Here is a 64,760-nt window from a genome sequence, read left to right as displayed (position 1 = left end):
TGTGTATTTGTACTTTTACTTAAGTACATTTTTTGAGTACTTTCTCCACCACTGCAAATTAGCATCTGAAAAATGTGGCTTTCATTTACATTCAGGTTCTACGGAAGAGGATTAGGGTCACTGGAAACTCAAAAGACCAAAGTCAGAATTCTGAGATTAAAAGTCTGAAATTTGACACTAAAATTAGAATTCAAATGAAGTTAGAATTCTAAGGAGGAAAAAAAATCGGAATTCTGAGAAAAAAGTTAGAATGTTGAGATTAACATCAAAAGTCTGGGGAAAAAAGACAGAAATTTTACACAAAAAAAAAATTAGAAGTCTGGCAAAAAGAATCCAAATTCTGAGGAAAAAGTCAAAATTCTTAGAAGAAAAAAAAAACTGAATTCTGAGGGGAAAAAAAAATCAAAATTCTGAGAAAAGTCAGAATTCAGAGATTCAAGTCAGTTGCCACAATTCCCAGGCCATGCATTCAATTCAGTTCTGTAGTTTTGACATAGACCCTTACTTTCTTCACAACTGGGTTTCCTCTGATGAGTCTTAATACTGAGGGCACAGCTACTGAATCTTTGCAGTTGACTCTATTGTATTTATGGTAAATTTAATGTATATTTCTTGTCATGTCTGTCTTCCTACAAAACAAATAAAGTAATCTGGGGTATAAACCACAGACTTATGCAGCACCAACCAAAACGTTGACCAGCTCAGTCAGACCCAAAATGTCAACAGAAGAGTCAGCAGAATGTGTAGAAATGAAAAGCTGTCTGTAAACTTGTGATCAGACAGGATCAGTCAGGCTGAGTTGGCAGCGGCAGTGCAAACAGAGTCAAGTGAAAGTCAATGCAGAGTTTGTGTTGCTGGATGCCAGGTGACCTCACCTTTACAAAGACATCCCAAAAGCGCTCCATCCTTTTTCTTTTTTACTGATTTTTATTTAATGTCACTTTCTGTAGCGCACGCCGCGTTGCTCACGCAGCAGCTTCCACTGCTGTTGCTAATTTCCTCGGTTTACCATGGAAACTAAGCCCAGAGCGGATCCTCCATCCTCCGTGTGTTCTGCCAACCCGTCTGCATCTGCCATCTTCAGCTCCAGAGTTCCCACAATAACTCTCCTTTTATCCGCAGCTAAATTTAACCGCCGCGCTCGTGTACAAACAGCAGAGAGCTAAAGCGTGGGCCCTCACACCTGGTCTCAGCTGTCACATGAAAACATCTCACACCGCAACAAAGGAGGCGACCGGCGACAGATTTTGTTTCACTCTGTGAGCTTTCTTTGTATTTTGTGACTGAAATTGTACGGAAACGTCACTTTCCATTGGCAATAATCAATCTGGGAAAGTTGCGTAACATTGGTGGGTGCAATGTCTGTGTTATGGACTTTGGGAATTTCTCAGCTAATTGTTCTTTTGGTGCAGATAACCAGACTTTGCCACTGTCGGATATAGCAGTACTACTGTGTTGACAAGATACTGTTACAATAAACTTGTGCGAGTGTTTTATATTTGGGTATTTGGGAATCAGAAAGTGAACTTGTTGAAAATTTGTGCCAAATTTACACCAATCGTGTTAATTTTGACAATACTGACCTCTTCTGATCGGCTCACAATATCTGAAATGGGGTCCAGGTTGTGGGACTTTGGCTTCCAGACTTAAAAATTACTTAAGCCCAATCAGATTTCATGCGCTTTCCTTTACAAAGCTACTTTGAGTCATTCGACATACTTTAACCCTTTGAAACAAACTGAACTTACCATCCTGTTGGTCCGAACCGGGGAGGTCCGGAGGAGGCCACCCGATCACAATCCAACGCTGGGACGAATCTGGCTGAGAAAGACGGACAGGGTGAAATTCTCACCGACAAATTCAAATCTCATTAAAATGGAATAAGTTCAAAGCAACCCATAGAGTTGCTTTTGACTGTTAACCTTAAAACTCTTACAATACAGCATTGTTACATTCCTGTCCGAGCCAGAGTCAAAAAGTCGTATTCAAGCACAGATCAGAGAATAATAGAACATTAATATCGTGACTACAAGTTGTTCTTTTAATTTTGAGTGGGGAAAAAAGAAAAAATATATTCTACTTCTAGAGTTGATTGTTTAATGTGCAGGTCTGGTTCAATGTATTATTGCTTCTAAATTCTGATTCATTATCATTTTCATCTTTGTACACATGAACATATAATTCTTTTTTCTTTTTTTACTCAAGGGAAATAACTTTGTTGAACATTTTTCCTCTTGGCCATGAAAACAAAACAACATTGAGTTTATCTAACATGTTTAATGACTTTTCCTCCAAACTGGACATTGGGACTAATAAATCAGACAGTTCAAAAAAATACTTTGTCCCTCGTAGTGACTGTCGGAAAACACTTCTGTACAGTACAGCAGAGTGTTGTCACGTAATTTGAGCATGACATCAGGACTAATTACACAATGCACAAATCCATCCCACTTTGCTAAAAAAAAAAAAAAAGCAAGCAAAGCAACATTTTACACACAATTTTATAATCACATGTGCATCTCTGGGGTCTCAGTTTCTAAAGATGAGTGCAGGAGATATTAGATGGAGCTTTAATAAATGAGTCGATGGGAGATGAGTCCTTTGGTGCTGCACTGGTTTTTATTACAAAACCCAGCTGAGATCGTGTACATGTGTGTTAATGCTTTTTTTCTCCTTTACTTTATTGCTCTGTATTTTTGGTTTCTCTAATGGGGTGAAGATAAAAATCTGCTGGGTGCGCCTACAATCATCATTATTAGAAGCGAGAGGTTTCGTTGTGATCTCCAGAAATCTTTAGAAATCACGCATCAATGCAAACATTTACCAGTAGAAAAGAAGAGGATTTCAACTGGAATCATCTTCTCTTGGAGGATTCAAGAAAATCACAGAAAGGTATTCATGTAAAATAAATAAATAAATAAATAAAAAGTTTAAGAAACTGATGTCTTATAAGCATTTTTTTTCAAACTGTGGTGTAATTGTCACTGGTGATATCTAAGTTGTTTGGTAAATAAAAAACACTTTCCCGGCATTTCACTAGCTGTGTTTTCATCCTATTCCGAACTATATAACTGCACAAATTGGAATTACGAAAATAAATTTTCTTAATGGAAACACGGCAATGTTGAAAACAAATTTTTTTACGCTTTTGCGCTAAGATGAGGTGGTTTTCCAGCTGTATGGAGATTAGTGTGTTCCATAAAAGTGCGATGGAAACACTTTTTTTCAAGTCGTGATCAAAAACCCGACGTTACTACTGGTGGAAACAATGAAGAAGACGATAGGAAGTGGGGAGAGGATAATGGCGTTTCTCTTTCAATGGAAGCACTGTAATTACCAAATTGTGTTTTTCCAACATCAGCAGAATATCAACAAAGTTTTTACGTACATTTGTAATGGAAGCGCAGCTATTGATGCCTTATGTCAAAACTTGGAACAAAACTTGGAATCTGGGATGACTTCATAACCAAACTTTACCATGTTACATCCCCAAGATTGAAAAAAAAAAAAATAAATAATAATTTGATTTTCTAACGGATTAAGCTAAACGCTGTTAGCAACATAAGCTAATGTATTTCTCTCCGATTTGCACAATGCAAAACTTCAACATGGTCACTAAATGAGGATTGTCCTGCGAAAGTTTTACGCTGTATGTACAAGGCACCCATATTGGATTCTGGGTTAGTGAGAAACCTACTGATTTTCTCTTAAGTTGTGTTTCTGCTCACTTTTCCACCTACAACCTCTCCAACCGAAGAATCAAGCAAACAACAATGAAACACCAGGAGCTTGAGTACAGAGACAGGCTTGGAAAACGACAATGGAATCAGATGAACTAATCAAAGGAGATTTGGAACAGCTGCGGCAGGATGAAAGCAGGGAAACTGAGGGAGGGAGACTAATTAACGCAGAGGGAACTGAGTCAAAGGATCTACAAAGCAAAAGGGAAAAGCCCTGGAACTAACAAGAGAGAGAAAAAACTCTACATGTACAGATCAGATGAAACCAAAAGGATGAGATGGTCCAGCAAATAAGGATTTTTACTTCAAATTGAAACTACTAAACAGAGAACCATAGTGAAAAACAGTTTTGAGAAACACAGGATCTTGATTAAAGCAGACAAGAACTATAGCTATTTGCCTCAATCTGTTTGACCCAACCAATGATTGAACTGTTTTTTTTCTCTCTCCCAAATCTAATAGTAATATTATAACATGAGCACAATGTTCACCAGTTTCCATCTTAAATATTGTAAGATCTTTGTTGTATTCCCTTTTGAAAATTTTTAAATAATTTTGACAGAGTGAAAAGTAAGCCAACACAATGAGCTGGGTATTCCATTCAGCAGGCTGAAATCTGTAAGGATTATGACTGGATTTGAAAAAAAAAAAAAAAAAAAAAAAAGATAAATAAGCAAAATATTTCAGAATGACTTTCTTTAAAGACAGGAAAACTACTTTGTCTAGGTGTAGTGTAGAAAAATCAGAACTCTATAAAGCTAAACAATCCAAACGCCTGAAGTCTGAAAAAGACAGCTGCAGCACCCTCTAGTGGTTCGTTTCAGACACTGCGCTCCGCTTCACGTTTCCACAGTCAGGAATAAATAAATAAATAAATAAATAAATAAATAAATAACGCTGCTCATCTTGAAACAAAATGAAAATAAATTGAGTGAGATACCTGCTCTTTGAGTCACAGGCAATGCTCCACACCTTTTAAGGTTAAAAGCTTGCTTTTAGACGAAAACGGCTTTTAGACTAAAACGGCCAATAAAACGGTCAACGCACATTGACGTTTAATTCCCACAATGCGAAAATATGATCTCACAAATTGCATCCCGGCCTTCAATCCGTCCATTGGCTAAGCCCATTTCATCCTGTAAATGGTCACTGGGGGGGCCAGAGCTTATCCCCTGTGATACCGAAGGAGGGGTGAGGCACAGGCCTTCGAAAATATGAACGTCCTCCAAGTGGATTTGTTAAAAGTACAGAGAAAATGGGCTGATGTGAGAATCTGTAGCTCAGATTGGAGAAGAAGTTGATGCCAGTTATGATAGCAACTGAACAATCAGGGTGCCCATTCTGATCATAATGTTATGCCGGGATCAGTTTTGCTTTTCAAAATGTGGATGTATTTTCTTCCAAGTACGTCTCCTTATGTTGAAGCAAAATTAAAAGCAGTTAATCTTAAATCCACTTCATATTACAAAGGGACCCATTTCTGTCTGTGTCACTGTAGAGCCACATCGTCGAGGATTGTCTTTTCTTTATTAGATGTCTCAGAATATTCAACAATGCGGTTTCTATGAGGCGATGTAGTCGCATACAGTGCTGTGAATATTTTCCACTTTCCAAAGTTCTTTTTTTGTTGGCATGTTGAGATGTTCAGATCAAACAAATGTCATCAGACAAAGATAACCTGAGTAAATACAAAATGATAAATGATCATTTCATTTAAAACGGTAGAAAAGCCATAAGGGCTGTTTAAGGTCCTGATTCAGAATCTCACCTGAAGTCCATACTGTATCTAGGTCACTTCAAAACCTTTGTTCTGTTTCTTTTAAGTCATTCAGACATAGTCTTGCTGTGGTGCTTTGGGCATTTCCTTAAAGATGGTCAGGTAGATAGACCTGACCATCACCAGTCCCTGTTCCTAAAGCACCAAATCAGCTCCAGACCATCTCACTTCCACCATGTTTGACTGTCAGAATGACCTTCTCTTCCTAAAATTTGTTAGTTTTATGCCAATGTAACAGGATCTACAACATCTAAAAAGCACAGATTTTGTCTCACCAGTCCACATTAATCATCTTCAGCTTAATCACAGGGTCAGCAGCCCAAGTAGCAAGACCCACATGTTCCTCCAACCAATTGGGTGTTCCCAGGCCAGTTGAGAGTCTGCAGACACCGCATCAATCCGCCCATCGATCTCTTGATCCATAACAAGACCCCGGAATACTTAAATTCCTTCACTTGGTGCTGGACCCGTTCCCCGACCCGGAGAAGGCACTCTTCAGTTTTCCAGCTCTTCCCAGCCGCTTCATACTTAACTCAAGCAAAAGCTGTGGATCACAACCTGATGAAGCCAATAGGGCCACATAAGGAACATGACTGGAAGACATGACGACATGTCTTCCAGCCATGGAAGACATAAGGAAGTCATGTTCCTTATGTCTTCCAGACATAAGGAACATGACTGGAAGACATGACGACATGTCAATGTGGTTGAGTCAAACTATCATGATTCAAAGATGAGAGCAATTGTTCTACCACACAATGCCAGATTGGTTTGGATAACTCCCTCATTTGAATGTAGTTGTCATTAAAAACCTCAATTTTGTACTCACTGAGGTTGTCTTTTTTCCAATAATGACATTTGTTTAATGATATGAAACATTTACATGTGCAAAAAAAAAAAAAAAAAAAAAACCTTTAAAAAATAGACATTTGAAAGGGTGCAAATACTTTTCCACAGCACTGCATGTCCCTTAAATCAAACCTCAAATTAAATAAAATGCCTTAATATGGGTAAATGGCAAGCAAATCTGGTGGTGAACTGAACCACTAGAGGGCGTGTGAAACCATGTTTTGAATCCTGAGTGCGTGTAAAACTTCCTTCACGGACCCGCTCAAAGGCAAACTGATAGTCGAAGCTTCAGATTTCCTTGATAGTGATAAATGGAAAGCTCTTCTCGTGGCGACTTTGTATGCCAATCCTCCGACCAAAATGTCAAAGTGAGCATCTTTAATCTGTTTATCTAGAAAGAGAAAGAAAAACAAAGCACCAGCAAAAAAAAAAAAAAAACACACAACCTTGCGTTGGCAGCTCCAATCAATCAGGCTCATGTTCAGAGAAATCACGGAATATAGGTTTACGGTTATGGCAGCAAACATCAATCTGTTGCTGACAGGGCCTTCAGTAGTCCCCCGGATGTCTTGTGTTTTCTGAATGGGATGTGCTTTGTTTTACCCTATTAGAGACAAACACACAAAAAATAAATAAATAAAATAAAACAGAGATCAACGAGAGCTAATGATGCCAAAATCAATTTCACACATGGTTAACTGCAGGAGAGTGGATTGGTGTGTGGAGGTTCTTGATCTGTCCATCAGCCCCGTGTGTTTCTCATCAACATCAGCACTCCTGTTGGACCAACCAATCGACCAAGAGCAACAACCACACATAGACGATACGGTTATTATTAGAGGCAGAACCGAGGTACAAATTGCATCATAAATCCCGTCCATGTGACATGTCCGTCAGCAGACGTGCTCATCCGCCAACTGTTCAGTGAGACAACTGGTACCATGTCATTTTGGTTAGTCACTGGCCCAAAATGGAAGGTTTTATGCCATGCATGATAACTTTCTCATCCATAAGCAGAGCACACCTAACAATAACTCCCATCATATTCTCTTGTTGTGGTTTCTCAACTGCATTTTCTTGTGTATTTGCACCAACACACTACAGTCCATTTTCTTAGGCAGCTCAATGACTTCTCTACTTCACCTCCACCAGCCTATTACAGCAATATATGACCTGGGAGGACAATTTAGTGTCATCATGTTGCCTATTGCTATCAGGATAATGGTGTGTGTCCTTTAGCCACACAAGAATCAAATTACCGCCAAAGGACTCGAGCTTTTGAGATTCCACAAGGTTTCCATGAAGTGCCACAGTGTGTCTTTTCACTGGATTTAATAACAGAGTTTCCTGTCTGACTCGGACATTAGTGTGAACACTGAGGTAGATCTATTTTCCTGGCGTTAGGTTTAAAGTAGGGCTGGACGTTATGGTTGAAAAACGTGTCAGGATACAAGCTTTTCATATCAGTCAATATCGATAATTGTTGTTTTTTGTTTTAAATATCTGAAATACTGCCAAACTGTGGCCTTAACTCTTTTATCCAGTTTTCACTTCACGTTTATTTTTAAGGAGTTATGAGGCACAGTGACGAAAAATTAAACTGCTGCTGCATGTTACTCAACAAGTTGTTGCTGGTTAACTAAAGTGAGTGAGTTGAAGCCACCAACCGTGCTTAGCTAGCCGTAAGCGTTAGAGCGGCTTAAGTCTTTCCTCCTTTGCCTACATCCCCCAGAATGCTGTGCGGTTCCGGATAGAAGTTCAGTGAAATTTCTGGAAAAATGTGTTAACTGCTGAACGTCTTTATTTAACCAAAGCTTTGGTTTGCTTTCCGTTGTATAGTCCACAAATAGCGTCTTCCTCACGGTCTTTTTCTTCTTCTCCATTCCCTCTCCTGTCTTGCGCCACCTATGGTCAGTGTTGATAATGTCTCTGTTGGTATTGATGGTACAGTATTCATATTAACGTGTCTGTTGCGGTATATGTGGTTATTGACTTATTGTCCAACCCCTAGGTTAAAGCGTGGAGATTTGATGAAGATCAGTCGTTGAGACATTACATTCACTATCTTATTTCCACAAGTGCAGATTTATGAATAAAGTAACCAAGGTCGAGTTTTAGCTATTAATAGCCACAGATGGCACAGATCCACCAGAGTATGCGAAGGTTTTAAAACGCACACATTTCCCATCTGTACCCTTCATGGGGTTTGAAGTCCACCAATTACAATTTGTCTCATTGGCATGGTTATAGTGTTGAAACTAAAAGAGGAGATCACGTTTTTTAAAACTACTGTTTTAAAACTAAAATAATGTCAGCAAAGGAGAAAATAGCAAGCGTGTCTCTCATAGGTCAGATTTAATACAGTAGAAGATTTTTCACAACATTGCAGGTGTATACTGCAGGTACACTGCAAAAACCCAAAATGTTGCCAAATATCAAATATCTTAGTACACTTGAAATAAGACTAACTTACAAGTCACTTTTCAGCAACATATAGGAGCTTAAGTCAATAATTCCTTAATATTGATGAAAAAGTACTAATTATAATTGAAATAATCTGTCAGTGGAGCAAAACTCTTTATGTTATACTCTAGGATAAAATGTATTGTTCCACTGGCAGGTTATTTCACTTATAACCGATATGTTTTCATCAATATAAATGAATTACTGAGTTAAAACAAACTCTTATTTCTTGCTGAAAAACTACTTGTAAATAAGTTTTGCCTTATTTCAAGTGTACCAAGTTGTTTGCTCTGGAAACTAGACCAAAAATGCTTTTTAACATTTTGTGTTTTTGCAGTGCAGACTATTAACCAATTGAAATGCAACGTAATCAGAAAGTAAGTCATTTGAACATTTTCTCTAAGTCTTTTGCACACATTGTGTTTCTAATGAAAGCTATCATACTGGAGTGAGAATCCCACACCAGCCCAGCATCTCTTCCACACCTAAAAGAGGAAATCATTTGTTTTATTTTCTCCCATGTTCAGTGAAGGCAACATTTAAACTCCGCATAACCATTTCACCTAAGAAAAACGAGGGATCTATTTTTGCATTTCTCATTTAAAATGGATGTGCCGGCGACAGCATGTGAATCTGGGTCATTGAGTGTTCAAGTGTTAACCTAAGTCAAACGGTTAATAAACGTGGCCTCGTTTGTTGCGGAGATGTTTAAGAAACGTGTCAAGTGACATTGAAGGGATAGAGGTTTGCTGAAGTCGTCATCACTAGTTGTGACGCAGTCTGCAGTAAACAGAGCCCTGCAAAAAACAGTAAATCTCACCAAAGCTCTAGGTTCTAGTGCAAATATCCCAGTACATTAAGAATAGGACAAACAAACTAACAAGAAACTTTTCAAGCAAGATGTAGGAGCTTGTTTTAAGTCAGTAATTTCTTAATACTCATGAGAAAGTGCTGGCTTCACTGGCAGATCTTTTCACTTATGTGTCAAACTCAAGGCCTGTGGGCCAAATCTGGCCCACCATAGCTTAAGTGGCCATCTAGATTCTAGACTAAACATTAAGTCTGCTTAAATGTTATATTTTCAATCAAATCAGTGCTTACTGCCAAATTATATCAATCAGTCCCTCCAGTTTCTTGAGAATTATCGTGGAAATTCACGCAAAATCAACAAATCCCTGCACTTTTTTTGCCCTAATTGGGAGTTTATTGCAGATTTTTCTGCCGACTCAGCTTTAATTGATGTTAGATTATAGTCCATGATCTATACAGCGAGTAATAAAAAGTCGCATTTACCATCATAAATAAGCACAAATATTTTCAAATAAGTACCACAAACACTTTGATTTTTATTGCAAAAAAAAAAAAAAAAAATCACAAAAACAATCACAAAATCCTGGAGGGACTGAGCCCTGGAGGGACTCAATAATATTATTTAATTGTAGAAATTCATTGATATTTTAACAGTTTATGATCAGGTTTTAGCAATACATTCTGGCATAGCCGACCCTTTAAGAGCATGTATGATCTCGATTCGGCCCAAAACAAAAATGAGTTTGACACCCCTGATTTATAACATGTTATAAGTTAAATAATCTGCTAGTGGAACGAGAACTCCTATTTCTTGCTGAGAAGTTACTTGTAAGTTAGTTTTGTCTTATTTCAAGTACTACGACATATGCAATAGAAGCTAGACCAAAAATACTTGCTAAGGTTTTGTATTTTTGTAGTTGAGTTCTCTGTTTAGCCTGCTGACTCAATCCAGTAAACGGATAGATTCAACTTGATGTGGTCTGCGGTCCTGCTGGATATGAAACTCCCTCCGGTTTCCAAGTTTCTAAGTCAGAATTTTGTTTTAACCTTCCAGTCCTCTGAGGATTTCTTCAGCTTTCCTCAAACCTTCAGCAGCATAACATCTACCGCGTGTTGTAAGGGAACTAACACTGATGATATAATCCTCACAAAACCTCACCTTGAAAAAACTGAATTATCCTTTCAATGAATGGAAAGCAAGGACACTGCCAAGTGTACGAGCTGCAGGAAAACAACGCGCTGCCGTCTAAGTGACCAACAGCTGCACTGATAATAAGGTAACATCTGGCTGCCGGCAACGAGATGAAACCCCATCCAGGTGTCTGGGTTGACGACGCCCTTGAGCGGGTTCAGTAACACCGTTACTGTGTCTCAGAACCTTTCTGTGTCACACAGCAGATGATTTCCAGTGAAATGCATTAAAAATAGAGCAACATGGCTCCAGAAGAAACAGCAACTTACTTTTCTTGCCCCCACTATGATCTACTAGTAAATGTCTTTCCATTCTCTTGTTTTTGTTTGCTCATGTGGATTTTTTTTTAAACATTTTACATAATCAAAGTGTGAATCTTGGCCAGACAGTAAAGAAGCTTAAACCCGACTACTGTAAGCACGTCTCCTCCGCTTCCTTCCTGATTTATCCCCACATTTCATCTTGTTTTTTTTTTCTCTCCGTATTGCTTAATCCATCTTGTGCAACACAGATACTCCACACGGAGGTTCGGCGCAAGAAGCTTTCGCCGCTCACCCATTCGTGACCGGCGCTCCTCTAAGCCTCGGTTTGAGGACTTTCTCATCAAATTTCTTCTTTTTAGCTCGACACTTGTTTTTTCCAGGGAGCATTTAAGACCAACGCGGATCTCTTTGTGCTCTCCGATTGATTTAATCCTTAAATCTACTGGCACAACAGTGCATCAGGTTTGTACATTAAATATAAATCTGTTTAGCCTAATAAATAAATATTTATATATATATACTTTTTTTTTTTTTTTACATTGTGGGAAAGGTTCAGTTCCGATTGATGACATATCCAAGCATCCCGAAAGGTACAGGGTACAAAATAGGAAAAGGACAAATCACCACGCTTTCTCCAGGCCGAATGGATCACCAGGCGGTTGGAGACCTTTACAATCAGATGAGGCAATGTGAAGTAGAAAGAGGCCAGTGGAGCGCTCCAGTGTGCGCATGTTCTTTCTCACGCCGAGTTCGTTCTAATTATAACGATTTGTTTCCGAGCTTGTGGTCCTTCAGCAAATGCCTCGCAAACGCGTTCTCCGGGATCCACTGTAGACGGACGAGCACATTGAACTGTCTGGTAAAAACCAGCAGTGTGTTGTTGTTGTTGTTGTATCCACGCCAGAGGAAATCACGATGAACCTCAACGCCAGAGCGAGATTTATCCCCCTTTGGCCACCACTGTGTCTTTCGACAGGTAGACAACCCAGTAGACCATATTGAACGCCCCAAAGGACACCGGGAACAGGATCCGGGCGTATTTGTCAATTTTGCTGATCCCGCCCATGCCGGCGGCGGTCGGCTGTGAGCACGGCGTCTGCTTCGGCTCCAGCTTGTTGCCCATCATCTGGATGCGCTCCAGCTTGGGCCCAAGCAGGTGCTGCAGAGACGCGGGGCCGGCGTCCCGCCTGCCCGGCGTCCCCGCCATCACGTCCGGGGTGGACGTCGCGGGCTGAGGCGTGCCCTTCACCAGCTGCGCCGAGGACGAGGCCACGCTCAGCAGGCTCTCGGACTTGGGGCTGGAGCGGGAGAGGGTGGAGGAGCTGCCGTTGGTGCCGCCGGCCAGAGCTCTCAGCTGCCTTCCTCTTCCCAGCCCTGAGATGTTGGTGGTGGACTGGGCCCTCGGCTGGCCCGCCGGGTCTTGGTGAGAGACGTAATTCATCCGCTTCCTCAGGGAGCCGTTGGTGTCGGGAACTTGCTGCGAAGGATGAGAGAGAGTCACGTCAGTGGGACATTTTCAAGATGTTCTTCATTTAGGTGGAGGCGAAATCATGAGGTAAAAACACTCTTAAGAAATACATGACATCTCTTCATTGGTCCAAAACACCCAGAAAAATATAAACAGATGAGAAATCTTGTAATCCTGTAACATAACGTTGTTTCTTTCTCCGTTGTTTACCCTTTGCATGATGCCTATCCCTTAACTCACTTGGACTTGGCTAACCAAAATCACACTTACTCCACCCAAAACACCTTGGCACGCTCTGAAACGCACCTCAACAGGCTTAGTGCAACCTCTGACTTTTTGGCTCCAGTCCTTGGCAGGTGTCTAGAGCACAGGGAACAAACTCCCAGCTCAATCGGAAACTCCATCAAGTGCTAATTTATCTGTTATTCTTTGTGTCTGGTGACATCCTAGGTTTTGACTGGCCGCTATAACACGATTGCTCCACTTGGGGCGCCGCTAACATCTTTTATCATCAAGTGTGTACGTCCCGCTCATACAGCTACCGTGATAATATTTTTATATAAGCTAAAATAAGAACCTACAAAGTGAATGGTTTCTAGAGCCTGTGATGCTTTGTGCTTAACCGGCCTGGATTGTTTCAGTGAAAAGTGCATCAGGCAAACATCAGCCTGGTGCTATTGATCAGATTACATTCCCCCCCACCCCTCTCCTCCTCTGACACAGATGGCGGACGAAAGGCGCGTGCATCACAGATGTCACTTAACGAGGATTTCACTCATTTCACACAGGCTTAAGACAGAAAATAAGTAGCGCCTGCATCCGGGTGGTAATGCAGTGTAGCATCAAAGGAGCTTATCCTTCGAGAGTTGATGTTTTTTTTTTTTTCCCCAAGCGGGGAGAGAGTGATGCCGGTACTGAGGCATTTGCAAAAAATAATCCAACCCCCCAACCCCAACTATCCACTCTGAAAATTGAAAGGATCCGATATTATTATTGTGTCCAAAGCATGGCCGGGGATGGCTGCATGTGTGTGTTGGAGTGTAAAAGCCAAAAGCCTGAGAGCCTAAACCCATCAACGACCCCCAGGCCCGTGTGCCGGGCCTCGGACTAACGGGGCCTTCCTTCTCCTCTCTCCCTGTCGAGGAAACCAGCACTAATTCCCCCCGTCGCCCCGGCACAGGAGGCTCTCTGAAACCTATACAGATGTACCAGGGCTCCGTTGCCGTGGCAACCTGCTAATCCACTGAAGTGCCGTTGTCACTGTACCGCATTCAGGCACGATTACGCCACGCTGGGATTTGGACCGGAGGGGGCAACTTAAAGTGTTTAGTGTAAAACAGGCGTACTGTACGCGCTGCCGGGTTGTGTCAGCGTCACCAATCAGCTAACAGTAGATCTATACGGTTTAGTGTTACCGCCGCAGAGAGATTCACACACTGTATACACACACACACACACACGGGGAAATGAGCGCTCTTCTTCTAGCCTCCACAGCTGAATAAACTATAAAAACTGGGTTTTAAGAACACACACACTTGGTGTGTATTCAACATATTCAATATGTGTTGAATCTCTACAGTAGCTCCCAGAACCATGCTCATTGGTTCTGATTCACCTGACATGTCAGCTCCCACGCTGCTCATGCACTCTGCCTCGTAAAAGTAATCACACCCCTTGAACTTAAAGGGCCGGTATCATATGTTTTCCAGTAGCATAGTGCCATTTTACACCACAGCCAAGGAGCTATGTTACCTTCAGTCAAAATGTTGTTTACATCAAATATGACTTAAAACCAATTCAAATTTGTAACTTAACGCCTCTGTCTCTTTAAGAAGCTCCTGCTCTTTCTGAAGCTCTACCTTCAGGAAGTCATCACAACATGGCTCCTCTATTAACCTTTTAGCAACGTTTTTACCAGCGTTTCACTGAGAAGTAGCTCCTATAATGAGCTCAGCAGATGCTCAGTTACACCAGGTGTTTGCCAATTGCTGCTGGCTAGTCTGAAGGAGCTGAGTGGGGGAGGCCTGCTCAGTGAGGCGGAAGCTTCAAAGATTGGAAACTGGAGCTTCACTTTAAGGTGGAGCTAGGTCCACCCTGGCGTTTTTTACAGATGAATGGTTGCCATGGAGATTAAAGGATTTCTCAAACACGCATGAAATAATCTAAGCAACATTCCAGGTCTGTTGTTGATGAGGGAATAACATTGTAGCATCATGTAAAGTCAATTATGCATATTAATGCCCCTTTAATCATAAACTTGAACACAAAAATTAGGATTTCAAGTTTGATCAACACAAATTAGCACATACTTGTGGAATGAAATAAAATTTAGCTTGGCCAAAATGAAATCTGAAAGCTGCGGTGTACATTTGTCACCAAATGATACTCCAAAGTAATACCTGATACCGTCAAATAAACTAAACATTGCTGAATAAAATCGATCCATAAACGGCTCCATCCACTGTTACGCCGGTAAACATCGCGCTGCTGTGTGACGACAACGTTCTTCTTCTGCGCATGCAAGTCGCTTTGGGGTTAAAAACCATTATAAACCATTCAACCCCAAGTCTCACTGGGGTCACATTTAATTAGCACAATGAACAACCATACTAAAGCAAAAACTAAAACAAAAAACAAAAAAAACAAAAAAACCTGCTGTGTGAACACAGCCACAGATTCAGAGAAAATGACGTCCTTCTGGAATCAGAACTTGCTCGATTCAGCTGCAAAATCCTCCACACACACACACGCATGCACGCACGCACGCACGCACGCACGCACGCACGCACGCACGCACGCACACACACACACACACACACACACAAGGGCAAGGCTAATTATCCTCAAGCACACGCTCATCACGTCATTCAAGGATCTAGGCTAAATGCCAGATACGGGTATGCTGCCCGAGAGCCCCTTGAGGTAAAAATGCGATCAGATTATTGAGCCAGTCTGAGAGGTGCAGAGGGAAAATAAGAAAAAAAAACCAAACACAAACACAAACACACACCACCTCACCTGCTGCACTTCTTCTGTGTCCTTCACCTTGACAGGCGTGCTTTGGGGCACTGGGGGACACTTGCCTGGCTTCCTCTTGGCCCTCTCAATCTGTGCGTTGGTGAAATAGTTGACGGCAGCGAACTCGATGAGGGCAGAGAAGACGAAGGCGAAGCAGACGGCAATGAACCAGTCCATGGCAGTTGCATATGAGACCTTGGGGAGAGAGTGGCGGGCGCTGATGCTGAGCGTCGTCATGGTCAGGACAGTGGTGATGCCTTAAAAAATAAAATGAGTAAAGGAAATTAAACGAGTCACACCAATATTTGCATTTTTTTCCCTAAACAAGCATTTCTTTACTCTAACACTAGAAGGAAATTTGGTACAGAGAACAAACAAGATCGTTAAAACTGAGGATGGCCCTACATTTAGGTCGTATTTTAAGGCAAAGGTGGACTATAGAACTATATAGCAACATTGTCATGAAAACTCTATATAGTACATGATGCGTACATAGTATTAGTACGGCACAACTGAAAACTAGGGGTGCACAGATTGCAGTTTTCTTTAAAATGTCTGTCGATTCCAATTTTGACCGACACCGATTTAAAAAAAAAAAAAAAAAAAAATCAAAAGTCTGTAAATATAGTCAAAATTGCTACTTTGGCGATGGTGATTTTTGTTGGAAGAAAAACATTAAGTAGGTTCCAAATTATAAACGCTACAAACTTTACAAGTTTATGTAATCTCTTAAACATATTTCTAATTTCGTTCATCTTTCTATAATTGGTCATGAAGCTCTAGCTTAAACGTTGCTGTCGTAACGTTGCTTCACGGTTGTTTGTGGCGGCGTTACGTTGCAGTTTGAATCCATGCAATGTTTTTTAAAGCTAACACTACCAAACCCTTAGATTCATTCAAATGTTTTTCTGTTACAAGGTGAATTTCTGGTAATTTATTTCTGTTTGCTGCTTTCGTAATGTCACTGATTACCAGCTACGATCAAATTTCTTTTTTCTTTTGTATTGTTCATTTTCTTTAAAGCGACCTTTGGAGTTACCCCCTGTATTTAATGTGTTAGTTCGCAGGTCAGTTAGTTGTGAAGATGAGTTTGTAAATTAGATTAATAATCTTACTCCTGTTTTGTTTTTTGTTTAGGTTTTGTGGTTTGTTCTGACCTATTTTCTTCAACTAGCGAAGTGCAGATGTGTTTCCAGTTCGGACTAAAACTTGTCAGATTTTGTCTACTGGGAGGTTAAGATGTCTGAAATCCAAAACGTCAGAAAATAAAATCCACCAAGAAGAAAATTCCTCATCGCCTTCTTTGGTACTTTTGACTGTGCTGCCTCTCAGTTTGTATTCAGGTCCTCTGAACGTGCACATATCTATATAACCTAGACGTCAGGTTCTCACTAAATCCATAAAAACACAAACACACTGAACCCAATTAAATTAATGAAGAAGCACATTGCTTTCAGAGTGTGTGCTGTTCTCTCTCTTTCTGGCTGTGGAAACTGCAGCTTCCCTACAAATGGACTCCCCTCCCCCCCTCCAAAATAACACATTAAAAATTGGAATAAAAAAACAACAACAAAAAAACAAAAACAACAAGTGTTAAATAGCCCATGCATGCACAGTAATGTTGCTCTCATCTGCATCTTTCATTAACAGACTGCAGAGTGATAATGAACCATTTTGCTCTCTATAATGTGGAACGTGCACAAAAAAGGACTGTAGTGCTTTTCTCAGCATGAAGGGTCTTTTTTCGGTGCTTTTCGGGGACCTAAATGTTAGCAGATCTGAACCATGTGTGCACATCCAGCAGATTGAGGGTAATTTAAGCATTTTAGAGGATGCAGTGACGGCAATATTTAACTGGCAACGCTGGTGAAGCTGCGTAGAAAGACTTGAATTCACCTCAGATTATTCTTAAAACAGATTTAAACTTTAATAAGACACAGCGAGAGAAAACAGGAGACTGAGGAGGGATGTTTGTGTCTGGTAAACCATTTCTTTGTCTATCTGAGCATATGCTTACTATCATTATTCTGTTGAAACGCCATGACAACCATGTTTTTTTAATTATTATTTTACTGCAGAACTGGTAAGCCAGCTGCAGCACACCAAATGCTTTGCTATTTCAAATAAATCACAAAACTGCGAACTATAAAAAGTTTCCAAGGTCGCAGAGTGTCACAGATCCTCCGCCACACTGAACCATGGGAACAATGCTCTTTTCCATTTCATCCATTTCTTTTACACAAGACCCACCAAAAGTGTTAGTTACTAAAAACACACAGCTTCAGCTCACATTTGGCTAACTCTATATGTTTGTGATGGTAGGACATCAAAAGGCTTTTTTTATTCTTTCACATCACTCCCAAATATTGGTTTAATGTGAAAATGCTCATATAACGGTTGCTATGGAAATCTAGCAGGACCTATATGCTCATTGGTGTGTGTTTGAGATTTATTTTTTACCTTTCCAAGTTTATTTGTGTGGCACATTTCAGCAACAAAGCAGTTCAAAGTAATCACCTTAGAAATATAACATAATTATGACACAAGCAATAAACATTACATTTTGTCAAACACACACATCAAATTTGTTGATCAGTATTCGACTTACTATTAATCAAAGGTAACTCTAAACCAGTGGGTTTTTAGCCTTGATCTAAAAGGAACTCGTTGTTTCGGCAGTTTCGCGGTTTTCTGGAGGTTTGTTCCAGATCAGAAGAGCGTAGAATCTGAAATCTGTTTGGTTCTGGGTCCAGCCATCCTGCTCTCTTTGCATAGCAGCAATATAAAAGTAGGTCCACGTCCAGCCCGTCAAGCTGGCCAAAACCGGGAAACTTGGTCCGGTTTTGAATCCAAAGCAGCTCTGACTCAACAAGATGTGGACTCAGTTTGACCTCTGAAGGTCTGACACTGCACCTGGCGACAGGCCACCATGGCAGATCCTCTCTTTTCTGCTTCCCAAAGCAAAAGTTAACTTTTTGTTTTTGTTTTTTTAAAAAGTCACAGGGCAAAATGAAGACGCCTACAGAATCAGACATTGTTCAATAAAGTCAGTCACCGATGACTGGAGGAAACAAACGTCAACAGTCACATTGCATGAACAGAAAAACTACGAGTTCCTCTGTTCTAGATGCAACAACAGTCACAGCTGCTATTCGTAAAGAATGCAGCTAACGATTAGTTTAGTAATCGATTGTTCTATTGATTATTCTGACCATTAATACAGATTATACAGATTTTTTTATTTTACCACTTAAACATTTTTATATAAACTCCCTAATTTATTAAATAAGGAAATTAACATTATTGCATTTTAGGCTATATTATTGCCTAAAATGCAATAATATGGAATTCCTTTAATGAATATGAACCAGGTGAAGCTAAAACTAGCCAAACTGAGTTTTAGGTTAAACTTATACTTATAAACTAAATGCATATTTTTGCACAGTTTTGGCTTAATTAAGGCTCTGAATATGTTGGGATTTAAACTTATTGATTAAATTAGTTGACGATTATTTCAATAATGTGACATGATTAATAGTTCCAGTCCTGGTAAATGGACTGAACTTTTACGGCACTTTCCCAATCATTTTGACCACTCAAAGTGCTTCACACAAGAGTCGCATTCACCCATTCACCCTCTCAAACACAATACGCAGATTGGTAGGCAACTTGGGGTTAAGTCTCCTTGTCACATTGATGAAGCTGGAATTGAACCTACAACCTTCCAATCACAAGACGCCTAGGTTACCCACAGAGACACAGTCGCCTCCAACAAAGGAGGAGGTTCGAAAGACCAAAGAGAATATCTCCTAAAATCTTCTGACACATCAACACTGAGGATTACTAAAAGAACACCGTACCGATGGCGGTGGCAGAGAGCATCACGCTCTGGGCTCACTTTTCTGAAGACGATACTAAGGTTTTTGTGAAAATGGCTAAAAGTGTCAACAGTTCCAAACGGCGCTAAGCTAAGAGACAAACTTTCCAGTCTCTGCTAGAAACAATGACGATGAGGGATGGGATTGAATCTTTCTGAATCGCCAACAGTTCGACAAACTAATGGGTTCACTGGCGCTTGGGAAGTTTTGGATCGGACTAGCCAGAGTCCAGAGCTAAATTTGACGAGAGAATTTGTGGGTGGGTGTGCTTCAAAGGGGCAGCAGGCCAGAGACGTCTTCACAGTCTCATAGATTTGGAGCACCTTTGCAGGGCAGAGTGGGTAAAAACCGTCAAACTGAGACACGGCATGCTCCATCAACCTTAACCAAAGAAGATTGATTTGCAGAGACTGACAAGCCTTTTTTTTAACAACTTCTTCTAATAACTTTAGTTGCTTTTCAGTCGAATTGGACTGAAATAAAGGTCACATTACATGTAGAAACATTTTGAAGCGATTTATATTCTCATCTTTTAACGTCACAATAACCAGGACTCATCATGAGATACTTCTTCACCTCACCAATGCTACATTACTTCAGATGCGTCTGCAAATCGTGAATCCATCCCTTATTCCACCCTAAACATGACCCTTGACCTTCTCTGCTTCAAAATTAAATGAAGTGAGTCTACCAAACTTGAATTCCTCAGTTTGGAAATCTCCGTTTCCTACTGATTTAAGACTTCTGAGGACTTGGTATCATTTTCCCGACAGTACAAAAAGATCCAATTCACATCCCAGATTGTCATTTGATGCTACTTGCTAATCAGAATCGGTTATTATCATGCTAAGTAACTGAATCATATGTCTAAATCCAAAATGTATTTCCTCCAGTGGGTGAGTCAACCGTGGCTGACAAGGCTAAATACCATAATCGTTAAAGTAAAGGAGCGACAAATGAAAGGCTTTGTTGCGTCTGTGCAGCTCTCTTATATTGACTAGGATTATTTCTGCTAGCATGCAAACTCTGCCTCCAAATGCTATTCTTGTATCAAAAGACCCAACGCCACCAGCTTAAGAGTTGAATAAACCGTATCTCTTGTGCTCCATCGTCTTTATCTGAGACTCTTTGCTCCCACAGCGGAAGCAAAGGTGGAAAGTAAAGGGGTGTTTATACGTCACAGAGCCAGAGGACACGTCGACCGAGCCTCATGTTGCCCACACATCATGGATGTTTGTTAGAGAGTCATCACTGCTCCATTGAGAAGAAAGGCCCCACCGAACGAAAAGACAAGGTCGTGTGTGTAGATCGTCGCTCGTCCTTGGAATTATTAACAAACAGCAATAATGTGATTTGGAGAAAATCCCCTTTGGTCGCAGGAACAGGAACAGGAACGGGACGCTCTTTAAAGACCTTGCGCTCTGTAATGGCACTCCGTCTGTTGCCCAGACGTGACTGCCATATAATTACCTGTCAGTCAAAAGCTGGCGGCTGACATTGACAGGTGACCTGCGGCTAAAGTGAACACGCGGAGAAAATTAGCTCGAAATGTTGCAGGGAGCTCGAAAACTTCAAAAGAGACTCACTGGTTAAGTAAGAGCGCTAATGGAGAATCCCATTTGCTGTGAAAGTGGTGTTCTGTTTGGGTAATTAATTCAGTGTGCAGGATTTACTGCCGGAAATGGCAATTAGCTTAGCTTGTTCTAATGGCTACGGACACAAGTTGTTCAAAACAAATCAACAACAGGGTCTGCACAGCATACGTCAGGGTTTCATCCAGATAAACAAACTGGTTTGACTGGTCACAGTAGATTATCAATACGTCATGAAAGAGACTCAGGTTCATTTGCTGGGTTTGCACTTCGACTAAGGAGACAGAGAAATACATCTTTACAACATGTGGCTAAGGAGGGAGGCTCGCGATTTATGTCAGAAAGGACAGATAAGAACACAACTTGAATGATTAATCATGATGAGTTGATTATTCAAATAGTCGGCAACTAAGTTAGTAATTGATTAATCATTAACCAGAGTGTATAAAAGAAATCATGAATTTTGCACTTAAGATAATAGAAAAAACTTTGTAAGTATGCGTTACCCAGAACTCTTCAAGAGGCAGTTTTACTTTCACCTGGTTCAAATGATTTAAACAAAATGCCGTCCATCCAAACTGACAGCATGAGTTACTTTGTGAAAAAAAGTGAGAAGATATTTTCAATGTTTAGATGTTTAAAGGCAGCTGATAAAAAATGGACACCGTCCTTCATATTTCACCTGTGAAAACGTCTGAGGATCCTTTTTCATCCACATCACAGTTATGTGCAACTTTATGTCAGTCTATCACACAAAATCCCAGTAAAATGCATTGAGGTTTGTGGTTATAACGTGACAAACCGTGAAAAACACAAGAAGCTGCCTCCCGTTTCCCCATCCTGGAAATGGGTCACTGAGGCAGGGAGTTAAACACACTGCAGGTGCAGGGCAGAAGGGGACGGATCTGAACACCAGCCACCCGTTCATCCCAAACAAACACATGGACACGTTCAAAACACCTAAACCAACAGCAGAAACCTCTCCAACCCCGCTCCCGCCTCAGAGCCTCGGATGACGCAATGTTAGCCGCTGTGATGCTCCGTCATGCCGAACGCTTTGGGGAAAGGAAGCAGAGGCACTGACATATATGTTGACGACTGCAGGAAAGCGGCCCTAATCCCCCCGGGGTTTTATTAAACCACGCAACAACCAAGACACATTTCAACTTAGGGACACAATATCTTTTTACTCAGCAAACAAGCTTGTTATATATATATATTGGTTTCAGCGATGTGTAAGTGTTTCTAAAGGAAAAAGTGACCTCAAGCCGAGTCCTAGAGTGCATTTCTTGGACGACAGCCAAACGTTTACAGATGAATCACGATCGCCGATGCTTTAAGCTGGATGAGACGTCTGCAACCAAACTTGTCTGAACAAAACATGGAAACACCATCGACGCAGCAGTTTCAGGTTCAATTCTCCAAACCTTCTGACTCCTGTTGGATGTCTTTCCCCATTTCTCTCACTCTCTCTCTGCAAATTTGCTTTCTGACTACAAAAAAACTTAAATGAGAATATGAGAGCAGCTTACATCGACGAAGAAAACAGAAAGGAACAGTCAATCTGGACGTCATGACCTGATATGTAAAAATACAGCTCTGGAAAAAATTAAGAGAGCTGTTCAAATGATCAGTTTCTCTGATTTTACTCTTTATAGGTAAATGTTTGAGTAAAATGAACTTTGCTCTGTTATTCTATGAACTACTGACAACATGTTTCTGAAATTCCAAGCAAAAATTTGGTATTTATTTGCAGAAAATGAGAAATGGTCAAAATAAGGAAAAAGATGCAGCGCTTCCAGATCTCAAAGAAAACAAATTCAGATTTATTTAGAAGCAACAAAAATGTTTTAACTCAGAGTTCAGAAATCAACATTTGATGGAACAACCATGAGTTCAGTGCACTTTGACCTCAATTATAGTAACTATAAAAACATTTTTATGATGCCTGACTTCTAAGTGTAATAATTTTAAAATTGATGGAATAAAAGCGAGTTCAGTGCACATAAAAAGTCTGATATGCCTATTTCTAAAAGCTGCACGGTATTTTCCGTTACACTCTCATACAAGTATGTTGTCATTCGTTTGTTTATTTTCACTTTTTGTGTGAAACTTTACATCTGTTGCTGCTGCACCTGAATTTTTCCCCTTTGCGGGACAACAGCAGCGGTGGTTAAACGGTGCGCTACGTACCAAAAACGGTCCGCGCCGGGACCGACTCCTTGTTTATCCAGAAGGACACTTGAGAGAGGACCACTGTCATTATGCAGGGGATGTACGTCTGAATCATGAAGTAGCCCATCTTCCGCTTCAAGTGGAAGTAGACAGTCATCACCACATATTCACCTGGATCAACAGAAAACCGATCAGTGAAAGACAGCCGTCGCTCTGCTTCACGCCTCGTTTCGTCTCCCGTCTATTCTCAGTCAAATCTACGCCCGTCACCCGTCCTGCAAAACACAACCCAGAAAAAAAAAAAAAAAAAACTGAAATCTGTTTTTGGATCCATCAGTTTTTCGGGTGAACCAGTTGGCCTGTGAAATGACTCAATCCGTGATGTTTACTTCATGAGGCTGCTGCTGTGTGCTAGTCATGCTTCAGCTGACAGACTGTCGTGTTTGTGCAAGTGTCAAGGCTCCAAAAATCCCTCCGATATCGCCGGCGGAGCCGCATTCAGACCATATATATAAACTCAGCGCTGTGTGCTTTTCACTCAGATTTCAAGGGTGAATTTAAGAACTCTTTTTTCTTTTTTCTTTTTCTATTTTAATAGATTTCATGCAAAATGACTCGGGGGGGGGGGGCTGGGGGGTTAAAAAAACAACAACATAATGCAGCTACTGTTAAAGCAAAAATAAATACAAACGTTGACAGGACCTCTGCGGCTCACCTGTGATTGATTTAATGGTCTCGCTGGAAACCGTCTGGCCGATGAGATCATACTGGACGAGGCTGGAGGACTCGGGAGGGACCTCCACCGAATGCTGAGGCCCTTTGGTCCAAGTGTAGATCATCTCCGTTTTGGGATAGGCATCTGAAGACAGACAGGCGGAACGAATGAGATGTGAAATAAAAGAAAAATAAATTGAGAGAGAGAGAAACTTACAGCTGTCAGGTAGACTCTGATTTTATGAGCCTGTGTCAGAGTCCCATCTAAAACCCATTATAAATCTAAAGCAATCTATTTTTCCAAGTATGTATTTATTTTTATCTTGGTCCAACAAAAAAAAAAAAGCTGCATTTTTCTGCTGACATAGAAACAAAAAAGACAGTCAATGTTTCTATAACGAGTTGTGACTGTGCTGAAATAATCCATGAGGCTGGGTTTGAAGTGGAGCAGATTACTGCTGAGTTTTCTTTTTTTTTTTTTATTACAAGTGTCACATTTGCTGCTTTTTTCACCTTAATTCCAAACAGTCAAACATTTCTCTGGCATTTCCAAACCGTAGCTTGTTCATACTCTGCGCTTTCTGCCATCTGTGATAAAAAAAACAACAACAAAGAAACTGAGGACATTTCTTTTAAGTGTAATCCTGCTTAATAAAAATCCTAATGAGTCAAAACTGAAATTGCTAGACTGCATTTTATAAAAATCTTTAAATCTGAGTCGGCCACCCTGCAAAATACAAAATCTTACCAGGTGTTTTTGGTCTAGTTTCTGCTACATCTTAGTATGCTTGAAATAAGACAAAACTAACTTTACAGCAAGACATAGGAGCTTAATCTGAGTCAATAAATCCTTAATATTGGTGAAAAAGTACAATTTCCACGAGTATATTATTTTACTTAGAACATGGCATTTTTTCCATATTATGAGTGAAATAATGTGCCAGTGGAAATTGTACTTTTTCATCAATATTAAGGATGTATTGACTCAAAACAAGCTTACTTACGAGTTAGTTTGGTCTTCAGAAACTTGCTCTAGAAACCAGACCAAAAGCACTTGGTAGGATTTTGTGTTTTTGCAGCAAATGCCTGACTGGTGACTCTAAAATAAATTCTCACAAGCTCTCTTCACTTTAACATTTGGTTCTCCTCCCTATTAGCCATGTGTAGTCAGTACCAGTCTGCTCTGTGTGTCATGGACCGTGAGTGAGTCCTCTGTCTTTTGCAAGCGCCAGTTTACAAAGTCAAATTGATCTCAGCAAGACTGAGCCTGAAAAAAAATGCAGATTTCTAAATACACAGACTATCGGTAAAATCAGTTGTATTATCAAACTACATTGTTTGTTTTAGACATCAACTGTATATGTTGTTTAATTTGGTATTGTATGCTTATAAGTAATCATCAATATTTCCTATCAATCTAACTTTAAATTAATTATGCAACATCCACTTAGGGGCCTTCATGTGTGTCTCAATTATTAACTGAAGTGTTTTCCAAGCATTTATTTTTCACTGGAGAGCTCTTTAAAGAGGGGAGGCCACAAAAGGTTATTGCTGAAACTGTTGGTTGTGTCCAAGTACAACAATAGAAAGTTGAGTGGAAGGAAAAGAGGTGCTCAAGCAACAGGGATAAAGCACCTCAACAGTACCACATGATGATCATCTCTGTGCCACGCTGCGCTGATGCAAGAATTCATAAAAGAGGAGCTTAGGTCAAGTACTGAGTGAATATATAGTAAAAATCCATCAGTAGGTCAACATTTCTGTTTTGGGGTCCTGATGAGCCATCAGTCATAATCATCAAAATCCTGGGTCTCTGCAGGTGCCACCAACTCAAATTTAAGGCCTTCTTTTAAAAACCTTTTTTAAGACCAATATGAATTAAATTTAAGACCTGTATCGTGATAGAAATGTACAAAAGAAAATTACATATTTTATATGGTCAGAATGCAAATAACATCATGTGAGTCGGCAACAAAAGTGAGTCGGTGGCAAAGACGTGCGTCTTTCCAGTTAACTGGAGATAAATTTGCACTTTTTGATAGACAAAAAAAGGCTAGTTAGCCAGCTAGCAAGGGTAATTTAGCAGCTAGTTAGCAGAGGGCTTATCTACCTTCCAGTGATTGATGCATAAAAGCTAGCTAGCTGGGTAGCAGGGGTATATTAGCAGCTAGTTAGTGATAGTCTCAACTATCTCCCAACAACAGATGCAAAAACGTTAGCTAGCTGCTAGCTAGCAGGGGTATATTAGCAGCTAGTAACTAGCTGCTAGTTAGTAGTAGAGTCATCTGCCTCGAGTGAAAGGCAGTGAAGATGTCTGTGTGCAACTCCAACGTTTGCCTGAAAGAAAAGTCCTGCGAGAAAAATAAACTAGAATGTATGAGATTAAATAGTTTGTCCACGACAAAATACAATACCTGTGATTAATGTGTTACATTTTAAAACGAGTTTAAAGACATTTTAAGGCCTTAATTTTACATGAATTTTAAGCTTTCTAAGGATGCGTGGACGCCCTGAAATAACCAGAAACACGTGCTTGGAGTAGAGGTTTTAGGCTATTCTACGTTATTCGGATGCACCTGCCTCGGCGCGAATATGGAGGTTTTCTTATTTGCTCTTGTTGCGTTCGTCCTCGTCTCGTTTCTCCTCTCTCGCATACGGGCGAGGTTGACCGGTCTGTGCGCGCACAGCTATATAGCAGCTGTCTCTGCCTGCCACTCCCGGTGGGACCCCACATCGGTGGGACACCAACTGTTCTGCCAAATGAAATGACTCTGGTGTGTCATGGAGTGGAACGCCGTGCCTGTGCACGCAAGCCCAGATGGAGAAGCAGAAAAGAAGACGGGGAAGAGAGAGGTACGGGTTGGGGGGGGGGAGGTGGTACAGAGAGAGAGATGTAGGATGATGGAGGGGAAAAAGTGAAGGAGAGGCAGACAGCGAGAAAATGAGCTCACACACAGCGGCTATGGAAAATAGCTGCATAGGTCTGTGCCGTCCCGAGGCGGAGGAAGGGACTCTGACCTTTCCTCTGCTCGGGGCCTCTGCAGATTCACGGTCGCTTCCTCCTCCTCACCGGAGGCAGGCGGCAGCAGAGCGGGATGAGCGGGACGGCGGAGGGAGGAGGAGAGGGGGACGACGAGAACTGAGAAGATGGGAGTACGTCCTCCGCAATGTCACCGCGCCGGGTAATTGACGGCGGGTGTAAAATGCGTCTCCTTTCTCTCGTAATCTTCAAATCGCTGCGCTCGCCTGATAAGGCGGAGCCGCTCCGCGCAAGACGCGTCTTTGTTTCCGTTGTTTCTGCTGACCACGAGGCTCGGCGTAAACACGGATGCTGAGTTAGGGCTTCGTCGCTCGCAACAAAGAATGAAACATGTCGTCATGCGGTTACGGCGCTCGGCCGCCTCGCGTTTGGCTCCGCAGCAAATCCTTTTCAGCACAGAGTCCAAGAAATGAAGTCATGCGACTTTCTCGACTTGAACTTTTCCACGTTTTGTCGCTTTAAAGACTTAAATGTTTTTATCAAGGGTGCGTCGGTTGCAGTTTTCTGGCCGATCGCCGATGCTTAAAAAGCCTGACCTCTCCGATTTTGGTCAATACTAATTGGTAGATACAACAAGAAAGTTGCTGAGTTGACAACAGTGGTGTGTTAACTACTTTCTAACTGCGAGGCTAACAGTCAAACTTCTCTCACAGCAGAGCAAAACAGGACAGTGGTCGATTTTTAGACTTTTGCCGAGGTAGGATCAGCGAAAAGGTCAGGTGTAAGTATCGGCAGATCATCGATCTCCCAAAATTAAGGAAATCCGGGCCGATTTATTGGTACAACCCTAATTTTTTACCACAGACATAATTATAATTGCAAAATGGAAGGGTAATGATGCATGGTTTTCAAAATATTTCAAACAATTTTTGTAGGTTTGATGTTAGTGTTACATTTGCAGAAATTCTGCAAATGTAACATTTGCAGTCTAAGTTTTGTCTCTAAGTTTGTAGCAAACTTTGAGACAGCTGACAAAATAACTGGGTGAACTACCCTGAGTCCAGAGCTCACTCCCAGACTGACACCTGCCCACTTGCCATGTGTCTTTTGCTCATGTGGCTGCCATTTCTCGCCTCCCCTCCCTTTTAATGTAAAGCACAGAGTCTCCAGAGAAAGAAGACCAGGAGACACTGAACAGAAAATGGAGATGGAAGAAGGCCAACAGAGACGGCAGCCACATTGTCTCAGTTGGTTCAAATGCATCAGTAAGCACATCGCAATAAGCAATTAATCGCATGATATATTAAAATGAGCTGGATCATTTGATTAATATTAGTTAAAATGAGACATCATAATCTGTTTGATGTATGTTTTTTTTAAGTGGTTTTTATTTCCATTTTATTTTTTGTGTTTGGTTGTCGTGTTTCATTTTTGGATAATTAAAATGCCTTCCAGTTGAAGTGTATCAAGTGTTTTAATAAATTAAAGTTTATTGACCTCTGAGAGGGCGAACTTCCATTATTATGCCATTGCCAATATATTACTTGAAAATAGCCTCAAGACGACAATATTATCGTTTATCACGATAAATACTGGGACAGTTTATCGACCGGCAAAATGTATCACAACAGGCCAACACATCGATTGTTCTCAGTCAAATATAATAATATCTTTAGCTCGCCTGACATTTTGTTGTGATTCTGCAGGTTAACATTAAAATACACCCCAAAACATTGAACAAAACAAATCTGTGAAGCATACGGTGGCTGTAGTAGCAGATAGACTGAGAGACGTGTCTGAAAAAGTCTCTTGGCAGAAACTAAACCCACTATTAAACGTTCATATTTCAGCACAAACCCAGCCAGCGATGATCTGCCTGCTTTCGCAACAGGGTTTGCCATTTCACTGTTGCTGCTTGGTGTTTGGAAGACACATTGCACATTATTTCATCAGGTAAACGCAAACAAGCACCAAAGCACTCACAGCTTCCAAACTTGAGGGGACAGGCGTGCCCGTCCATGGGGAAATCCACCAGCTTCATGGGACACTCGGCGCTAATGGTCAACCTGCAGCAGAGGAACGGTTAAAGTTAGGACCAAGATCAGTTTTACATGTCTGCAGCAGAAAACACGAGATCTAAAAACATAATGGGTTGAATTTCTAAATATATTTGCTACTGTTAATCAGAAACCTTTATTAATTATTATTATTATTATTGTCAGTACATCGAAAGTGAAAACTACACTCCATCATTCCCCTTTAAAAGCAATAGCTTTGGTTTTGGGTTTTGTTTTGGAAAAAAGAAAACATTTAGTCACCCCAGAATGGTTGCCATGGGAGATTCAAAGCTTCCTCAAACATACATGAAAGAATCAACACAACACTGGAGGTACATGAGTGAAACTCTCATTTTTAGGTCCTCTGGATACTGTAAGGCACTTTTGATAGTAGAGAAAAGTTTTTTTGTTTTTTACAGTGTCTGCATGGTGTCTTAAGGGTACACAAATCAAGGAAAGCTTTCAGCTCGTTAATTTCCTATTTTGGCCCATGTGTTGCCGAGTTGAAAAAGGCGACGTTTTGGACTGTGCCAAACGTTTGGCATCTGAACCGCCTCTGAGCAGCTTTCTGCTGTTTACACCGAGAACCTTGGTTGGATTCCACACTAGATCCCTCTTATTACTTTATAGCAAACACAGTCTGTCATCTCGCCTTTTCTAGCAAAAAAAAAAAAAGGATAAAAAAAAATGCAGAAATATGGGAATGTACAATATGTGAGGTGTCTGCAACGTAATCGCAAGCCAACGTTTTTGAAAGTTATGAAATGAGATGCAGAGCAGCAGGCTGTTGATAAGATGGAGACACAGTTAAGGCTTTTTTTTTTTTACCTCATGGTGTAAAGGATGGTGCCGTTCTTCATGATGCGGAAGAGCTTGTTGGGCGCAGTAATGTTGTGGGCAACTGACCGCTTGCCGTTCCTGAAAAAAGTGTCCGGTGTCCAGACCTTGGTCACCATCAGGTTGTTAAGTCTCAGTATCTCCACTGGGCCCTCGTACATCAATCTCCGATCAACCCAGGTCTGCCGAAAGAATACGTCCATGGTGTATTCCTAATGGAGGGAAAACCGACATGTTACAAAAACAAGGATGGATTTATCTGGATAAGAATTAGCAGTGTGAATTATTTTGTTTTTTACAAAATATCAAATGCAGTAATGTTTTGGTTGAATAACTAAATAATGCAGTACCACGACTGCACAACATTAAGAAAACGTGATGCGTGACAAAATTGGTGAATATCGCGATAACAGTATTATTTAAGATAAGGGTTGTCAAAATAATAGATTTTTCGATGTTATCTAACAATTCAGGGCTGCACAGTGGCGCAGTTGGTAGAGCTGTTGCCGTGCAGCAAGAAGGTTCTGGGTTCAATTCCCAGCCCCGGTCTTTCTGCATGGAGTTTGCATGTTCTCCCTGTGCATGCGTGGGTTTTCTCCGGGTACTCCGGTTTCCTCCCACAGTCCAAAAAAAAAAAAAACATGACTGTTAGGTTAATTGGTCTGTCTAAAAAATTGCCCCTAGGTGTGAGTGTGTGTGTGCGCATGGTTGTGTGTCTCTGTGTTGCCCTGCGACAGACTGGCGACCTGTCCAGGGTGTACCCCGCCTCTCGCCCGGAACGTTAGCTGGAGATAGGCACCAGCACCCCTCCCGACCCCACTGAGGGACAAGGGTGTTCAGAAAATGGATGGATGGATCTAACAATTCAAAGACATTCACTTTTGTCAAACTGACCCATTCACATTTTTTCCAAATTGTCACACTTCTGTCAAAATTTAAAACCTTCGGTGGATGTTTTAAAATTCGCTAACATGGGTGAGTACACGCAAAACAACTTTTAAAAAGTGAGCGCTCTTTATCCAACAAAGCAAACACAAAAGCTTTATTAGAGGTACTTTCCTTAAAAGGCAGACAAAAAACCAAACGCAGAACTGCACTAGCATGTTAATGAAAAGATAATGAAAAAGAAGTACAAAAATCACAAAGAGTCAAGGCAAAAAACACAAACCAAAAATTCATAGAAGGAGCCTAGCAGGCAGACAAGAGGAAGGGAACACAGGTTAGAAGAAGTGAGTAGACGAAAGGAACAGGCGAAGAGTGACTGAGGTTGAGGTGCTTAAGTACTGGGGAGGTTGAATGCTGAACAAAAGACCTGGGCTGTTTAACTAACCGATTACATTTCTTTACCATATACATACTGCATACAGTGATATTGTGTTAAAAGTAAATTTGTGATATATGTTGAATCGCAACCTGACAGCACAAAAAGTTGCGTAAAAGTAAGAACAGAGTTCAACATGACAAGAGTTTAGCTACGTACCATTTCAACGTCTGAGACTGGCCCAAAACTCGTCACATAAATGTCAGTCTTCACCTCTGTCACAGGACCTGTCGGGTCAATTAAATACACCACAGAGATCACATTCACTGACATTTTCTCAGAAAGTACAGCTACAGCTCCTCATAATAAAATCTAGGAAATGTGCAGTAACTCATCTCTTCTGGAGCTGTGTAGTACTCTGCATAATGCAATGGAGAAATAGCTTAGAAGATGTAAAAAAAAAAGAAAAAAAAAAACATAATCCTGTTTGATTTTTCTCCCCTTCACTGAATGGATGTGGAGTCCCAGTGTGAAGACGAGCTATAAGCGTGCGCCTGCACGCGGACATTCCCGTTGACAGGCCGCTTTGCGCAGTAAACCAGTTCTCGCTGCTTCCCAACATGAATATTCAGCAGACATCACGCATGAAAACCAAATCCATACTTTTTACCTCTTGAACCGACCGTTGTGCATCTGTCCTGAAACGTACAGGGGATTATGTAACTGCCCTCACTCATACGGGGCCGCTCGTTTTAAAGGCAAACCCGTCACACTGTAAGTACGAAGAGCGAGACGCCGTTTCAGCAGGCGTCGCATTGTGGGTTTACAAAGCAGTGCGTTACATACAATGCTAATCTTGCAATGCGAGTTAGAGAGATGGAGCATAGAAGCACGATGTTGACATGAAGACTTCCTTTGTCCTGAATGGAGGATTTCCTCAGGCTTCATCTGCTTATGAGCGTCTTAAGATCGAACAAATTGATTGTAATTCTTTGGATTTCCTGCTTACTGCATTTTTTCTCAACAGTTAATATTTAGGAAGTAAAAGCAGGTTTGCTTAAGCTGTCTTTAAAACTGCAGTATGTAACTTTTAATAAAGCTATCGCTATGTTGTGACAGTATGAGACAGAAAGTCAGTGAAAACATTGCTCTCCTCCATATCCTTTCTGATATTTTATTGCCATTTGAAGAAATGCACCACTTCCACCAAAAACAACCAATCAGTGCCAGGAGGAGGATCTTAGTGCCTCAAATCAATCCTGTGAATGCGCTGCTAAATGTGCTAATGGCACAACTCACTGTTTATCTGGTGACTGTGCTAACGATTCTTATTGCGTTCATGATAGACTATTCTAGCTGCAATGTAGCAGAGAGCAAAGGAGAGAGGTTGTAGGAGCACGATGTTGACATAAAGACTTCCTGTAGGGGGAATTATGATGGTGATTGACAGCGCTAAGTCCTGCCTCCTGTCTCTGATTGGTTGATTCTAGTTTGGAGAAAAATAGTACAGTTTTTAGTGTTTTTTAAACGGTTTTTAAACATCATCAATTACAATTTATTGAGACAGGGATAAATCAAAAACTTGTCGCGATAAGAAATCTATGATGATAAATGATAAATGATACGATAAATGCCCACCTCTAAACTCAAGTCTTAGTTTAGTGCTGCCTCTGACATTTTGCTCTCTATTTAGTCCCACTCTGCTTCCCATTGCCTCCAATCACCTTTTTCTGTCTCTGCTAAAGAAAAGCATCCCCCGCAGCACAATGCTGCCGCTTCCAAGTTTCACACTGATGTGGAGAGTCGGTTTTCTGCCATGCATCGCGTTTCCGCGTCGATGACTAGCTTATGTGTCGCTATTGAGAAGAGATTTCTTTTTTCCTCCAGAAAAGGCAAGACCTGTGGAGTCCAGAGTAAACGGTTGCCTTGCTGGGCGCAGAGCCACAGTGTTGACATGCACTTGATGGATCTTCAGAGACTTTGAGGGCGGTAAGATCAAATAAAGTGACTAGAATTTGATTTATTTTCTGCTTACTTCACATTTTGGCGTCTTAAACCCTTTTTCTTGTTCGTTCATCCTAAACATTTGCACGAAGCCTTCGGTGAGAACATTCAACAAGTTTTCACTGTTCTGTAAGATTGTTGGTTGGAGAAGAAATGCAGTTAAGACCTCCTGCTGACCTGCTGACCAAAACAAAGAGCTGCTACAAGTTTTAAACATCAGCACTCCCGTCACGATAGCACATTTTGCTGGGCAATATATTGTTCCCCAGAAGTTATTACGATAAACGATAATATCGCTGTTTTGAGATCATTTTTTCAATATGATGGGATAATAATGCAAGAACACATTATCAAAAATCAATAAGCTTTCACTTCTAACAAACTTGTAACTCTGGAACTGAAGGACATTTTAAATATCCAACATGAACAAACAAATAAAATGAATTATGAAGTCTATGCAAACAAAACTGTCCTTCAAATAAATGGCTAGTTGAGACCAAAGCACCAGACTGAAGACTTTTGTCACTCGGTTTTTGGTAGAAAGAGAGAAAAGTGAAGAACTATAAACAATAAATATGAAAATTATTGAACTCATTTTCATTTGCTGTGCGATTAATTGATTCATTGCTTATTATGACAGGCCTACACACCGATAATATGACGAGTATATCAAGAGAAAAACTAATTCTCTATTTTTTCTTTTCTTGTTTAAACAAGGTCTGACGTGTTCCCTAATATTTAGAAGATGTTGCCACAGTATTTTCCTTTGTATTTATACAAAGGAAATTTTATCCTCATGACCTTTTACCTACAAAGTAAAACTTTTTTTTAAATTTGAAAATATGCCAGCTGTCAGATTTAAATGTAATAAGTTCTGCTGTTTGTGTCTCGGAAAGAGGTTCCTTTAATTTACAGACACACAACAAAACAAATTGTTTATTCCTTCAACTTTCCACCATCTTTTCCGTACATACTGGCCACTTCAACACTTCCGACGTTCCCGGTTTAGAATTCCGCTTGCTGTACATTTCCAACCCTGAACTTGGACATTCACGCTGTCCAGTACAGCCACCAAACCCGGCAAACTCCCGCTGGTTTTCTGAATCTCAACAACCCACTCAACTCTGGTGTGACGTCATTCTGAGCTCTGGCCTCAGAAACAAACTGAATGCAGCACGCCTGAAGGACAAAGCTGGAGATGACACCCTTACTCAGGGGCCGCGGACAACCTTGGGCCGGCCCTGCGCAAAAAATAAAAAGTTCATGTATTTATTTTCTAATGTAGTAATAAAAAAAAAGTTAAGGAGGAGACGCTAAAGCTGGATGATGGAAAATAATTTTGACCTTTTTGGGCTCAAATTGTTTGTCTCCGTAAGGAGAAGATGTTTTAAGCGGTTCTTTGGCAAACAGTGACATCATTTCCATTTTCAGTCTTTTCATTTAAGCCGATAATGTCATTTCCAAAGAGACAACAAAGTGCTGTGAATTGTGCGATGCTTGTTCTGCGGTGCGCAAAAACTGCGCTTCTCCTCTAAATACCTCCGAATCCAGGTCGCAGCCTGTTGTCGTAGCCGTCCAGAAGTCGGTCCAAAATCCGAGTAAAATTCTCCGGGTAAATCCTCTCATCCTTCCTTGTTTGTCCGGAGATTGTTTTCGCACTACGAGAAAAATGAAATAATAATAATAATTATTTTTTTTAATTAAAAATAAAAACTGAACTTTCAGGTGTGAACTGATCCGATCCGTCAGGGTTTTTTTTTTTTTTTTTTTTTTTCCGGCACCGCACTCACCAAGTCATCAAACAGAAAAAGTAGACCAGGGTCCGAATGAACGCGGGTCGCGTCGCCGTCACCATCTCCTTCTTCTTTGCGAACAGCATCCTCGCATGCCATACTTCAAGCCTCTTCACATCTCACCGCGCCAAGCCGCCTGAGTCCCGGTAGAAGAGACTGGGGGAAAAGACGCGGCGGTGGCGGCAGCGGCGGGGCGCAGCGCGGCGCAGAGGCGCAGCGGCGCAGGGAGGATGCTGGAAGTTGTGTGGATTTCTCTCTGCGGTCTCTCCGCCACAAGCGCAACACAGTCTCACACACACACATACATACACACGCACGCATTCACGCACACACACTTTCACCCTACAACACCAGGCGGTCACCTCCTGTCCGGATCCTTCCCAGTCTCTCTCACCTTCTTTCTCTCATTCCCTCTCTTCTCTCCATCCCTGCCTGTTTTCTCCTTCCCCTCTCACACATTAAAACCCGGGCACAATTCTCAGAGGGAGTCTCCCCCCCTCCCCACCTCTCATCTTCTCTCTAAGCTCCAGCCTCCCTGACCCCGCTCCCAGGGACGTCTCCAGAAAGTTTAGTCAGATGAGGGGGGGACCACTGATAAATTTGAGGAGTTGTACACCAAAATCGGGGATGGAGCAGAAATCCTATGGAAGATGAAACGTGTGCTTGATATTTTTAAAACAACACAATACTCATTTAGCTCTTGTCGGGAAGCTGTGAATCTCAATTCCACTTTCACACATCAAGAGGCGGATTTATTTTTATTTTTTTATTTGCATATTCTTCTGGACTGAGTCTGCCTATATACCCCAACTTCAGTTGTTGGCTACCTTAAAGGGGCAGTATTATGTTTTCCATCCACATAGTGCCACTTCATAGCACAATGAATGTCTTACATTCACTTGTTCTGAAAAAGCTGTTTATATGAAATATGACTTAAGAGAAATTTGACTTTATGATTTAGCGTCTTGAAATTGGGCCTCTGTCTCTTTAAGTAGCTCCCGCTCTTTCTGAAGCTACGCCATCAGGAAGTCATCATAACATGGCTCCTCTGTTAACCCTTTAACAACGTTTTTACCAGCACTGCACTAGGAGGAAATGAGCTCAGCAGTCCCACCAGGTGTTTGCTAATTGCTGCCGGCTAGTCTGAAGGAGCTGAGTGGGGGAGTCGCCTGAGAGGGCTGCTCTGTTGAGGGGAAACTTGGTTGCCATGGAGATCAAATAATTTCTCAAACATGCATGAAAGAATCAAAGAAACGCTCCAGGTATTATTTTGACACCATGTAAAGCTTGATCAAAATCAAAAAGTTGATTTTGAGTAATACCGCTTCTTTAGGTATTCATTTCTTCTTGACACTCTTCCATAAAGTCCACATTTGTGGATGACTAATGGTTGTTCTGTCAGCAGTTTCTCCCACCCGAGTTGTGGATCTCTGCAGCTCCTCCTGAGCCATCAAAGGCCTCTTGGCTGTTTCGTCCAGTAATCAGTGGGTCGCCACTTCGAGCCCCCGCTCCGTCCACCTCCGTTGTGGTGTTCTTGCCTGCTGGTGGTGGTCAGAGGCCCCCGGTGGCGCCGGCCAGCCTCGTCCACTGAATATAGTGTGAGGCGCTATGGAGTCCTCTGGACTTGATAAATCGCTACGCCAGTACAGTACATTTAACATGTAACATAAAATCTGAGATGAATGGAAAAATTATCAAGCATATTCAACGTATAAAGAAAGGTTGCAGTTTACTGAAAGTTGTCATTTCCTGTCCTAAACAATATCGTCTAACATTAGCTTAGCAAAAGGGCCGCAGCAAATTCAAGTAGGTGTCCACTTCCCACCCATTCACCTCTTTGATGGTGCCGCCGCCCCTTCCTTCCTTCCTTTATTTCTGCAGGCGACAGCACTTTTTTTTGGCATTAAGTTTATAGTTGCAAATACGCGCCAACAATCCCACCGTGCTCTTTGACCTCTCTGCCAGCCCGCGCCAACCTGGCGCCCACCGCTCTCTGCCATGCGGAAGCGCCAGCTGCAGCTTAACCTACATGTTGAACTAGTTTCAGGCAACGCATCGGCGAGCGCCTGTATCAGGATTCAAATGGGTCAGTCTTGTCGCAATACGCAGTTGCGCTCGGGCGCGCGTCCGCACGCACACAGGTACTATAGAGGAACTGGGACAAGCCACATGCTGCTTCACAGATTTCTCTGCACCTGGGACAAGAACAAGACCTTCACTCATTGTGTGTGCTGCCTTTGTGTGTGTGTGTGTGTGTGTGTGTGTGTGTGTGTGTGTGTGTGTGTGTGGCTCTGAAGGTGAAGCGCAGGTGAATCAAGATGTCTGGGTTCCACCACACTGGCTTTCCTGATGAGTTTGAAAGTGGTAGAAAGGCACACACACGAGAGGTTTTTCGTGTGTGTGTGTTGTTTTTGAGGGGGAAGATGAGGAAGCATTATGTAGATACAGTATCTTTTATGCGAGCCGAAGTCATGCAAGTCTTGCAAGGCAGCTCTCAATCTCCTGCACAGCCGCCCACCCCCAGTCCTCCCACAATACACCAGAGCAAGGCGGCTCTGTGGGGGATGAGTAATGCACGCGCTCCTTGTGGGGGCTGGCGTTCGTCCGAGGGAATCTTTCTTTTTGTTTGTTTCTCATCTTTTTGGGCGTTTGATTACCGTTTGCTCTTTTAAGCGAGGCTCTCGTGGCAGACCGCACAACAAGGCTGCTCTCACGTATCGACTGAGCCGCCGTCGAACGCCTGAAAATGTCACGCAGATTCAAGAAATGACGTTCCGGCCTTATTACGCCTCTTGACCTTTTCCTCGTGGTTTCTGGCTGGCGTTTAAAATTTCCCATTGGCGGCGTTCCGCTGCGTCAACGCTCGTGGCCCGAAGACATGTTCGGTGCCTGTCACACGCTGAGGAATTTTCAGAGGTCCTTTAATTGAATTTTAGTGATTGTGCGACTCCGTCGTGAGGCGGGCTCAAACAGAATCCTCTGCTATTGTAAGCAGCATGCCCTGCAGTGCACATAGAGTGCGACGATAATCTAGTTTTTGTTTTTGCATCTCCCCGAGTTCCTGTGTGCTTGCAGAATGGAAGCAGGAAAAGGTGAGGGGAGCAGGAGGGATGTGTAAAGAGAGCTGGCTTTGAATGCTTTGGTTGTACCCAAAGATAAGGGTTCACAATGCCAACCCCTGAGCAGTCTCAATCTGACCACAAATGCATCTCTGTCAGCTGGAGCAAACTCAGTAAAATGTACAGTTTGCCGTCTTTACTGCATCCTAGAAACTTCTTCAATGGCATCTCAACTCAGGATGTTTTGCTAACCCAGCGTAGGGGAGGCTCTGCTAAAGCCTTAGAAGTAAATAACTCTCTTACTGTCTTCATTTAGTCTAAATGGTTTAAATAAAGCAACATTACCGCAATCCACCAATGACATTTCAGAGATTGCTAAAAGTCAACTTTGAAATAAAGACATTAATCATTTATTACTTTTCAAAATACTTAGCAACTAAATATTTAAGTAAAAAAAAAGTAACATCTGCCGTATGATTGCAATGATTCATCATGTAGCATCTTACGCATCAAATATTACAAGTTTAGCTTTCTATTACATGAGGTGTTATTCATAAAAATGTAAATTTGATCATTCTGGTGTTCTTGGAGGCCCCCTGGTGGCTTGGAGGTCTTTGCTCTGCCCGTATTGATCAATATAAATGTCTTTGCTACCTCAAAAGGCCAAACAAAGTAGCTTTATCTAGGCATCAACTTTCCTTTACAATATTTTAATGTTAACATTTTTATACACAACTAATGTGAAAAAAAAAAAAAAAAAAAAAGTCCACGACTAATGTCCAAGAAGATCAAAAATGATGACATGGTTGCCATAGTGACATATCAAGTTTGTCCCCCCGAGTATGCGGTGTGTCAATGACACTCAGGTTATCGGTGTCATCCAGTTTCTGTTGCGATTGTCATGGCTCAGCAGAACGGCTCAGTTAAGTGTGGTGGCTGCAGCTGCTGCTGCTGGTGGGCGGCCCCGGCTGCTGTGGAGCAGAGCAGAACAAAAACATGCTTTCTGTCAAAGAAATTCCCTGCAACACACTAAAAAGGACCACGTTTGTTCAATTTTGACTAAAAAAAAAATGATTTAACGTAATAGTTTACTTTTGTAATTTAAAGTCAAATCAGTTTATGCCACTACATAGACAGTACTGTATTTATATTTTCTCCCTTAATTCTAAAATAGCCAGCCGTTTTTTTTTTTTTTTTTTGTCTGAATTTATGTAACTGATTTGGGCTTTGTTCCCTTTAGATTCACAGAGCAACTTTATTTACAGGTGTGACTGGAAGTAAGGCTCGAGTGTTTAGAGGGTTATTGATGAGAAGCATACTTGCATAAGTGCATAAAAAGAGCACCGACACAACATGTGCTGCAGGGCAAACGCTCTCCCACCAACATTTACGCCTCTTCTTCCACCTCCCACCGGCCACCTCCCCTGCAGAAATATCTAAATCATCCAGAGAACCGCTCTATAAATGTGTAATCGCCTCATTTCCGTCTGTATTTACCAAAAATAAATAAATAAAAAATACTGCTCACAACAGTTGTGGTACTCTTCTGTCTTAGTACTTTGTATGTGGTTTAGATCTAGAAAACATTTCTGCTTTTCTCTCAGAAATGAATGGAAAATATGCATATTTACAGGAACGAGGTGCAATAATTCTGCTCTCATTTTATGCACAGTTAAAATAGATTCAAACTTCATTACTAATGTTAAAAAAAACAAACTTTTACTTAGCATACCTGCTCTATGTATAATAGTTATAGGCTATTTTCCTTAGAGGAGGACGAAGGAGAACAGATTTGTTCTTAAATAAATAAATAAATCTTTTTAGCAACTTTTTGAAAGCAGCAATTTAAAGTGCTAATAATCTCATTCTGCTCCATACGAACAGTCTGTCTGTGCTGATGAAAATTCCCTCACCTCTGGATGCTGGATGCTTGAAACTGAGAGTAAAAATGACAGCATTAAACCTGCTAATAAATTTACGTCAGAAATTTATTTTCATACAGTTACATTTTTTCATGAATAAAATACTACTGAAAAAATTAAATCTCATTATTATAATTCTGAAAAAATTTCTTACAACACAAATTATTCATCATATATTTAGTACCTCATATATCTTAACTTACTTTCATTTTAAATTCAGAACAAACTATGAATTTTGCTATAAAATTGACTAGAGCCAATTCAGTTAAACATGGCTGAAAGAAAAAAAAGTGACATGTTTTGCATTGCTGTTGCTGAGAATTGACAAATATCTTTCTAGACTAAGCAAAAATGGGACTTCCTGGCCCCTCCTCCCCCAAAATAGAAATTGTATTCATTTCTTCACAATAAAAACTGCAGAAGTGTTAAGAAGTTTGTTTGGTTGGAGGTAAAAAGCGATCATTTGATTTTAAGTGATTTATTTGAGTTAACTTGTAACGTCAACGTTTCTTTTGCTAATTTCCATGTTGGCACCACGACCCGTCCAGGTGGACTCACCGACCCGACCGGAAGAAAATTCAACGATCCGATTAAATCTCATGTTTTCCAATCAGAACAAACAGTAACCACCACCCACTTTAGCTGCGCTCATTTATTATTTATTTTATTTTTTGCTTTGTTTTTCACACTCAAAAAGCCCCATTCTTCTTTTAAGTCTATATTTGCTAGCGTGGGCCTTACAAATATAGACTTAACAATGACGCTGAGTGACAACAGCCCCATTGTTCCGTAATACAGCAGCACTTCCCACTAAAACGCATACACATCAATTAGACCCTTTGATTGTACCTCCAATGCTGACTTGAAGGCTTATGTAACGTAGACCTCCCCCTTACTCACACACACACACACATCCTCCATTTCAGCTCACACACACACACGACACAACAGAGGTGAGTTAGTCCTGCCTAAAACAGGTACAGGGAGCAAGGCGATGCTCTCTCCCTTACGCAGGAAAAGAAGCACAGTCCCCATAAGTAAGCTACAGTCATATTAAATAGGCCAAACCGCCTATACTTAGAAGCTGGGATGTCAGAGAAAACAGGGTTTTGGAACTTTGGGGGTAATCAAGTGGGGGGATACTTTCTGCATTAAGGTCTAAAAAAAGAAGATAAAAAGTTTGGATTTGGACCCAAACCCCTACTTGTGACTTTCAGTCGCCCATCATCCAAGACCTAAACTTTCAGAGGGCAACGAATGAGGAGAAAAAGTCTAGGAAGAGGAAAGAGGGCACTCAAGTATCGTCAAGTACCCTAATCTAATGGGTGGGCGGGCTGGCTGAAAGAGATGAGGGGGCCCTGCAGAGCATAAATGACACCCAATCACTCAGATTCACAAGTGGATAATGGTTTAGCACGATGCGTCCTTTTAATTTGGATCGGAGCATCTTCACACTCGATAGCCTCGAACGGTGAAAGCCCTTCTTACCCGGCATGAGGCGGCAGGTCGCTCTTTTACGAACGCGCTGTGAGGACACTTTCCGCGTTTGAAGATCCAGCTTGAAGTCATCTTTTCAGAGGATAGCTAAGGATCAGGAGAGTCGGAGTCACAATCTGATGACTTTCCTTTCTTTTTTGTTCTCTTTCCATACATAAATGACTCAAAAAAAAAAAGAAGCAGGAATTAACCAGTATCACAAGGGTTACTGTGCCTTAAGGAAAGATTTTATGTCAGTATTTTTTTGTGTGTGAAGGTGGAAGACTGAAACATCTAGTTATTTTTATATATGTTCATGTCAGAGAAAGGTTTGCCTTTTATGCTGCTCAACCCCTGAGGGGAGACCGTCTCTGAATCAAACTCCACCTCCACACAGGGGTCAGACACCCGGGGTCAGCCGCACCAAACAGCATTCAGATCCCTGAGATAAAGGTCCAAGCTGCCGGGCTCAAGCTTACTTAACTATGTTTAAAAAATAAAAAAGCTCCTAGATATTCCATGCACCGTCCGGTTCAAGGAGACCCAGAGTCGGTGAAAATAAACATACCTTTGATGGATTGCACAGCAAAGCAATTTTGAAAGTTCACTTACAGTGGCTGCTGCAGAAACCGATCTGCCACGAAGCGACACAGAAATGCTGCTGGTTAAGAAACGAAACACAGTGAAAAGCAGAGGTACAAACGTCTGAAAACATAACTTATCCACATTCAGAGCTACGCAAAGCCAGAGGGGAGAGATGGAGCCTTTAGACACATATGCTTATGCATTAGATAGAGGACTTTCAGGAACATAAAATGTGTCAAAAAGTTCTGAACCTGTAGATTGACTGCAGCCACCAATGATGGCACATGAACAGTTTTCCTGGAACGGTAAGTTGTTTCTCCACCATTACCACATTGAGCAGCGCGTACACAAGATTGATTGACTGATTGGTTCTAGAAAGTGTTCACTTAAGAATTCAGTAAAGGAAAAATTCACGCCAAAAACCAATTATCTTTCCACAAGACAGGTTTGCACTACTTTATGTTGGTCTGTCGAATAAAATCCTAGTGATGTCCAGTTTTCAGGGATAACTGAAAACTGGATGGACAGGTAGACAGGTTATTTTACAAGAAACTGCAAATTAGAGGCGTGGAAAACTGCATATTTCGGTATCAATCCAAAATATGCAATACTGATATCAGTATCGGTACAGCCAATACCGATACTGATATTAAAGTTTTAGATATAGTCAAACTTCTGACCTATGTTTTTGTATTTTTTCCTTTGAATTATTTTTATTTAAAACTAAGACAGAATTTGGATAACGTCTATAGGTGTCTACAAAATACTTTAATAACTTTAACATGATTTATGTGCATTTCAAAAAAATATTTGAGAACAAAGCAAAACAATTTTTTAGGTAGAGTTGAGAAACAATGCAAACAATACAAAAATGAAATAAAATTCCAAGATGGGATCTGAAACTAAAGCATTGATATTAAGAGGACAGTATCGATCCGATACCAACATGTATCGATATGTTTTGGCTCAATCCACTCTACTTCTTTTACTGCAGATATATTGAGAATCCTACCCAACCCAGGTTATTGGGGTTACTTGAAACTTCTACTTTCGAGTACCAACAAAACAGTGTCACTGCTGATGTTTATGTTATATAATGCTGGGATGCATTCAAAGCCAACAGGTACGACTGGGAAGAGACAGCCTTAAGTCAAGTTGCTGATCTGATGCTGCGAGAAGGCTGACAGACACATCTTAAGCGCTTTCAACGCGTTTCGTTTTTGAAGCCCATCTTTTACAATCACAGCTCTATTTTTAAAAGCTATGCTTTCCATTATTTTCTGTATGAAGTGCTGAGGATATATATATATACATTTTTTGATAATTAGTCATTTTCAGGCGAGTGGACAGAAATTCATCTTGGGGAGAAATAATTTACAGCTGAGCAGAAGCTCGTCTCTGGCGTCTCGTTTTGGTTGTCAGTCGTCTCTGCAGCTGCATTCGTTCGGAGTCAACCGTGTCACGTTGTGCCTTTTTTTAGAGGGGGTGTTGGCGCTGGTGTGATTTCCCAACAGCTTGACTCGTGGTTCTGACTCATTAGCTTCCTGCACTGCCACAATGAGCCTCATCAATCGTAACTCAGAGTGCAGACTGAGCTGCTTTCCCCCTACCTGGCCTTTATGGCTGACTTTGTTCCACAATCCAACCCGGAAAACAACTGGTTCGCTCAGTCCATTTGGTCTATTGTGATGACGCCTGTGTGTGTAAGGGTTTGATGAGTGGGTTTTGCACAAACGGGATGTGTTTAAATCAATAATGTTGACAGTAAAGATCAGAGGCGTGCTCAGATGTTTTGGGGAGCAGGTGCTCAAAGCTCATGCAACAGTCGGCTGACTTCGTAGTCTGAGATTTACAGAGTATAGCAATGCGACAGCACAGAATACAGCCTTCTGTGGAGAATTAATTATGTGTGATGCAGCAGTGTTAGAATGCAGAAGACATCGTCAAGTTGTTTTGATTACTTGGTTCTAGTTTTATTATTATTCCTTGGTGTCTTTCATGTTTCTGTTTTGCCTTAGTTCAGTTCTTCATGATTCGAGTTTATTACGTTTATTTGTATCTCGTTATTCCTTGTTAATCTTAGATCCATTTTCTTACTTCCTTGCACTCTCTCTCCCCCCCTGTGCCACTTTCTCTCCCCTCACACCTGCACCCTGTTCGCTAACCAGTCCAGGTATTCTGATCCAGCATTCACCCTCATAATATTTAAACCCTTCTCCTGCTCACACTCCTTGCTGGATCGTCCGGTCAAATCCTGTTTCCTCCCTGCTTGCTTTTTGTTCCTGGTTTTTATTCTCCTCTGGCTCTCTGTGTTCGCTGTTATTTTTGTGAGTTTTCAGTTTTATCATTAAAGAGTATTCAACACGATCCTTGCTCCCAAGCAACCAGTCTGCATTTTGGTCCGTCCACAAACACGCACGCCATGATGGATACAAAGTGGAGATGAGCTGAAACATAAGCTTCTGAACAGTCTTGGAGCAACTATGTTGGAGGCTGTCCCAGTTGTATGCAATTTTTAAATCTTAAAACATGCACTTCTTCTCAACTGTGAATTTGTCTTGTGGTCAGAAGAAAAACAAACATATGAAATCAGATTTCACCATCAGCTGAATTTAAAATAAAAAACTAGCTCAGACTCTTTAATGTCTTATGACCTACAGTATATGAAGTGTTACTTTTATCCCCTTTTCTTCTCAGAAAGCTCGTGCTGGAACAGAGTTTTTTTGCGGAAATTTGTGTGGGAAAGTGAGGCCTGCAACAGGAATACATTGAATCAGTGTCTCCTCTGTGGATTCTGCTTTCAGCCAAATGCGTTCACACTCTGTCAACAGAGAAGCAGCCTCAACGTTACATCCCAGATGCAACACTTTCTTCAGGTGCTGGGCGGTGGTGTTGATGTGGTCTCTTTGCTTCTGGGATAATAGTAATAAAAACTAAAATTTTCTCTGTTTTAATTTTATTTCTTGTGTATTCAGTAGGGCTGGACAATAAATCGATAATATATATCGCGATAGATAACACGCCTGATGGAATGTTCACTGAACGCCACACAGCATTCTGGGTGATGTAGGAAAGGCTTTAGCTACTCAACTTCTAGCCTCAAGCTAGGCAAGGTGAGTTGCATGAACTCACTCACTCACTCACTAGTGTTTTGGTTACCTAGCAACAACCTGTTGAGTAACTCGCGCTAACAGCAGTTTCAGGTCACTGATCTCTACATCAGGCAAGATGTAGAGATTAGAGGGAAAAGGTTATTTGAACTGTCAAACAGTTTTGATGCATTGCACTTAAGACATAATAGAAAACCAGATATTTTTACCTCTGCAATTGCAGTTGTGATCTGATATCAGAACACAAACGCCTCAATGGAGCATGGTGGTGGAGGAGCTCGTTTTGGAGCCAAAGGACCTGGGCACTTTGCAGTCATCTAGCAGATAATGCAAACCAAAGTAATTTGGATTCAGCTGCAAGGCTATCCATTAATCACCTAAAGCGTGGCCAAAACTGGGTCATCAACAGGACAATGATCCCAAAACGCAGCAGCAAATCAACAACAGAAGAGTTAAAAATGACCCAATGAAAGTCCGTCAGTCCTCAACCTGACTGAAATGCCGGTGTGGCATAACAACTGCGTTCAAACTTCAACCAGTCACAGTATTATTGGAAATAATTCTGAGCTACAATTTCTCTGAAAAGCATTCAGAAAATGACTACTTCAGGACGAAGACTCTAAGGGTGCGTTCACACTGCAGCCTGAAGTGACTCAATTCCGATTTTTTTGACGTAATGCGACCTGTATCCGATCTTTTCATGGCAGTGTGAACAGCACAGGTCAGATTCTTTTTCGAATGTGACCCGTATCCGATACGTATCCGATTCAAATGCGACCTAACGTTCAGGCCGCATTCATCCAAACTGAACGTCACTGATTCTCAACAAATCTCATTATTCTGCGTCCTGATATGCGCAAGTGGGAAGAAAAACAACAACCATGACGAATTATATGAGGATTAAGTTGTTAATATGTTACTCCGGCCTGACAACAACTTCAAATATGTAAGCTAAGCTCCACCGTTAGCCTCCATGTTTACTTCCGCAAACACTGAGCACTTCTTCTTTTTATGGCAGTTGGCAGAACACTTAGAACTCTAACGCTATTGCGCCCTCTACTGCGCATGCGGGACACTTTCAGGTCGTTTGCCCGTTCAGACTGCAGAGCGCATACAGGTCACATTTATTGGCAGTGTGAACAGCCCTGGCAAAAAAATCGGAATTGGGTCACTTCAGGCTGCAGTGTGAACACACCCTAAAGGTAATATGGAAAACAATTGAACGGCTTGGTGTAGTTAGTGCTGACGGTCATGGAAATTTTCTTTTTACAATAAGTGTATATATATTTTCCTTCTGTCAACTCTAGACGCTCCATAGCTTCCAGTACAGAGGCAGACTTTTTTTTTTTAAGGAGTTTCTATTCCTTCAGCTCCTAAGACTGTCATAGTGCTGCGTTGTAGTGAGACCCAGGAAGCAGGCAGAGTTGGAGGCAGAGATATAATTAAGAGACTTCAATGAAAATAAATACAAAAACTTGCAGGCTGGTACAGAGGGATACAGGCGAGGAACTGGCAGGGTAGCACAGACAGGGAACCAGGAAGCAACACGAAGCAGAAATAGTAGAAGGAAGAAAAAAAAAGGAAAAATCCAGCAATGAGAGACTGAGAATGAGGAGCTTAAATACTGGGGAGCTTAATTACTGGACAAGTGACAGGTGGCTGATTGGAATCAGGGCGCAGCTGTGAGGGGAGACCAGTCAGGCAGGCTGAGGGAAAGAGACCGATGAACATGAGAGAGGCTGACGAGGAATAAACAATAACCTTAACCAGAGCTAACCTTAGTTTATTTTTGGAATCCTAAGATGCTGAATAAAATAATTTATTAACAAAGGGAGATCTAGGCTGAATATAAAGAAACAAGGAAATAATCAAAAATACAAACACAGAAGGAACCCAAAACCCAAACACACAACGATAATGACAAACACAAAACTCTGACATTGGATCCCAATGCAGGAAGGCGGAGAAGGTAAAGGGAATAAAAACCTTGATGAAATTAAAAATAATAAAATGTACAGCAGAAGGTGAAGTGGGACAGTCAAACTGGAGCTCTTTATGGCAAAGTGGTACTACACACCTAAATATTTGAATCAGATGTGTTCTTCCTCTCCTCCCAATAAGTGACATTAGTTGTGTTCCCATTGACTATATAATTGTGCAAATTGGAATTATGAAAATAACTTTGCTTAACTGAAACGCATGAATTTTGAAAAAAAAAACAAAAAAAACTTTTTTTTGATAAATAGTTTTTGCACTACAGGGTGAGGTAGTTTTTTGGTTGTATATCGAATTTAGCATATTTAGCTGAAACTGCAATGGAAACATGTGATCAACAACCAGATGTTACTACTGAAAAAAAATCACTAAAACATGAAATTAACACTGAATGGTACAAAACTAAACCCAGTTGGGTTTGGGTGTTGGGTGTTGGGTTTTGTAAAAACCTTCTGGTTTTTACAAAACCCAACACCAACATTTAAAGGTATAAAAAGACAACATCAATGTAGTCAGCACTGTCTGATACCTTGACACTGCTGTTTATTCATCTGACAGGTATCATATATAGAATGAATGTCCTGAGATAATAATAAAATGAATGGTTGTGACAAAATATCGTGGTCCACCTTGATGTTGCTCCTAGCTTGCATTTATCAAGAAAGTACTCCTAAAACTTGCATCATTAGTTGGAATGAGCAGGTTATCTTGGAACTACATGATAAAATCTCAGTTCTGGTGGAAAAAGGACAACTTAAGAGCATAATGTCATTCAGCTGAAACCCACTGATGGTAAATGCGTGAGGGAGGGATTGAAGGGAGAGGTTAAACGTACAGGAGAGAGCACTGATCGATGACAAGAGGTCAGCAAAAACAATGAAGCATCACTGGTTCTTTTTTTTTCTCCTGCAGCATCACTGTCATCACTGCCAGGACTTCCCTTCTTGATTCTTGATTTTTTTTGTTTTGTTTGTTTCTTTCTAACACCCATTTTTAACAATAGCATCTCTGAGTTTACATGCTTCTTGCATCTTCCCTGAGTTATGCTAATGCATTCTAGTAATTTTGCTAGCTAAGCTGTTCCATCTCGACTGTTTTTGCTTGATTAGCCTCATTAGTCTTCACTAAATAAATGAACACAAGTTCACAGACAAATTCTGTGTTAAAGATGACAAAAAAAAAACCACTACATAGATTTCATATTTGTATTCCAGAAGCATGTAGAAAAATCCAACCGACCAACAAATCAATTTGAGTCCCTTTATCAGTGGAGACGATTTTAGTTATTTCCAAATGACTTACAAGAGAAAAATCCCCAGAAAGCACCAAGGCAAGAAGAAAGTGAGCAGGAAAGTTTACTGTATAATCAAACGTAATCTGGGCGACTACTACTATCTGTAATTAGCATCTCTTCTAGTTATCGTGAAGATTAGACGCAGAGGACAGGGAAGCGGATGAGTTTTTAAATTGGAAAAACAATTAGAGCTATTGGTCATTTTAGGTTTTACTAGTTTTAATTTATTTGAAAGAACTTAATCTCTTTGGTACAGAGAATTGAAAGCTAGCGTACGTTTCCTCTACTCACAAACAATGGCACAACGTCAAAATCTAATCTGATCTGATCTGATTCCTTTCTCTCATGTGACACAAACAAACTCTGTGGAGCAAATTCGCACAAGCAGAATCCAACCATATAGACGGATTAGATTTAATCTGACTGTAAACATAATACAAGACTACCTATTTCAGATTATAATGAAATCTGAAAAGTTAAAGGTCAAATGTTACCTCAGTGAGGAAGCCTAGCACGACTTTGCTTCAATCCCTAATACAGAAAAAGCACAGATTAAATTATTTAATAAATATTAAGGCATTTAGAATCTGGCATTATTGTTTAAGTAGAAATGTGGAGAAAATGTGTTTTAAAAAACAACAGTCTCTCATTGTAGCATTTTTTTTTGTTTCCTAAAAGAAATGTGTCATCATATTTACTCCCCTGGAAAAAAAACGTTGTGGACTAATAATTCGAAGTTCCTCGACCATTTGATCAACTTAACAAAAGTAAAAATGTACATTTGAAAGATTATTAAGGGTGCCAATAATTTTGGTACCTGCGATTGAAAAAAAACAACTAAAAAATAAAGTAAAATTAAGATTATAGGTTGGATTGTCAAAAATGTCCCATGGGAGATTATCCTGTTTCAGTAAAAAAAAAAAGAAAAAAGATGCGTTTCTGTATATCTTCTATGATAAAAATGATATATTTCCTTGCAATATGAAACAAGTGAGTTACTTCTAGAGCCACTGCGTTTAAAAGCACCTGTTTGATGTCACAACCCCAGTAAAAAAAAACTCTAAACGTTTCACTGATCCCCCTGATTTTTGACAGTGACTTTAAATTCCCTTTTTCAAAAAAAAAAAAAAAACGGGCTGGGATTTTTTTCCACATCCCTGACCTTATTGCTGGTAAAATCTTACTTCATTGCTCCTCTCTTTTGAGACAGTCGCTTTATAAATAGACGCACTGGAAATAGCCCTCTCCGCTCTCTGAGGAGGCATCTCAGGAGAGGCCCCCGGACCATCGGCCAGGTTTCCATTGCCGATATGTGGGCCAGAACGCCACCGACATCTGGACTCAAAACCTTTTGTGGAATCCCTTCAGCTCTTTTTAAAAAAGAGGAAGCAGCTGGAAAATAATTTGGGAATCAGCATTATCTCCTATGTAGGGCACTTTGCAACCAATATTTCACGATCTGAAGTTGTGTCAGAGTCTTGAGTTTTTTTTTTGTTGTTCTTTTTTCCTGCGACGTCTATTTGTTTAGCAGCAGTTTGGGCTTGTTTGGCTCATTTCCTGTGTGCTGCGACATCCGTGGCTGTTATCTAGAACAGTGTGCAGGTCTGTTTATTTGTTCTCCTTAATCTGCACTCTAAATCATCTGGTTGTAATTGGGTTGTGCAAGAGCAGACTGGTTTTTACTCCCAGAGCGTGGCGCGTTATTTACAAGGTTCTAATGAATGATGATCTCGCAGTATGTTTAGGATCCTCCGATGACAGTGCAGCTCCTGGGTACATGTGAACATTTTCTGCACGTTGTTGATGGGACTTTCCGGGCTGCAGTAGAGCCTTTCTGTTTTTTTGAGGCACGGTTTGCTGCAAACGTTTCAAGAGTTTTGTACCCTTTTTGTTTTGGGTTTGAGGGCCGAACTCTAAGGGAATTTTATGGATGTCTCAGAATGGTCCAATCAAAGTCCAAGCTGAATTTGAATTGACAAAAACAGCCGCTTGCACATGTTCTCCATTCAGCCTGACCAGATGAGTAAAGCCGGTAGAACCATAAAGACTTGCTGCTGGGGGCCAAAACTGTGAATTTACTGAGGGGGCCACAAAATGCATTAAATTATGAATGAAAAAGAAAAACATTTTTGTCTTTATTTTTATTTTTTTTAGTTTGACCTGCTCAAAAATAAACACACATTTTAGGAAAACTTTATATTATAAAGTGGCAGCATTATGAAAAAAATAATTTTTTTTGAGCTTTACATCGTGTTATAATGCTATTTCCTCATCAAAAACATACCTGGAGTGTTACTTTGTTTCCTCCAGGGATGTTTGAGGAATCCCTCATTCTCCATGGCAATCATTCAGCTGTGCAAAACACCTATGTTCATTTAGCTCCGCCTTCGAGGGAAAAGCTCCTCATCTGAGATGCAGTTTCAAAGCTTCCAAGCTTCCACTTTACAGAGCCGCCCTTCTCCGCGACTCCCCACTCAGCTTCTTCAGACTAGCTAGCAACAATTAGCAAACACCTGGTGAAACTGAGTTCAATGTACAAGCTGCTTCTCAGTCAAAAGCTGGTAAAAACGTTGTTAAAGGCTTAACAGCGGCGCCATGTTGTGATGACCTGAGGGTGGAGTTTAAGAAAGAACAGGAGCTTCTTCAAGAGACAGAGGCCCAATTTCTAGGTGCTAAATTAGCAAGTCAAATTTCTTTTAAGTCATATTTGATTATACTATAAGTTTACACTATGTAACTGGAAAATACATAACACTGCCCCTTTAACGATCTAAAACATAAAAAGGTTTTTGGACTGTTGTCTAATTAAAAGAAAAGAGAAATTTCCCATTTTTGGGGGGCCATCAATTATTTTGTTAGCCAAATTTTTACAAGTCTTAGACTTTTGGTCAGTCAGGGCAGAAATAAAATCCATTCAAGGGCCACAAATTATCCCTGGGCCACAACTTGGACACCCCTGTTCTGCATTATGTTGACTCCGGAGGGCTGAATAGATATAATTACAGACATTTCAGGGTTTAATTTGTAAAAAAAAGAAAGAAAAGAAAAAGAAAAAAAACATGTATCATTTTCATTCTCAATATTTGTGGAGGTACTTTACATTTGCATTCCATGATTTTGATTATTTACAATATCTACATTCACATTTTGAATATTAAAAGTTGCAACATCTTGTTCCATTGGTAAATTAGGTTGCTTATGACTAGTACTCTTTTTAAAATCAATATTAAGGAACTATTTACTTAAAACAAGCTCCTACATCTTGAGAAAAATTACGTGCAAGTTAGTTTTGTCTAGAAACTAGACCAAAAATACTTGGTAAGATTTTGTGTTTTCGCAGTGGGCGGTCAAATCAAGAAAACAAGATGGCAGTCATGAGACGCGGTAATCCCCAAGTAACAGCAAGACCAACACGAGAACCTTAAAGGACGACTTAAAAATGAAACGGAGAGATTTTGAAAGTCGACCCCTTGAGGGTTGACATCAGAGCATTGTGACGCTGTGACCCAAAAGGTTAGAACTGCCCTCAGTCGATTTCAGAACCAGCTTTTCTCTGCTCAGAACAGTGTAGAACCTCAAGCGCTCACAGACTTCCAGGTGAAGAAGAATACACTTGAAATCCACACGCCTACGTGAAAGCAAGCCACACAAATGTTGGAGGTGTGGAGATCCCCCCCCACCCCCCTTTTTTTTTGACAACCCTACAACGACAAAGTTCTGGGGAAGGCAAGTTTGAAATCTCACACACCTGGAAAAAAAAGTTTGCGATTGCAATTCTCATTTGGAGTAATAACCGCATAGTGGAATTAGTAACCTTTCTGTGGGATGGACCTGAGTGAAATGCAGCCCACACTTAGACTGCAGTTGTTTGGGAATCATTAGGCATGAAGTGCCTGCAGCAAAAAGTACTTTACTGTCTCTCTATTCCATAAACTGGGCCATACCATAAAAAAATAAAGACTCGAAAACAAACCACACAGAAAAGAAAATACTCATTAATGACATGGCATAAAATCTAATGAATCATCAAAAAAGGGGGGAAAAGTATATAATGACAGTAATTTGGGAACATCAGTGCAGTTGGAGATGAGTGTGCCTCCTGGTGTAGCGATCTGATCTGAGACCAGTGAACTCATCCAACAGCCATTTGTCCCGATTCCCAGTTCCCACAGTGGTCAGTGCTTTGGACTGCAGACTGTGAATGATGCTCTTCTGTTAATGACGCCGCCTTTTCAAAGTCAATCACATTATCTCCTTAATCCCATTACAGGAAAAAACAAATATGTGTGCGTTTGTGGCAGCAGATCATCTCCGCCAGAGAAAATAATAGATTTAGAGTGATTGGTGGCTTTAAATAAACTTAATTTGTGGGCCAAGGTGAAAGAGCTCATTATACTTTGTCATTAGAAGTTTATTCGGGTGTTGGATCCGACGATTCTGAGGCAATTAACTTTCCAGGCTCTATAATTCACCAGGGACGTGCACAGACAGACACTAGGAGGCGCTAGAGCACCTGGAATTTTTTTCCTCTGGACAAAAAAATGGCCCTTCTGAATTTTTCTTTTCTGTTTTTACAGTGTATTGTAAAAGTATGTGTTGACAGCAACACCTGAGTGAAGTTGTACCCCCCTTCTTCAAATCAGACTAAATTGGTGGCAAACGTTTGTGCAGCAAAAATGTTCTTTTGTGCCGCTGTCATTTTACAGATATTAAGAAATGTTTCCAGAGGTCATAAAAGGTCAACCACCCCCATCTTCTTCAACAAAATTGGTGTCAGTCAACTCAACTACGTTTGTGCAGCAAAAATATTTTGTTTGTGCTGCTTTGGCTTTTGAAAATATTAATGAAAGTTTATAGGTAATTTTGGTTGAGTAAAAGTGGGAGGGGCTGGTTGACATTTAGAGCCTTTAAACTTTCATGAAACTGCTTCAGAATGAGACTTAATACATTTTTTATTTGGAAGCAACAACAGTCAGCGATTTTTATTAGTGTCTAATAATAGTAGAAAACTGGAAGAGTCACAAGAGCGGCTTAAACAATGCTACTGAAATTTCACATTTCCTTTCATTTTAAAAGTTTGATTATTATTATTATTACTCGTGTCTCTGCTTCTTTTTAAGCCTTTATTTTGCTGCCAATTTCCAGAGTGCATTTGTTTTCGTCCGGACAAGACCAGGCCTGTGTCTGCTAACAAGTTTTTAATTACGCCTGGATTAATTCTGCTGGGACCAAGCCGAAAATTGTTCCCCTCCACCCAAATATCCAGCTGCTCTCTCCCAGTGGTAGATCATTCACACGTTCATCGGACGTGCAAAAAAAATTAATCAGAACAAGTGTTTATTCTCAAGAAGAAAAACCACAATGAGAGTTGTATTAACCTCTTTTTTTGTCTGTTTTGTGACAAGAAATCATAATGTTTTTTAATAACATAGTTGAATCTAATTTTGCAATTTAATGATTTATTCACCATATTGTATAATGAACCAAAATAATATCTTTCTTGTCCAGAGTGAAACACTTCAGTAGTTTCTGTGGAAAACAAACAGCATTTGAGAGAGACAGGATCAACTCTTGTATTTTTTTGATGCCTGCACAAACGCTATAGCAGCTCCAAAGTCAGTGAAGTCAGTCCAACAGTTCATGTTCGGTTGTCATGGCGACAGAGTGGTAAACTAAATTTTTGAGCAGAAGTGAGTGTTCTTTTTTACCAAAAGAAACTGTTCTCTTCTTGACTTTTTTTTTTAATCCTTTTAAAGAAATGGTCAAATAAGGGTTCGCTACCTGAGTGAAGTTGAACCCCCGGCACCTTACCTTCTTCAAATTAAAACAAAATTTGTGTCAAACATTTGTGCGGCATCATTTTAAAAATATTAATAAATGTTTCCAGAGGTCGTCAAATGTCAGTCCATGTTTACAAAAGCCAATGAAATATGGTGTCAATCAACCTTTTACTTTTGTGCTGCAAAAATTTCCATTTGTGCCGTTGTCATTTTTTTTAAGCTTTTTTTTTAAAGAAAGTTTCCAGAGGTAATGAGAAATCAACCTGTCCCTTCCCCCAACACATTAACAAAATTATTTACATTGATTGTGCTGTGTTTGTGCTGCTAAAATTCTACTCGAACACCAACTAACACAAAATTTGTTTGATTTTGTAAGTGTGGCAGGGACTGTAAGCTAACTGCGAAATAAAAACAAAATCACGAAATTTCTCTAAAGCTATTTTACATCTTGCTATTCCTATCATTTAGCCAACATACACGATTTTAGTAGTCCTAATAAGAATGCTTACCCTGATTTCACGTCACAGTGAGAAATGGCTATGTTGTCTTACAGTACAGTGGATGTAAATACCTTCTCACTTCCTGGTTTTGCTTTACTTTTGCAGACTTAATGCGGTTTGTCCGGTCCCATTATCTTAAATAGCCCAACCGGCGGGCCATTCAGAGAGGATGATTGAAAACCTGTTAGCTGGCCTCGCGCCACTTAGGACCCACTCAGCTTGTTTGTTTCGGTAATTTCCTTTTCCGGTTCTATGTACTTTTTGAGTAGACTCTACATTTTGTCCTCGAAAACTGGAGAAAAAAAAAAAAAAAGGAAGCAGAGGTAATATTCTTTGTGACTTAGCGGTGACAGTCATCAGAAGATAGAAAAATAATGAACTCGGTCTTACAGATTTTTTTTTTCTTTTTTTAAATCGACATCTTTCACATGCTTCTTAAAGCTTTTAACCAAATTGTTTCTCATCCAGGTTGTTTCTGCATTACTAGAAGGGGCTAATTAAAAATGTTAATACTTAAAAAAATGTTAATAGACCTGCCTCGCGCGCAAGGCAAATAAACTGAACTGGCTCCGCCGATGGACAGACAGACAGACGTGGAGGATTTGAATTATGTCTCGATTTCTGCGCTTTGTGTCAAGCCGGAGCTCCACTCGGCTTCCCGACCGAATAATTATACTCTGTAAACCAGCATTAGGCATGCTTCACTGTCTCCTATATTTAGAAAAGAGTGTTTCCGAAGTCCCAATTCACAGTGCAATAATTCATTCAATTAAATGGATTGTTCGAGAGTTCAGGCAGGGATAATCAGAACACCAAATATAATCAATCGAGTGTGTTCATTACGTTCCGAGGATTTGCTAATAATGGCCCCTCCGCGTTGTGTTAAACGCTTACAAATGACCGGATTATTATTGGAAACCGAAATCGAAATGTGAACACAAAAGAGGCAGAAGTAAAAAATAAATAAATAAATATAACTATGTTATCAGTGTTAGAGAAGGCGTGGGCTTTGACAGCCAAAGAGGCAGAAATGACAGGCTTTCTGAAGTCACACAGCAGCTGCTTTTCGAAAGAAAATAATATTTTCTCGCTGGTATTCACACACAAGATGGTTTTATCTTGTGTTCTCCTTATTGTTAATTTCATTCCTGAAGATTGACACTACGTTATTTAAATCTAATTTAACCCCTCACGTTCCCACTTTGTCACATGCATAATGACTTACAGCTGAAGAAAAAGTCACACACATGATGGAATTGACATTGAGCGCGCGCGCACACACACACACACACACGCACACACAAGCACCTGCACACATGCACACACACCGTACCATACAATGTAAAAATGGAAACAAATTATATTTGGATCTCTCCGACAGGAAAGTCGCTATGATATAACAGCGATTTTAGCTGCGCTTCAAATATGACAAAATCATTTTTTCTGAAAAGGCAGAAAAAAAACCCCCAGCAAAGACAAAGTAAAATCTCCGTCAAGGATTATTTTTTTGTAAAAGTAAATTAAAGTTGTAATCCAGTCTGGTCTGTGAAATCATTATAACTGACTTTAGAAAGAGTTAGTCACCTATAAAACAACATGTCATTTTTTTGGTAGCTTGTTATTTGATGAAGATCAACAAAAGCAAGCTGCCACAAGCACATATGACTGATGACATCACATAAGGCAAAGGCTGAAAAACCACGGGTCTGTCCTGTTGTTTGTTGCTTTTTCCTCATTGTTTGAATGGTTTTGATCAGATTACACCTTCAGAACTGTGTTGTTTTGTGTTTTGTTGTTATGACCACAGCAAGACATTTCAGCTGCCTGGATTTCTGTAACATTAGGCATCAACAAAACACAAGGAAGTGGTTTAAGAAATGCAGAAGATGCACAAATATGTTAAAGAAGTTTTTCCACAAGCTTAGCACTGGATTTACTCACTGTACGAGTGGAGAATACACATGGAAACCAGGAATATAAACTGCTTTGTACCAGCTAAAGTTCAAAGGTCAAATAGACCAAATTCAGGTTCAGTTTCCCGTGAAACATTTCGGAACTCAAGTGCAGCTTAAATTCTTCAGAGTTCACGTCAAAATTTGTCAAAGGTCTTTGTATTAGCTTGCTGCTTGTACCTTTTGTGATGTCACTGACCCAAATACAAACTAAGCAGAAGAGCTGGGAGGGGGGGAGGTTGTCTTATGTAATCCTTTTAAAATATTTGTATTCTCTGAAATCTTATATTATTTGTTATGTAGCTGTAAATATAAGTTTATATTTTTTTAGTGAGAAAAATGCCTGATTGGGTTGCTCCTTTAAATATTTGGTACCACTTTACATTTTCATAGATGGCTAATAAATAGTTTGTAGATATGTTAGCCATTCAGCTATAAACATTTTATAAATCATTAATAACTATTTATTATGCATTAAGAATGAAAAGGATGCTATATGCTAAAAAAAATATATGCTTACAAGTTTTTAATGGGGTTATCTCCAGAAAGGATTTATAATTGAACTTCTCACCTTTAATTACAAACAGTTTGTGATTTATAAAGTGTTTAGAGATGAATTAATAACATATATGAACTATTTATTAGACATCTGTAAGCAGAGACTTATTGTAAAGTGGTACGAACTATTTAAATCCCATATCACATAAAAAAAATGTTGAGCCACAGGTGATGGATGCTCCTCCATCATTTGTACAAGTTTCTGGCAAGAAATCTTTCACTCCAAAATACAGACAAGCAAATCATATGACTGCATTAATGTAATGGAAGAAAAAAAAAACAACGCCTGTAATCTCTGTTGGTTACATGATATTAGCAGGATTTCATAAGATTATGGGATTATTTGGAACATCCTTATAAAGACAAATTTTATTAGAAAAAGTTTAGCCCTTTTTGTCTTCCATAATGCGTAGCGTATAGAGGTAGCAAAGCTACATTAAGGTTATTAGCCATCATTGTTTGATTTCTTTTTCAAATGGAGGTTTTCACACAGTGGTTGTGGTTACATAGTGTGATCAAAATGAAACCAGTAGCTGTTGGTTATGGAAGGAGAAGCTTTCTATGCGTACATGACAAACAGTGCTGCTGCTGCTCTACGAATGCTGTCTGAGTTTGAAAATCTCAAGCAGCTCAGTCTGCCTCAACAGCTGCCTGACAGCATGGCAGCTCTGACTCGGCTCTCATGTTTGTTTCGTGACAGCAGATCAGATTTATTCTTCTCTCTTCAGCCCGCCTTTAACCGAGTGCAAGACCCGGTCCTGGTGAGGAGGGTATGGGGAGGGGAACGTGCCAAAACCTGATAATTTGTAATTGACTCTTGAGCTGAACCAGAGAAAATATGCAACTTGAGTAATCCATTCTTCTGTTTCTCCTGTCATTTCAGCGTGTTTTTTTTTTAAATATTACAAGAGTTGGCAGGCAGATAATTGCTTAAAGAAAAGCATATCATGGCTGATTGTTTACATCTTATATAATCCCAAATATCCATGAGCAGAGGAAGAACAATCTGTAATCCTCAAACAGCTGACGCATTGCTGTAAAAGACGCCAGCTGCATTTATGTCATTTCCGTAGATTATCAATTGTTTATCTTTATTGCAGAATAATAATAGTGCTGGAAAAATAGCCTGCTGATAAAAGGTATTCAAAAGCACAACATTGTTGAATTTCACTGTCCTAAAAAAGAAAAAAAAATGTGTGAAGGGAATCTTCAGATTCACTTTCCTACATATGAATGTTTTCTTATACAACAACATGGCCTTGTGCTGGTGCGTGAGCAAACACTCGCCCAATTGTGTGTGTGTGTGTGTGTGTGTGTGTGTGTGTGTGTGTGTGTGTGTGTGTGTGTGTGAGTGACTGAGTGATACTTTAACCCGACAATCTGACAGCGGGATTTCCTACAAGTAACTGTAGTGCGTGGGCTGCTATGTTGAGCAGAGATGCGCGGGGTCATGTGTGGATGCGTGGGATGCAATATACAGTATGGTGTTCTAAGTATATTCACTGGCACAAAGCATAGACTAAGACAAGTGTTGGTGATCAACACTTTGAAGGAAGCGAGAACTGTTTCAGATTCTGCTTATATAAAGAACATGCCCGTGTGTCCTGGTAGCAACGAGGTTTTTAATCTGGAATGTGCCTGAAAACAGTGACTCTATACACACCGCGGAGATTATTTTAAGTTTTGCTGCAGTTTGAATGTAATGGTTGGCTGCCATCTAGTGGAGAGACCGTGGTCCTCAAATGGCGAGCTTCAAAGTTTACATTTCTAATTGCTGTATTTTAAAGAAATGGCACCAAGAGGACGGTGTTTTTACAAGTTCGTTCAATTAACTTTGTTAGACTTTTACTTGACAGTTTTAGAGCTGCAGAAAACATGGAGGTAATTGGCAAAAAGTCCCGAGGGACTGAAAAGGCAGCAGTTGCTATGACAACGGTACACAAAGTCTGTCTTACAACTCGATCTTGGTGTTGAATTTCTTCTCTTTTTTGTTTCTTTGCTTAGGAGCAGCGTTATGGTGGGTTTTCTATTTATTAACAACAAATTAAAGTAGTGTTTGAAGTAGCTTTCATCAATATATGCAGAATAGCAGCTTCTTCTTGTTGGTTTTTATCGAGAGACATTTATTTTCGTCTGACTTCACAAGCAAGCAGCATTTTTCCTAGACATTTTTTTCCCCCTTTTTTTGTTATCCAAAAAAAAGAAACGTAACAAGCTAAAAGTTTAGCAGTATTTTTCAAATTATGAACGTTTATATCAGGGATTTAAAGCATTTTCTTTCTTGTTTGTAAGTAATAATAATAATGACAAGGTTTTATTTTACAAGCTTATTCCATTTGGTTTGTCTTGTTCTGAAGTCACAGAAAACACGGAAGTAGTTGACAGAATTATACGAAAGAGACCGTAAAGGCACCGGTTGCCATGCCAACAGAACACAAGTCCTTCTAGAATCTTCAAGGTAGGTGAATTCTTCGGTTTTTAAGTCATTAAAACCAACCCGTTCACGTGGCAGGATGACTTTTTGTTATTTCCATCAAGCGTAAGACGTGTTCTTAATCTTGAACAGCAAAATTTTTCTGTTTGTTCTTCAGGAAAAAGAGAGAAATTTAAGCTTAATTTAGGCTAGCCTGGCAAAGCCTGTATTTATCTTGCACTGTCAGCTGTTTTCTAATTTGTTTTAGGCAAGAAACGGTATAAACCTACTTCAAATGGCTAGCTATTTGATTTTTTTCTCTTTTGCTTTTTGTCACATTTGAATATTCTAGTCATATAATTGATTTAAAGTTTTCCAACAGTGTTTTTTAGGGGGGGAAACATGTGAAAATTGATTGCCATAATGAATTAATCGAGGTTTACTTGTGGTTAACAAACATTTTAGGGAAAACCAAGTTCAGCTTTCACCTCGGCCTGAATAAAGATAGACCTGTTAATAAAAATTATTTGGAAATTTAAGAATGGATGAGAAATAAAATCATTGACTCATTTATCATTCAGGAAACAATATCTCAAAGCCCATGGGATTTGAGTGAGCCACAGTGAGAGTTACTTTTTAGATTTAAGATGAAAATATTTAAATATGAGCTTTGCTACATCAAACACATAACATGAAGTAAAGTTATACTTATCAGGCATCCATCCGCTTTGCAACCCAAAAACAGCAAATAAGTTTTTCTTTAAATTTAGAAATTTAAAGAAAAATTTATACAAACATCAATACAAAACAATCTCAATAATGCTTTGATTAATACCAATACTTGACCTTTGATTTTTCTATCTTTTGTCTTATGTGTCTTTTTTTTACGGCAGAATTAAAGGGTGATCTGGTTTGGCTCTGGACAACAGAAATAAAAATGTCTTCACCGCATCCCTGTATGTTTCTGGTAGGATGCTAAGCATTCACACTTAGAGTATACCAGCACACCCACTGTACCGTTGCAACATTTGTGTTTTCAGCTGACGGAGCAGACAGGGGTTTGGTATCAGAGGCTGATGTTGCTGCCAAATTACAAAAAGCAGGTATAAAATAACAAATCTCCAGTGAAAAAAAGTGAGATAATTAAACTCCTATTAGCATATGTATTCTTTTTTTTCATCATTCCTGTGTGCAGAAATGAGGAGGAGGAGGCCACAACAGAGCCCATATAAAGTGCCAAACAACAAGACCGTTTTTGCGCTGACTGCAGAGGAAACGGCAAACCGTAGAGAGGTCTGTGTGTGCTTCGTCACAAATTGTAACTTTCCCCCTTCTCTGCAGTGCTCCTGCACTTCCACGTTTGCGGCAAAAAAATTGATTTAGTCGTGTCGAAGTCAAGCTTCTCTCCCCCTAAACCGTATTTTTTAATTTTTTAATTTATTTTCTTTGGTGCTCAGGAGATGCGAAAATTTCTGGCGCTGCCAATTGAAGAAAAGGCAACCCACGCTGCGAGAGCGCTGGCCAAGCTGAAGAATGAGCTGGTGGGAGAACTGGAGGAGGAGGGGGAGGAGGAAAGCGAGAAGAAGAAAAGTCTGAAGCAAATCAGGAGTAAAGCAGCTTTCCCTAAACAAACGCGGAGCACACACAAGCTGAAAATCACCACAGCGAAAGAAGGTAGCGCAAGGAAAGGGTGGAGAAGTTCAGCTTTTATACAATGTTAATCAGTTGTGGGCGTATCTCTTGATGACTGTGATAAAACTGTGTAAAGAGCCTTAAAAAGAAAAGTATTTCTTTTATGGTAGTAGCGTAATCTTTCATGGAAAATTTGAGGAAAATTCTGAGTTTTATTCAGTGGAAAAAAATTCCACGTCATGAAACGTTTGTTTCTAACAAAACAACAAACTGTGGCGCGATTACTGGAACACTAGCAATGTAACGACTCAGTTATATGATAAATGTAAATCTTGTTTGTCATCGTCACATTTCAGCCACTGGGCAATTCAAAGTGCTTTTTATGATAATAGCATAAAACGTTACACAGCAATGTCATAATGAAGGGGGGGAGGGAAATGGGAATATGGACTAAAATTGAAGATGTTCCAGTTATTATTAACCAGAAGCAATTCTAAACTAATAGGTTTTGATTTAAAGGAACTCAAGTGTTCTGGTTGTTTGAGAGTTTTCTGGAAGTTTGTTCCAGATTAGAGGAGCAGAAAAACTCCATGTTTGGTTCTGATTCTAGACCTGAACCAACAACAGCAGAGCTGTAATGTGTTTTGGTGCCTAGCCAAGATCTTGCTGGGACATCAGTTCAAGTTTTAACTCCTGAAATGTTTCTGAAAGGTTTGAGTCCATCATTACTACTGATCAGATTTAATTCCTGATCAGTAGCTTCTGGCTCTTATAGCTGGAAGATATTGATCGTTTCTCATTAGGTCCAAAAATAACGACTTCGTTCAGTTTAGCAGAAGAAAGTTATGCATTGATTTGTTCAAAACAAATTCTGAGTGCTTTAATGGGTTCACGGTTACCTGGCGATGTGGTAATGTAGAGCTAGATGGAGTGTGTGGACGTTAAACAAGAGAGACCCTTGGGGAACCCCCCACATGTGACTGAAGTGCTTTTTAGCTATTTTTCTTCCGCTCGAGAAGGCATGGCAGAAAAACAAAAACATTCATAAGGATATGTGACTGGGGGAATCAAGAGATGTCAAGAGAAGTGGTCAAAGATTCACCTCTCAGGTCTTTGTTAAGGAGCTCGTTATGCATTTTACTGTGGGTGTCGACAAATTTGTCCACATTTGTCAAAAATGCCATTTGTGACGTCGTGCAGAACTCAGCTGTCATGTTTTCCTCTCTCAACAGAGAAACTCACAAAAGAAAGCAGACATGAATTACTCCTCATGGAACGGCAACAAGCAGTCTTGGAGGTGAATTGTTTTAGACAGTGGAAAAGGATTTGGACTCGCAGTCGGAGTCTGTCTAATCCTGGCGCCAAACAGAAACCATTCCTATTTTAGTTTTAATTAAGGGAACATTCTAAAGTAAACAGTGAAATCTCAAGAAGGCTTCAGTTTTGCCTTGAAATGTTTCCTATAAACGACACGAGAGAATCAAAGGTTATAGCTTTACTTACAGAAAACAGATTCTCCGAATTCCAGGAGAATAATAGAGGCAGGTTGTAATATGTCCTCCTTATCTTTTGGGTTTTTTTTTTTTAGTTGTCTCTGATGACTAAACGGTCTGAGATCCTGAAGATGGAGAAGGCCATTGCAAAAGAGGAAAGAAAGTTGAAGCAACTTGAGAAGCTCATTGAAAGGGACAACCAAAAGTTTGAAGAGTTCCTCAGGGAGAATGAGAGGAAGTCAGTGGAAGCCAGAGCTCTGTGGGTGTAACCGTGAACGTCTTCACTTTGGGACAACAGGATGTTGTTTTAGGATATCGCTCTAACTAACACACGCATCTGTATGCTTTCAGTTTTGAACGGGAGGAAAAATCAAAACAGGAGAAGAATGCCGTAATCAAGAAGCTGACCGCTGAAATGAGGACCATTCAAAGGTAGCAGTCACATTTTGATACTTCACCTCTGACCTGCTTCTCTTCCTCTGCTCAAATAAAGCATGAACAGTGTTAGTTTTGTTCTTGTGTGAATAAAAACAACAAAACAAAACAAACAGCCTTAAGGTGGGGAAACACGAATCCACCACACACTTTTTAGATGTCTAGCTTGTGGTTATGAAGTGGCGAAATATGAAAAAGTCCTTAGAGTACAAACACTTGTACGTTATATGACATTATTCAGAGCACGGAAGTATCCGAGAGGTGACAAAACTGCAACTAGATATCTGTGTTGTGCTTTTTTTTTAAATTATTATTATTATCACTATTTCATAGTGAACTAGAGAAGTATGAAGACGCTCTGACAGACTACCTGAAGTACAAAGACTTCCTGTTCAGACTTTCTCCTCCAGAGTGGCAGGATGAGAAGAAGAGCAAAGACTCAAAGGCTAAAACGTTGTCCGAACAGAATGACGGACAGGAAGTGGAACCTACTGAGACGGGTATTTGGAATAACAATTTAGTGTTGCTCTAGTTGATTGCTAATTTAATCGTTTCTGCTCGCGAGATGCATTTTGCTGGTTAAAAGCAATCATTTATTCGTGTGTTTCCTGTTTGCCTATCCGCAGGTTTGGAGAGGAAGCTTCCCCCTGTCAGAGCGACCAGGTTGTCCTCTGCTCAAAGTGACACACTGCAAGAGCACTTACACACACTTCTAACCATCTGCCCTCTGTGCTATACACCAGGACATCTTAATTTGTTCATATTTTCCATGTAACACTCAATGGATGTATTTAAGTTTTTACTGTTGCACACAGCCAGATGTGTTCGTGTCCTTAAAGAGTGTTTTAAAAAAGTCTTAAATTCATGTGGCTAACATGAAGGCTTTAAAATGTCTTAGATGGGTTTTTAAAATGTAAGTTGGCCATAGATACGCTGAAGTTTGTTAAATTACAGAATAACTGATCAAACACTGGCATGTGTCCTGAGTGTTATTGGCTGGAAAATGATTTCTGCAATAAATTGGTGAAAAGTTAGCAAATTGCACTGGCAAGTAAAAGTGGGACAAATTTACTTTTGCTTATTGTGGAGCAACAGAATCTTAAATCAGATTTTATTTAACCTTTTATTTAACTACACTTATATTTATTAAATATTGGCTGTAAGTTTAACACACTGCATTGTATCTGTAGATATGTTTACCATTACCCAGATTTACAACGATAACAGGTGAATTCTGGACACTCGTTTTCTTGTGTGCAGCTCCCTCTTGTGGTAGGAAATTGGGAATGATTTATGAAACGTATTCAATTAAAACTTTGTCTTTACATATTTCAGAGAGAAAACCTGTTCACCGGATTCTGACAGTTTAGAGGTCAGTTTCCCCTCACCAGAACGTCTTACCTTTGGAGTGTTTTATCTGCAGTTTTCACCTTTGACGTCCCTCCATTCAGGATAAGCCAGAGCTTTACTTCACCGATCCCCAGCAGCTACTGGACCTGATGTCAGAGCTGACGGAGCAGAACCTGTCCCTGATTCAGAACTCTGCGAGGGTGGGGGAGGGGCTGGAGAAACTCCGGCAGACCGTGGATACGACCAGGAGGAAGATGTAAGCGGTGCGCACAGTAGCCTGCACCTTTTTCTCTTCTTATCCAGCATCATTTAAACCAGGGGTGTGAAACTCATTT

The 64,760-nt window shown here is 40.3% G+C and overlaps 2 protein-coding genes across 4 annotated transcripts in view; one reads left to right on the top strand and one right to left on the bottom strand.

Annotated features, from left to right (window-relative positions):
* Positions 1-11,296: 11,296 nt before the first annotated feature.
* On the bottom strand, positions 11,297-35,351 carry gabra4 (gamma-aminobutyric acid type A receptor subunit alpha4). The gene is made up of 9 exons (XM_015049533.1): positions 34,869-35,351; positions 34,618-34,736; positions 31,294-31,361; positions 29,805-30,025; positions 28,903-28,985; positions 23,941-24,084; positions 23,244-23,396; positions 15,581-15,837; positions 11,297-12,571 (listed from the first exon to the last, which is right to left on the bottom strand). Exons 1-9 carry the CDS (start codon positions 34,955-34,957, stop codon positions 12,035-12,037), a joined length of 1,671 nt encoding a protein of 556 aa, XP_014905019.1. The 5' UTR covers positions 34,958-35,351; the 3' UTR covers positions 11,297-12,034.
* A 23,688-nt stretch (positions 35,352-59,039) lies between these two features.
* Positions 59,040-64,760, top strand: part of LOC106957963 (coiled-coil domain-containing protein 37-like) — an 11,343-nt gene continuing 5,622 nt past the window's right edge. The window contains exons 1-13 of one of the 3 annotated variants that reach the window (XM_015049577.1): positions 59,040-59,119; positions 59,460-59,560; positions 60,409-60,471; positions 60,556-60,618; positions 60,711-60,808; positions 60,973-61,189; positions 62,380-62,444; positions 62,736-62,899; positions 62,992-63,072; positions 63,409-63,575; positions 63,702-63,738; positions 64,411-64,447; positions 64,527-64,681. In XM_015049577.1, coding sequence (XP_014905063.1) covers positions 60,453-60,471; positions 60,556-60,618; positions 60,711-60,808; positions 60,973-61,189; positions 62,380-62,444; positions 62,736-62,899; positions 62,992-63,072; positions 63,409-63,575; positions 63,702-63,738; positions 64,411-64,447; positions 64,527-64,681 — 1,103 coding nt within the window. In that variant the 5' untranslated portion in view covers positions 59,040-59,119; positions 59,460-59,560; positions 60,409-60,452. Of the gene's footprint in view, positions 59,120-59,459; positions 59,565-60,408; positions 60,483-60,555; positions 60,619-60,710; positions 60,809-60,972; positions 61,190-62,379; positions 62,445-62,735; positions 62,900-62,991; positions 63,073-63,408; positions 63,576-63,701; positions 63,739-64,410; positions 64,448-64,526; positions 64,682-64,760 lie in introns of all 3 variants that reach the window. The other 2 variants (XM_015049576.1, XM_015049578.1) reach the window with 2 other exon arrangements.

This window comes from Poecilia latipinna, unplaced genomic scaffold (genome assembly GCF_001443285.1).
Source record: "Poecilia latipinna isolate Pla-1442-1.1 unplaced genomic scaffold, P_latipinna-1.0 Scaffold951, whole genome shotgun sequence".
In the NCBI taxonomy this organism is placed as follows: Eukaryota; Metazoa; Chordata; class Actinopteri; order Cyprinodontiformes; family Poeciliidae; genus Poecilia; species Poecilia latipinna.
The sequence above is the reverse complement of the archived record's forward strand: the minus strand, read 5'-3'. Positions and strand labels throughout refer to the sequence as shown.

What these genes read in the sequence shown, in the direction of transcription:
- gabra4 (XM_015049533.1), bottom strand. Translation starts at nt 34,957, where the DNA reads ATGCTGTTCGCAAAGAAGAAGGAGATGGTGACGGCGACGCGACCCGCG. An exon ending in GCTGCGACCTGGATTCGGAG is followed by an intron (nt 31,362 to 34,617) that starts GTATTTAGAGGA and finishes TTGACCCGACAG; the next exon opens with GTCCTGTGACAGAGGTGAAG. An exon ending in CAGTCTCAGACGTTGAAATG is followed by an intron (nt 30,026 to 31,293) that starts GTACGTAGCTAA and finishes TCCCTCCATTAG; the next exon opens with GAATACACCATGGACGTATT.